This window comes from Vipera berus (assembly GCF_964194415.1).
Source record: "Vipera berus genome assembly, chromosome: 3".
NCBI lineage: Eukaryota > Metazoa > Chordata > Lepidosauria > Squamata > Viperidae > Vipera > Vipera berus.
In genome coordinates, this window is record NC_138204.1 from 108,573,393 (window position 1) to 108,645,481 (window position 72,089).

Here is a 72,089-nt window from a genome sequence, read left to right on the forward strand (position 1 = left end):
GGCCATGCCCACCCAGTAGGCCATATGCACTCTAGCCACGCCTACCCAGTAGGCCACACCCACCCTGGCCATACCTACCCGGCCCCCTGAGGGCAACCACAATGCTGATGCGGCCCTCAATGAAATTGAGTTTGACACCCCTGCTCTAAAGTCTGAGTGTAGAGTACTCTAAAGGATCTGACCAGGACAGAGTAAAATGGAACAATTACTTCCCAGCTACCTCAAAATGGTAATAAAAAGCAATACTCTAATTAGACACATTGCATAGTCACTTGGGAAACAATCTTTACTCAATTAATAGCATTCAGGAAACAATTAGCAGTACTTAGCAATCAGTCATCAGCAGGCATCCAGCTGCATCAAACCATCAGTGGTTTCTCCTTTGTTTTTCTTTGTTCTGCCAAACCTTAGCATGTTTCCATATGTATTAACAGAAGCAGAAATACATTTGATATTAGCTTTGAAAGTGCACCTGCTCAACCAACTCAAGTGTATGGCTCAGACAGTAATAGTATTTCTAGGCAAAGGACTCCTATTTGTAACTATCAAAGGCATCATGAAGCCCTTGCATATTTTTCTCATTAATGGAATTTTGCCAGTAAGCAAATTAATGGTAGTGATATGGGGGAAAAGCAAGTATAAATGATTGATGGGCAAGTATTCATTAAACCCCTACCTGGAAGCATATTATAATTTATAAAGAAAGAATATGATTGGATTTTGAAGTTATTTGTTTGCTACAAGCCCAAAAACTGATGAATTATAACAAAGAATTTTAAAAAGGCAGTCTGCATTTAGAAATACAGGGCTGAACAATTTCCCATGAAGAATATCTTGCCCATCTTCTAATGCAACAGGCAAGACGTTCAACACATTTTAAGATACATTTTCAGGGGTATAAGATCTTAATCTCAATTGCTGTCATAATCCAAGAAATACTTGTATGCTAAACATATAATGGTCAGGATGTATTTGACACATTATCATTATTTGTAAAGAACTTCCATTTTTCCTATTGACCAGCAAAAGGGAAAATCTGCTAATAATAAGGTAAAGGTTCCCCCGCACATGCGTGCTAGTCGTTTCCGACTCTAGGGGCTGGTGCTCATCTCCGTTTCAAAGCCGAAGAGCCAGCACTTGTCCGAGGACGTCTCCGTGGTCATGTGGCCGGCATGACTAGACGCCAAAGGCACACAAAATGCTGTTACCTTCCCACCGTAGTGGTCCCTATTTTTCGACTTGCATTTTGACGTGCTTTCGAACTGCTAGGTTGGCAGAAGGTGGGACGAGTAACAGGCGCTCACTCTGTTACGCGGCACTCGGGATTTGACCCGCCAAACTGCCGACCTTCTGATCAACAAGCTCAGCATCCTAACCCACTGAGCCACCGCGTCCTTAATAATAGCATGGGTTAAAATATAACAAGTTAGTTTCATTGAGTGTTGTTTTAAATTCAAGATCTTACTACCTCTTGCAGTTCTTTTTAAGAAGAACTCTACATTGTTTCTAGATAGCTGTTTGGTCACAAAATGACAGTATCTGCTTCTGTTTCATCCATTTATTTGAACTACAACTCCCATAATCAATTAGGATAGATTTGGTAGCTTGGTGATGAGTTAGTTTAACAGGATATTATCAGGTGGGGAGGAATTTCATTCCATGATGTCTAGTCTCCTTTATCATTCCTGACCCTAGTAATACTGTAATTAGAATTTCAATTTGATCAAGAAAATTCCTGCTTTACTCATTTTCACATCAAAACAGTGTCATCCAAGGCTAGTGTAACAATCCTTCCCTTCTTTTCCTGCAATATTATAATATAGTTTGAGGCTAATACTCATTTCATAGGCTGCCTATGGTTGAAAACTTGGTAGTAAACAAAAACATGAGGCTCAAAACGTCATGGTGAGAATAGGTTCCATTTCATGGTTTACTTCTTTGTAAAAATGAATGCATATATCCCAGATAAGCTGAGATGAAATCCCAGGTTATTTCTTTTTTAAATAACACTTTCATGTTTGGCCATCCAGGCAAGGAGTGTACAGTTAGCTTTATTCCTTTTTTTGTTACTCTTTCATTATTTTAAAAAATGGCGCTTGTTTTGTTTTTTAAAAAAGGTAGAAAATACTTGTTAATTACAATTTGTTATTCCAATTGGACATGTTCCTATTTCAAGTTTTCAACAGTGTGCACATTTCAAGAATAAATGTAAAAGATTTCCAGAGTTTGGATTCTATAAATGCAGAGCTTTAAGCACTACATTATTATTCATATTGCTTCAAGATATGAAAGTAATAAGAAATAAATCAGTTGGTTAAATTGTGCCAAGCTCTCTAATGTTGCAGAAGAATTTCAGGAGACAAGACTTCTTTATTTGTTGGAAACGAGATCCTCCTATTTCAAAGTTAGTTTCTTTCCCCTGGAAAACTTCACAGTATTGGAAGACTAAAAGCAGTTATCATCTTCCACACAAAGAAGGCCAGATCATTCTGGATAAGAAGTAGTCCATGCCAGATTCATGAAACCTCATGAAAATGGTGCAATTTGCAAATATTTCAAATACTACATTTCAAGTTTACCAAATTATATGGACTATTTTTTTAAGACCGCAGTGAGGTTTAAACTGAACCACAGAGGCAGTTCTTCAGGCTTTCCAGCTTCGTTTTTACTTTAATGATGAAGTCGTCAGAGACAGGTGAAAGTGGAAGTCGTGGTGGGCCCATCGGGATCCCAGAAAATATTGTCATAACCGCTTTGATGTGTGGAACACCAAAGCCTGTCCAAAGTACAAAAATCATTCAGTTAACATACTATAGCATATTTACTTATAGTTTTTAAGTGATGTGTTAATGTAATACAGGTGGTCCTTGACTTACGATCGCAATTAGGACTGAAATTTCCATTGCTAAGCAATGCAGCCATAAAGCGCAACCACATTGCTTAGCAATGGCAATCCTTGCAACTCTGGTTGCTTTTGTTAACCAAATCACACAGTTGCTAGCTGAGTCAACTTCCCGCAGGCGTCTCATGACCAAAGTCAGCTGGGAAGCTGGCAGAAAGCTGCATGTCTCAGGCCAGCAGGCAGGTAAGTCGCTTCTGCCAGAGGGGGAAGTGAGAGAATGGTGGGTCAGTGCAGGTTGAGGAGGGTCCGTGAAGGGATGCATGAGAGGCATTGCTTGGATCAGAGAGGGTGCATGAAAGGTGCAGTCTGTGTTGGGGAGGGTGCATGAGGGTGGTGCAATAAGGATTGTGGAGAGTGTGCGGAATTGTGCAAGAGTGCAAGGGAGGAGGTGCAGTGAAGGTCAGGGAGGATGTGGGGGAGAGCACGAGGCTGGCTGATTCAGGCATACAGAGACTAGGGAAGGTGCACAGTGGGAAACACTTAACCTAGTAACTTATGACCTTCCCTGCCAGCTTTGTAGGGAGGTTGGCAAGGAAGGTCGCAGATAGCAATCACAATTAGTCATAAGTTGCATTGTAAGTAACCAATCACAATCACGTGAATGTGGGGGTACTGGGATGGCCAGAACTCTGGTTGTAACCACCATTCATTCAGTGCTGATGTTAAGTTTAGTTGCTGAATGAATGGTTGTAGGTCAAGGAGTACCTGAAGTAAAATGAGAAAGGTAGGGATTCAGATTAAAAGTATAACAGATGTTTCAAAACTGGGATGGGTGCAGTCATTGCCCTGTTAAAAGGTAAAGGTAGGTAAAGGTTCCCCCACACATGCGTGCTAGTCGTTTTCCAACTCTAGGGGCCGGTGCTCATCTCTGTTTCAAAGCCGAAGAGCCAGCGCTTGTCCGAGGACATCTCCGTGGTCATGTGGCTGGCATGACTAGACGCCAAAGGCGCACGGAACGCTGTTACCTTCCCACCGTAGTGGTCCCTATTTTTCTACTTGCATTTTTACGTGCTTTCAAACTGCTAGGTTGGCAGAAGCTGGGATGAGTAACAGGTGCTCACTCTGTTACGTGGCACTCGGGATTCGACCCGCCAAACTGCCGACCTTCTGATCAACAAGCTCAGCATCCCAACCCATTGAGCCACCGCGTCCCTTTTTAGTGGCTACTAAAAAAGAGCTGGGCTAGAGTTAAGGAGGTGGGAACAAGTATAACTTTGTCTTTACTGCCTCCTTAATTCCTGGAAATGAATGGCTACTATGTGATCCTAACAAAAATATGGCTTCTTTAAGGATCAGTTGATAGTTGCACCTGCTTCAGATTGCAATAGTTGCACAATTAAAAAAAAGGTAATTGGAAAAGGAGATTCTGAATAAATAGAAAACAGAATCAAGAAATACAGTGGTTCTTGATTAATGACCACTCATTCAGTGACTGTTTAAACTTATGGCAGTGCTGACTGTATGGTACTTATAACCATTCCTAGAAGTTCCAGCCATCACAGCCCCGCCCCCCAGCAGTCATGTGATCCTGATCTGAGCCCCAGCAACCAGCCCAGATTTCTAACATTTACAATGCCCCATAGTCTTATGATTGCGATTTGTGGTCTTCCCTGTCAGCTTCCCATAAGCAAAGTCAATGGGGAAGCCAGCAGGAAGTCAAAAGACGTGGTCACATGAGGTCCTTGCTTAACAATGTAGTGAATTGCTTTACAGCAGTAACTGGGACAGCTGGAATTGCTGTTGCTAAATAGCACTGTTAAGTGATATTGCGCTTTAAGATTGCATTGCTTAACATCAACAACCTATAGAAGAAAATATGAAGGGCAATTTATAAAAGAAATGAATGAAACATGGTTGAATGGAATTCTACATAACTAAATTTCTAGGAGATGGAAACTAATTTATGGAAAACTGAGAAGCATTCAGTCCATATTAGGAAACTATTTAGCAGAGGCAAATGGATTAAATTACTGAAGTACTTACCGAGTGAAATGAGAAAGCCGAGGAACTCCTGAACACAGAACTAAGAGAAACAAAGTATTATTATTCATCTAATGCATTCAGTCTTATATTCAAATCTAATAGGCAGCTGTGGATCTGTCCCAATTGTCTTGATGGAAACAATCAGGAAAAAGATTTCTGAAGCAACTGTTGTAATAGCTAAAGGGTACTTACTTTACATATATTCCTTTGTAACAAGCAATTGGATTGAGTAATTCCTATATAATTTCTTCACACAATGTATACTGAAATCTATAGTCATTAGTATGATTTCTTATCATAGTAATAGCTGTCAGCTTGGAAGTTGTGAAAATTACTTTAAAAAATTGATGGAGAATAAGGTGTTAACCAGGAACACAAGAGGGAAAGTACTGTTTCTATCTTGTCTTTGTTGGCCACTATGAATGATGAGAATATAAGAAGAGTTCTGGGTTGGATCTTTCAAAAGACCTATATAGGCTAACATTTATCTGATTCATTATACAGAACTGTTGTTATATTCCAGATTCTCTTATATGAGACTAATTACCTGATTCTATTTTAATCTGGTTTTAGGTACAGTTTTGAAATGACACTGACTGGATCCACTTCTAAATGACCTTATCGAGAGTGAATATGACTGTTAATTCTGGAGTTTTCAATAGGTTTTGAGGCTATTAGTCATAAAAGCCTTCTGAGGAGGATAATGAACATATAATCATTATGTTGCACTTCATTTCCTGTTAGGACCTGTTATTTCAGAAAGCAATAGCAGAGGGTTAATGATCTACATGAGTGTGCTAAGCAAAATATCATTACATAGACAACATTCCAATTGTTTTAATATTCACTTCAGGCAAAATTACTGTATTGATATATTGGATCTCAGAGAACTAATGGGGCTGAAGGAATTACATTCTATTATATCATTTCACTCTGATTTCTATAAATGAGAAAGGGGATACTTTAGAACATTTTTCTTTTCAGATCCAGATCTCTTATGGATCACAACCTGATATGTCCCCATCAGTGGTAATCTAATTTGTTTAAGAAATTGTTTAAGAATGCTTGAAATCTTGTCATTTTCTATCTCTATTAATTCATACAAACACTGTTCCACTCTCTTCTAATCTGTATAATATTTCTGAATCAATTCCACACTTTCAATTTCATACCACTTTCATGTACATGCTATGGTTTAATTTTTAATTTAGTTTAATTTATTAAATTTACATGATGCCCGACTCCCAGTGGTAATTATAGCAAACAAGCTACTTGCAATTGGCTTTAGTCAGCCATCTTTTTCTCTGTCTGTTCTCTCTCTCTCTCTCTCTCTCTCCATATACATATACATACACATACACACACACATATATGTATGTGTACACACACACACACACACACACACACACACACACGTTAGGATCTAATTGCTGTTAAGTTTATTACTTGGGTAGGAAATCAATGGGAAAACTCAGTCTCTAAGCTAAAGTGAAAAGTAACAACAACAAAACTCCAGAAGGCAGCAATGGCAAACCACTTACATAATACTAAACAAAAGTAACATGAATGGGTCCATGTAATTCATCAGAGGCTGAATTTGACTTTGACTTACTTTTCAGCCAGAAACATCATACCTCATATTTTTGTGCTGAATACAAATCTCCAGAGGCAAAAGCTTCCAGTATTAAGTTATGTATCCTGCCCAGGTAGTTATATGTACTGTTAAAAAAGAAAAATAAACAGGGATACAAACAATGGAAAAGTAAATTAAAGCATTCAAGACTTGTCTACACAGAACAAGTAGTCATTGGTTAACAACAGTATTTGGGACCAGAATTACCATTGCTAAGTGTTGTGGTCATAAAAGGCAATGTGACATGACTGCACTGCTTAGTGACCACAATCCCAGCAGTCCACTGCTGTTGTTAATCAAATCCCACTGACTATTAGGTGAGGATCTACCCTGTTCTAAGCCATTTTCTCAGCTTGGTCCCTTACAGCCCCAGGTCTTGGTAAGGTAAGGGACTGCCTCATCTGCCAACTCTTGAACTCCACCCATCTGCCTCCCACTTACCTGCTATCACCTTTGACCCCTGCCAGCTCTGTCTGCTGCATCAGGCATCACTATTGCACTGGCTGGGGGCTTCTTTCATGCTGCTTTTTTTTTACACTGGTGCAGGCAGCCTTGGCTTCTCTTGCACTGTGCCCAGGACCTCCCTTTATGCCCAACCCAGGTCTTTTTTCACAAAAGAAGCCAAGCGTAGGAAGGAAGGTGGTGTTCTCCTTTTGTGCCAGGGCAGCTGGGGCCTTCTTTCACAGGCCAAGCTTCTTTCATGAAAGAAGACCCTGATTAGACTGCAAATGGAAGCCCTGGCAAGGCACAAGAAAAGCCACAACTGTACCAGCATGAAAGAAGGACCTGGACAGCACAATAATGGTGCACGGTGCAGGAGATGTAGCAGGATCAGACCATGGCAGTAGGTAGGCAGGCAGTCAAAAGGTGTTCATAAATGTGGATGGGTCCACCTGGGATGTAATTTGGTTCATGTGCCTGCAGGAGTACTGCAATGGCTGGAACCTGGAGGATGGGCTGAAAGTCCTTTCCTTCAACCCTGTCAAAACTTTAAATGGTCACTGCCTGAATGGACATTGGGTGAGAACTATCTGCAATTGCAATTAGAGCAAACAGTGCAGCAGTATCATTCCAGTGCAGAAGCTTGATATGCAACTGTATGGAGGATATCAGATTGCAAAAATTATCAGAAGTCAGTTTTCATGGAATTATTAGAAAATGTGGAATCCTTTGCTTATCACCTTTCCATACCAGCAAAAGTATGTTTCCTCAACCTTCCTTTTTAAAAGAAATATTCCTTCCAAGCCCCAACCCAATTTTAATGGCACACTGCTTCATTCACATTGGAGATTGGGAAAGCATTTTTTCCCCAAATTTTAAAATTGTGTATGATGCACATTCCAGAGTGAAGCACTTCAACAACCAGGAACAGAATTAAGAAAAGGAAATTATCAAATTCGTAAGTAGTGATACATGTACTGGAGATGGGGAGAGAGGAGGAAAGTCTGGTTATTTGTGTATTTAAAACATTACAACTGGCTTTACACATACGGAAGCAGATAAAGGAAAAGAGGTTCTTCAGCTAGGACAGGACAAGTCACCCACCATTCATCCCTAATAGCATATTTGTCCAATGGACTCCTCTGACATTTGTGCAGTTATACAAAAGGAACAGAGATATTCCCATTTCAATTACAAGTTAAATGATCCAATTCAAACTACAGAAGAGATGAGCAATGAGTTCTCTATGTATGTTTTAATTCAAAACATAATGTAGAATGGCTCAAATTAAAAGTATTGTTTTTTTCTTATATAGAAGGGGGTAATTTTGATGGTGAAAATTATCTAAAAATTACCAGCATGGTTAAGTGCTATGCAGTTATGCAATTCCACCTAAATCACATTTTTGCCCCCTACATTGTCGACATGACCCAATCAATAGGTATACCACAAACTACCAACACTCGTTGGTAGAGAAACTAGGGATTCTGTTTATCAGTTTTAGCATCTGCATGTGAAAACTGAATGTGTACAAATGGAAATATTCAGGAGACAGAAGATTGGCTCTTGAGTGCTTCAAACCCTGCCTGAATAGCTTAGACTTCAAAAGTTAATGTTTAGATACTGTACAAAAGTATAACAAACTTAAAGCTAGTTCTCACATTTATACATATGTCTCAGTGATAATTCATATGCCATCTCATTTATTACACCAACGCAATATTATTCACCATCAGTTGTATTAATTGGCCCTTAAATGTATCAGAATTGTAATGAGACTTGGGGTTTGTCTAATAGAACTCACAAGGATTTTTCTTAACATTTAATTCTTATGGCTAAACAATTCTGAAAATAGAGTTCTCAAGCTGAGTGCTTTTAGTTAATCAAAAGATCTGGGGGAGGGAATGCTGGCTGATAATTAGTTAGCTAGGAAGTTTTAAGTAGCTACAGTTCAAGCTCACCTTAATAAGCATTCATTTGGGAAAGACTGTTCTACAGAAGATACAGCATCCAATTCATAAAGGTCTTTCAGTCATGTACAAAAGACAACTTACCTTCCAACGGCCCCATTTGCTCCTATCACCAGTGAACTCAGGAGTTGCTACTTAGTAAGAAAGAAAAATGGTAGGTTTTATTTACATATCACTGGAGCCAACTGAAGTGTTCCAGTAAAACCAGATGTAACTGACTGTTCTGCACCATTCAACGATATTGCAATCATGCTGTTTTTGACATATAGAGATTCTCTGGCAATATGGCAAGCATTTGCCACTCACGTCTCCTATTTCCTTCGCCAGCCCATTCAGCTATTCATTCCCTCCTTCTACTGATTTTCCATTCTGTCCATTTTCCACTCAACAGATTTCAGCTTTTACACCCAAACCAGTGAAAAACTAGGACTGTGGCCATGTAGAGCATGCAACTTAGTCAAAATACATCTTATTTTGCTCAAGGAAAGCACTAGGAATATTCACCAGGTTTTTTGGGATGTCCTCAGAGAGGACATCCAAAACTATTTAGTTATGTTCTCAGAGGAAGCCATCTTGTGTCTACTATAGTTAATAATTTTCTATATAAAACCCTTACCTCATCCACACCATACAGAAACATAAAACTGCCTTGTTCACTTTTTTGCACACATTGCCTCAAATCCAGGAGGTCTCTGTCACTGAACTTCACCCCCTTAAAGGTAGGAATCTGTTTTTTCATACTATCTAATAATTCTTCAGCACGAACTGTACAAAAAGAGATTCACAGTAAACAAAATTTTCAAATCTGATCAAGCAAAAGTCATCATTACTATTGCATAATTGCAATAATAAACTAAACTTATTTGTTTATGAAACATGTATACTGTATTGTGTTGCCATTCTACTCAACAAAGCCAAGAATGGTTATTAAAAGTGGGAAGCTTTTCCTAGAGCAACGTTTTGCAATGTGGCATCTTCCAGATATTTTAAAACTACTCCCAATTAAGATATTTGGGTCTGACCTATTGGTAGTTCTCGACTTACGACCACTATTGAGCCCAAAATTTCTTTTTTTAAAGGGAGACATTTGTTAAGTAAGTTTTGTCCTATTTTATGAACTTTCTTCCCATAGTTGAATCTCTGCAGTTGTTAAATTTGTGATACATTTGTTAAATGAATCTGGCTTTCCCATTGATTTTGCTTGTCAGAAGGTCAGAAAAGGTGATCACATGACCCTGGGACACGGCAACGGTCATAAATATGAGTCAATTGCTAAGCGTCTGAATTTTGATCATGTGACCATGGGGATGCTGCAACGGTCATAAGTGTGAAAAACAGTCATAAGTCATTTTTTTCACTGCCATTGTAACTTTAAACAGTTACTAAATGAATTGTTTTGAGTCGAGGACTACCTGTACTACATTATTGTGAAGTGCCTTATTCTCTAATTTCACCAATAAATCAATTCCACTCTGTTCAAGACACTTTCCTTGGAAGAAAACAAGCATGGAATAGCAGCCTTAAAGGAATATTACTTAGACATGATTTAAAAATTCAAGATAGTGAAAATGAATTACAGAAATTTAAAATGTAAACTGAATAAATAAAATAGAACTGCTTATAACTAAAGTTATCTTGAAATAAACTGGATTTCTACATTTGTAGCACTTACTTTTAATGCCAGTGATAGGAGGAATGTGATAATAATAGAATGGGATATTAGGAGCTTCAGATGCAACGTCCCGGAAGAAGGCAACCAATTCATCTAAAGCATGACAAAGGGAGCAATGTGGAGCGTGGATTAATTGTAAATATACAGCTAAAACAGGGAAAGCAAAAGGAAAAGCATTACTTTGGCCTTTCATCTAGGACAGCATTCTTTAACTTTACACATTTTGGTTATTTTATCATTATCCAGGCAGAATTGTCAATGGCTATGTTGGGAAAAAATTGATGGAACTATAGTCTAGCCCTTTTGGAAGGCTCTGGGTTGTCAAAAGCGAAGATTTTAGCTGCTGAATTCATTAAACAGTGATTTCTCTATAAATAAAAAAAGGATGCACATATGTTCTCTTTTTAGCTTCTTCCAGGGTGTGCTTTTTTTAGATCAAATGTTGATCCATTAGTTGTGACAGGAACTGACTAACCGACTTGTCACTTGAGCCCGATGTTATGGGCAGAGAGGCTGAGTGACTGGAACAAAGTCATGCAGCCAACTTTCATGCTAAGGTCTGACTAGAACTCACAGTCTCTTGGCTTCTAGGTTGTTACCTTAACCATTTGACCAGGCATGTCCAACCCACGGCACACAGGGCCCATGAGGTTTTGGACATCTAGTAATGCAACCCCACAAGATCATAAACTTTTAACATTATTATATGATTTTATATTATAAAACTACAGGCACTGTATTTTCCGGCGTATAAGACGACTTTTTAACCCATGAAAATCACCTCAAAAGTTGGGGGGTCGTCTTATACGCCCAGTCGTCTTATACGCCGGAAAATCAGTGGGTGGTGTCTGGCGGGAGCCGGCAGGGCAGTCCTGCGCACGCGCACACTCCCCGGCTGCTCCTTAGCAGCTGGGGAGTGCGCGCGTGTGCAGGACTGCCCTGCCGGCTCCCGCCCGACGCTCTTCCCTCTTGAGGCAGCATCGCTCCCCGGCTCCTAAGGAGTCCTCGGGGATGCTGCCTCAAGAGGGAAGAGCCGGCTCCCGTCCGACGCTCTTCCCTCTTGAGGCAGCAGCTGCCTCAAGAGGGAAGAGCGTCGGATGGGAGCCGGCAGGGAAGTCCTGCTCCCGTCAGACGCTGCGCTTCCACCGGGCGGTGCTGGCCGAGACGAGCCAGCAGGCAGCCGCCGTGAGCGCGGCGCTGAGGGGCAGCGGCAGGACGGCCAGCAACCCCACGCGCAGCAGCAGCCGCCGGCTCAGCAACAGGTCCGAGCGCAGGAGCCGCACCGCCAGGCTGCCCAGGAAAAGCAGCCACACCGAGAGGCTGCACGCCCAGTCCAGCTCCATGAGGGGCAGGGCGGGAAGCCGGCCGGGAAGAGAGACTGGGAGTCTGGGCTGAGCGCGCTTCGGCCAACGGTGAGAGGGAAGCGGCACATGAAAAAGAGGCTGCGGGCGGAGCTGCCCCGCCCTGCGCCGAATGGGAGAAGTTCAAGGCCTGGGGGGGGGAAGCAGGAGGGGCGCCGGCCGTGGCGGGGTGGCGGCTGCCCTCCGGCGCTGCCTGCCGCCCGGGAAACGCTGCGCCTCGGGGGCCGGCAGAAGCGCGGGAGAAGCGGGAGGGCCGGCGGGGCCAGTTGGGCCTTCTCCTCTTCTGCGACGGACAGGGAGGGCAGGGCATGTAAGTATTTTCCGGCGTATAAGACAAAAAACCTTGAAAAACTTCTTAAAAGTAGGGGGTCGTCTTATACGCCGGATCGTCTTATACGCCAGAAAATACGGTAGTAGTGCTCGACTTCAAACCACAATTGAGTCCAAAATTTCTGTTGCTAAGTGAGACATTATTGAGTTTCTTTCCATTTTACAACCTTTTTTGCCACAGTTGTTAAGTGAATTTCTGCAATTAAGTTAATAACACGGTTATTAAATGAATGTGGCTTCCCCATTGACTTTGCTTGTCAGAAGGTTGCAAAAGGTGATCCCATGACCCCAGGAGTCTGCAAATAGGAACCAATTGCCAAACTTCCAAATTTTGATCCCGTGACCACGGGAATGCTGCAACAGTCGTAAGTGTGAAAAAAGGCCATAGGTCACTTTTTTCAGTGCTATTGTAACTTCAAACAGTCACTAAACAAATGGTTGTAAGTTGAGAACTACCTATCTATTACATATTATATATAGAGAGAGCCCAATACAATTCCTCTTCACTCAATGTGGCCCAGGCAAGCCAAAAGGTTGGACACCCATGAATTAAACCAAATGTGTCTTCACTGCTTGTAAATATTCAGGCATGTGTTTCGGATGAATAAGAAGAGAAGAAGTTTCAGCTTTTCCTGAATGTTCATACATTGCCAAGATCTTTAGTAGATGCCTGAAACAAAAAGTAATTCTTTCCAAGCAAGTTTCTCATAGTGTCTTCTTAGGCAGTTTAAAATGAAAGGGAAAGAGTTGTAAGAATTTCAAGCAACTGAACTATTTTCCATTTAGAGATTTATTCCCAACCTATTGCACAAGAGTCTTCTTTAGCTTCTTTCTAGTGGCTTTCCAATGACCTGGCAAGGTATTTTTACTGATAAAAAAGGAGCATTTAACTGGCTGCTGGGACTATTCATATTTATTTCATCTACCATGAAATAAATTTGATCTCCTAATGGCTTGACTGTGAGTTCTAGGAACTGAAACCTTAATTGTCCTGGGACACAAGTTGGACACAAGTCTTTTTCATATTATCAATCCAAGATCAAGCCTGGGCATACTCTATAATTTTTCAAAATGGAACACAGATATTCCTCTCTTAACAAATGTAATCGGGACTGGTACCTCTCTCATTAAGAGACTTGGCCAATAGTCAAAAACCATTTGACAAGGAAGGGTCAAATCGTAATCACTATGTGCATTTTGAGGAACCTGGAGGGAAAATTATAAGCTGGAAACAGCAGTCAAGCTAAAGAGCTGGTTTTGCAAAAACTGCCAGAGTTTCCAATATTTTATCACAGCTGTGAGCAGCTTATGATACACACATCCCCAAAAGCTTTCTCTGCAGAGCTTAGAGCTTCCTCTGAATGATGGTGCAGTTTTCAATTCAAAACATTAGCAGAATCTTTAATATCACCTCAAACCTCTAACCAAAAGATTGCCCATCTTTATTTTAATTTACACATTTATGCATTTGTGAAACTGTTTAAGAAGTGGCTGACAGGTGGGAAAACAATTCAGTGAAATGTAATGATCTATTCACCTTTATTCACCTCTTTGAAGAAAAAAGGGGAAATGACAGATATGCCATCCGCTCCTATCTGGGCTGCATGCTTGGCCTGGAAATGAAGAAAGGAAAGGAAATGAAAAAAATATATTTATATGACTGTAATTAAATAAATAATTCTGAAAATGAGAAATGCTAAGCAGTTAATATGACAATAGGGTTTGCTAATGTCAGACTGTATAAGGTCTCCAGTAGCTTAACAGTCAGAAGAAGAAATTTAGGAAGAACCTATCAATGAAGCAGTTAGAAGTGGTAGGGGAGTATTGTACCTTTAAACTTGCAAAATTCTGTTAATGAAGCCTTAAGTAGAACGAGTTCATCTACTCATGTTTCCTGTCTGGTTTTACCTGGGAAGGCCAATACCTATGGCGATAATGAAATTAGCTCCCCCCCTTTTTTTTAATCTTCAGACCATATTTGGGAATAATTCCTCCTAGTTGGAAAAGTTTTCTCCTTGCCCTCAGCATTCTGCTTTGCAAAAATCAAAGCACAGCAAAAAATGAAAAGTGCACAAATACACTCACCAGATCCTTTGATTCAGGTAAGCTCAGTGCTCCAACATGAATTATTACATGATCCAGCCTGCAGGGAAAGGAATTTTTTAAAAATATTTTTGATGATAGGCCGAGATTAGCATATGGGGGTGGTGATAATTAAATTGATGATTACTTATTTCACAATATTATCTTGCTTTATGTGCTATATGACCCTTTAGTCTATCACTGATAAGCTCACATTTTAGTAAACTTATGTGGGAAGAGTTGGAGGAGGATGAAGAGCTATGTTCCCTTAAATGAAATGCAAATATCCCTTAGCCCCATTGTTGCAGCCACCTAAAATTATACTGCTGAAGAGGAGATGTGTTTAAATGAGCATATCAAGCCTCAGGTCATGCCTACTTTATTAAAAACAAACACCCACAGCATTGGATGTTTGTAGACTATAGAGCACCCTCTATAGTTATCTCATTGCATCAAATCTGAATTTCAAAATTTGGAGGCAATGTAAGTGGATAGATAAACTTTATTGTCATTTTTTACTGTGGGCACATTGGCACACATTAAAAATGAAATTTTGTTGCTTTTCTCTCAAAAGTGTACACAACGTATGACCACAATTGAGCTCAAAATTTCCATTGCTAAGCAAGACAGTTAAGTGAGCAGTGCCCCATTTTACAACCTTTTTGACACTGTTAAGTGAATCACTGTAGTTACTTGAATCATACAATTGTTAAGCAAATCTGGCTTTTCCTATTGATGTTGCTTTTCACATGACCCTGGGACAGTACAACTGTTATAATATATGCCAACTGCCTGCTACAATGGTCATAAGTCACTTTTTTCAATGCTGTTGCAACTTCAGTCACTAAATGAATGGCTGTAAGCTGAAGGCTACCTGTATTTTACACATCTCTAAAAAAGGGAATAGTTTCAAACACATCATATCTTACATGCAGGTGTCCAGAACCATTTATTTGAAACTACATATTAAGTGAAAAAAGTCAAACCTTTAATTATTTTGTATCTGTTAACAGTTGAGAGCTTTTCTTTGAAAAGGCATATATACTACTGACTGACTCCAAAACTTAAGAATGTTTTTCTGCCAGCCCATGATTATTTTGTTGGGGGCAATCTAGTTTTCTCTCCAAACCATAGCTAGTACTTTGTTCAGTGGATGTTTTTCTCATTAGCTGGTGATAATGAGAGGGTGTAGGAAAGGACAGTCTTCCTGGTGCAGGAAATGAGGAGACTGACATGTTGGGAACAGAGGTGGCTGGGACTGGCAATGAAAACAGCAGCATCTATAACTGAGACAAGGGTAAAAGGTCTTCGAAATGCTCAGAATTTCATACAGCCAATCAGTGTAACTATCAGCTTATCAATAATAATAATAATAATAATAATGATGATGATGATGATGATGATGATGATGATGATGTTGATGATGTTGGAAGGGACTTTGGAGGTCATCTAGTCCAACCCTCTGCTCAGGCAGGAAACCCTATAACCATTTCAGTCCAGTCTCTTCTTAAAAACTTCCAGTGTTGGAGCATTCACAGCTTCTGGAGGCAGGTTGTTCCACACATTAATTCTTCTGTCAGGAAATTTCTCCTTAGTTCTAGGTTGCTTCTCTCTTTGATTAGTTTCCATCCATTGCTTCTTGTCCTGCCTTCAGGTGAATAAGACAGTGTGAACAACAACTCTCCATCAGCTCTTTCTCCCCTGATGCCAGATCCACACTTTTATGTCTTGGTGTTTTGTCCTTGGAAAAACAGTCTTTGCATAGAGTCTGAGTGATCATAATGACAGCAGCTACAAAGTCACAGTACAAGTACTCTGATGGAGTGGAGTTCATAAAGGAGTTATTCTCATTTCTGAACCAGAATTACTGCACAGGAATCCGGTCTTGCTCAGCAGTATTATCCCTTTCCCCAGATGCAATCTTTTTTGCCTCATTATCAGCCTCTGGATCTACATCTAACGATGAACTACCACTTCCAATAGCCTCAGCCAACATGACCAATGGTAAGGCATGTTGGGAGTTATTGTTCAGCAGCATTTAAAGTCCCACTTCTGCTTGAGACAAAATAAGGCAGATATAACTAATTCAATGTATCCAATCTGGTATCTTCCAGATGTGTTGAATTTAATTGCCAGTTGCATAGCCAACCATCAGGAATTATAAACAGCCGGGTCCAGCTCTGAAATGAACCAGGTTGAGGAAACTGTCATAGTAATCACTTCCTAATTTTCCTCTTTGTTCAACAACAGGAAGAAGCAGAGAATTTGCAAGTAACAACTTATTATAAATGACCATTTCTGCAATATTCTGTGAAAACAATCTCACTCACTGGTATTTAACCCCTCCTCCCCCAAAAGCAATAGCAGCAATAGGAGAATGCAGATTTCACAATCTAGTGTCTTTGCTTACTGTACTTAGGCAACAATTTTACAGAAAACAATGCAACATTTGCCACAAAAATTACTCACTTATCCTTGCCTTGGGTCACCCATTCCTCTGCCAGCTGTTTTCTCTCCTGAATGCTTAGGGATAGACCTTCTCCTGTTGTTCCGTTCACTGTAGTTAAAATATATACATTTGATATATAAAAAGAATAGAATATAAAGTGATTAAGAAAGAAACCAACAAAGAAGATTAAAAGAAGCTTTACATTCCATTCTCTACAAGTGGTTGTAAATATCAAAACCTAATGGTGGCATCTTCCCTAGAGTTCACTTGGCCACATCCCTCAAAACTTCAGATGGTAAGTTAAAATAGTTTTATGTGGGAGCATTCACAACAGACATATTTGGAAATAAAAATAAATTTAGCCCACTTAAAAAGTTACCACTGAAGAAAGTTCTTTTTTTTGGCTTCCGGTAGCGCTGCCGCACCGAATGGCGGCGTTTTGAAGCCGCCCGATCCTGGGAAGTGTCAAAGCGCCCGGAGGCAGCGAAAATCAGCTGTCCCGCGGCGCTGGAGCTTCTCCCTCGGGAGAAGAGGGAGAGGCGAGCCTGCCTGGGTAGAGGTAGAGCTCCCCTGCGATTCTCCCAAGTAGTTTGGGGGATAACAGGGTGAGCCCCCTCGGAACCCAGGCTTTCTCTGCTCTCAGGACGTTTTCGCTCCAAAAGGAGTGGAACCAGACGCGACAACTGCACCTGCTGCTTAGATGGGACTGTGAGTATTTTGTTTCTTTGAGAAGCAGGCAGAGCAAAGCAGGAAGATCTGAATTTTCAAGTTGGATTTTAACTTTAACTCAGTTTCATTATCTTCTTCAAGTTTCAAGTTTGAAATGGAGTAAAAATGGTGCTGGAATGTTTCTTTCCTGTGCGAAGTGACTGCATTGGAAAACTGTTATATTTTGCTACAAAGCAAGAGATACAATTTGCAACTGACTTTACCCAGTATCGGATTTTGTTTATTTGAAAGCCTGTTCCCTTTTCTTCTTATTGAAGGTTAAGAACTTTGGGAGAATTTTTATTTTTTCTTTCCTTTTCCTTCTTTTTTCCCCCTGAACTTTGATTCTGCTGGGTGAAAGAGGAAATCGAAACCTAAGAGATGGCTGCGAGACGTGGGGGAGGGCCTCCAATTTCCAAGAATGTTATTTCTTCACCTTTATCACAAGCTGTAGGGAAGACTTCGATGAAACCTACAGTACAACCACCTTCCCCCCCACCTCCTGCATTTACGCTGACAGATATCCAGCGAGTTGTGATGCAGTCAACACAGGTTTTGCAGCAGGAAATAAAGGAAACAAGGGAAGAATTTGTTAACCAAAACAACCAGATGAGGGAAGATATAGTGCTTGCACTTCAGTGTCTGGCTGCACATATAGAACGCCTGGATGTTCGTGTGGACTCAGTTATGGAGTATGTGGAGAATTTGGAAAATAAAATTACTGATGCTGAACAGAAGATTGATAGAGCAGAGGCCAAGATTGACAGAACAGAGGACGAGGTTACTATATCAGAATATAAGAACATGGAGTTTGCTTTGCGTATCAGAGGCCTCAAAGAGAATCCTAAAGAAGATTTGGAATGGGAAATAGCACGAGCAGTGGCTCCTGTTTTGAAATGTGAACCTGAAGAACTGCTTAAGGAAATCGATAAGACATTTAGGGTTAACTCCTGGATTGCTAGGCAAAAAAACTTACCTAGAGATGTAGTGATTTATTTTTCCAGGAGATCAACCAGAAATTCTATTATCCAGGCTTTTTATCGGGAAAAATTCCAAACTGCAGGCCAAGATATTATGATTTTAAAGGAGATACCTCCAAAAATTCTTAGAAAAAGGAAAGATTTTGCCTTTCTGTCTGATGAGCTTAAGAAGCGACAAATCCAGTTCAGATGGGAAATACCCATTGGAATTGTGGTAAATTATGCAGGGACCAGATACAGATTGGATACAATTTTAAAAGCAAAAGATTTCTACACTAAGGTCCTGAAAGCAGGCTTACCACCGTCTCCTCGAATCAGAAGAACAGAAGTAAGACAAGAAGATAAACAATTGAGTGAAGGGGCAATGTCATTGCCTCTTGAGGAGATGTGGCAGGCGGAGGCTACGGAGCAGAGTTTGGCATTAAAGGAAGACCCAAAAGAACAGAGGATGACAAGAGCTGCATATAAGCGTATGGAAAAAGAGCAAAAACAAAAGCCTGTAACTGGTCCAGCTACGCAAGACGCGGCTGTCTCAGAGCCTGTGGGAGGAGCACGCCTGAAGAGAGCAACAGCTGATCTTCAGGCCATGTTCCAAAGGCTCATGGTCACCAGAGATGGTGAAGTTCCTGACATGGAATGTTAATGGCTAAAATTCACCACAGAAAAGAAAGAAAGAATTTTTTTATGTGAAACAACATAAAAATGACATTGTTTGTTTACAAGAGACACATATTGCATTAAAAGACCAAAAGTATCTGATTAATTCCCGATTGGGAACACATTTTGCATCCTTTGCTCCGGACAAGAAGGCTGGAGTGGTTATTTATTTAAGAAAAGACTTTTCGGCAAGATTGATTGAATCGGATAAGGGAGATATGTTAGTATTGAATTAATACTACAAGGAAAGAAAGTTCTTCTTATTGGATTATATGCTCCAAATCAACAACAGCAAAAATTCTTTAAATTCTTACATCAGAGACTAATCGAACTGAATTATAAATCTGTTATTATGATGGGGGACTGGAATGGAGTTTTGGTGCCATCTGAAGACAAGAAGGGATCCTCTAAAAACTTTTGTAATTCGAAATTGCCTAAAGCTTTTTTTGATTTGAAGGAAGATCTGGAATTAAGAGATGTATGGCGGGAAAGGAATATGAGAGACAGAGATTTTACTTTTTTTCGGATAGACATAAATCTTTCTCCAGGATTGACTTTATTTTGATTACTACTGATCTTTTTTCTTCGGTTAAGAACGTTAAGATTTTTCCTAGGGCAATGTCTGACCATAGTCCTGTCTGGTTGGAGTTTTTTGCTGAAGATGCTAGTAGAAGATCCTGGAGGCTGAATGAGAACTTATTTACAAATGACTTCTTCTTGCAGAAATGTAGAGAACATATGAAAGAATTTTTTGTTACAAATATGCATAAAGGTATCTCAATGGAAATGGTTTGGGATGCTAGTAAAGCTTATATGAGAGGGGTTTTGATTTATATGAATAGTGCTTACAGGCGTAAGCAAATGCAAAAACGTTTAGATATTGAGGAAGAGATTAAAGCTAAGGAGAAAAAGCTTATTTTGAATCCATTGGATAATAATTTAAGGATTTCAATACATTTATTGAAAGAACAATTCAATATGCTACTGGCTGATCAAGTAGCAATTAATTTGCGCTATGCTAAACACAATACTTTTTGTAATGCTAATAAGCCTGGTAGATGGTTGGCTTATCAATTAAGGAAGAAACAGAAATCATGTATTACAGATAAAATAGAATATAAAGGAAAAGAAGTCTACCAACAAAATTTGATTAAGAGGAGTTTTTTAGATTTTTACTCGAAATTATATTCTAAAGAAAATATACAAGCTTTAGATATAGACAAATATTTACAGGGAGCTCATTTTCTGAGACTCTCAAAAGAACAACAACATGAGATGAATTGCCCAATTACATCAGAAGAAATTTCTTTAGCTATTAAACAGTTGAAATTGGGCAAGGCTCCGGGAACAGATGGATTAACAGCAATTTACTATAAAAAGTTGTTGCCTGAAATGATTGAACTCTTAAAGATTTTGTTTAATGAAATTCAGACTGGAGGTGCAGTTCCTCCATCATGGAGGACAGCTTTTGTATCATTGATTCCAAAGGAGGATCAAGACCTTACTCAACCTAAAAATTATAGACCTATATCGCTTTTAAATACAGATTATAAGATTTTTGCTAAAGTATTGGCTAATAGATTAATGCAAGTTTTGAAACAAATGATTCATAGTGATCAATCGGGATTTATAACTGTGAGGTATATGAAATATAACGTAAGACAAATTGTAAACTTGCTTGAATACTTGGATAAGAACAACCAAGTCTCCGCAGCATTGATATTTTTGGATGCAGAGAAAGCCTTTGACCAATTGAATTGGCAATTTTTATTGAGAGTTGTTGAGGAGATGAATTTTGGAGAAGCTTTTTTACATGCTATTAAAGTTATATATCAACAACAAACTGCACAAATTATAGTTAATGGGGGACTAACAGAGACCTTTAAAATTGAAAAAGGTACAAGACAGGGATGCCCCCTATCACCATTATTGTTTGTTTTAACATTAGAGATTTTATTAATTAAAATTCGAGAGTCCTCTATGATAAAGGGAATTAAAATAAAACAGAATGATTATAGATTGAGAGCTTTTGCTGACGACTTGGTTGTGACAGTATCTCAACCGTTACAATCGGTTATAGATTTGATGGAAATTATTACACGCGATAGAGGGCGTATCTATGGGAGTGAGTATGGATAGGGTTTCTTATAAGGAATTACTTAGATTGCAAGGGAATGATTGGCAACTTAAATCATTAGATGAGTTAAGACAAGAAAACATAAGTTACTCTTGGTTTCAATATACTCAATTGAAAGCTAGGTGGAAGTCAGATCAAAAGGTTGGCATCACAATTATAGATCAAAATTTAGTAAAACAAATTAGAGATTTAACTTGTGCACATATAAAGAGGATATATAATGCTTTAATTGAATTGGATTCGGAAACGGAATTGGTTAAAGACTGTATGATAAAGTGGGCACAAAATATTCAGGAACCAATTTCGTTGGACACTTGGGAGATAATTTGGGTCAGAAATGTTAAATTTACTCAGGCTCAAAACTTAAGAGAAAATTTTTATAAAAAGTTTTATAGATGGCATTTGGATCCCAAGAAGTTGTCTAACATGTATCCTAATTTACAGTCTAAATGTTGGAGATGTGGTAGTTTAGAAGCTACCTATTTTCACATGTGGTGGACTTGTAGAAATATAAAAGCTTTTTGGATCAAAATTTGGTAGAACATTCAAAAGATTTTTAAGAGAAAGATAGTTTTCTCCGCAATTGTTTTTATTGGGTATTGTTGTAGATTGTGATGTTAAAGAAACTAATTTGATGTTGAATATGATAACAGCAGCACGGCTACTGGTGGGACAATATTGGAAGAAGGATAGTTTGCCTACTATAGAAGAATGGGTGTTTAAAGTTTCGAATCTTGCAGAAATGTCTAAGATTTCTGCTTATTTGAAAGATCATTCACAGGAAAGATATATTTCAGTTTGGAGGAGATGGATAGATTATATTCAGAACAAATATGGGACTAAAAAGTTCCATTTAGCTTGTGAGTAGATTTTAGTGGGATATTGTTATTGGTACTTTGTTTGTAGTTATGTTAAAGGGGAGTTAAAGCACATTATGAATTTGGTTAATTGTATATTATGCATAATTTTTATTTAGAATATGATTACTATAACTATAATCCTGTATTTAGCTCTGGGAAGTGGGGGGGAAGTGGGCGGGTTTGGGGTGGGGGGGATTTGGGGATATATTGTAAAACTTTGTTTTTGTAAAACTCTTTAATAAATAAAAAAGAAAGTTCTTTTTTTTCTGGGCAAACCTGCTCGGCAGAGTGTTTAGCATCTCTGCCATCATGGCTCTTAAAATTCAGCCTGAGTCTTTCTGTCTTTTTTTTTGTCCTACTCATACTTTCAGTAGAGAACAGATCTGTCCCATTTTGCATAAGACAGTATGTTAGGTATTGCTAAACCACTATCATTGTTTTTGTTAGTCTCTTTTTTGCAAATCAACATGCCCAGATGCTTAAACCCTGTTCCATTTGGCACAATGTTCAGGCCTGTTGAGGTAATTTTGAACTGTGATTCTTGTCTTCTATGTAATTAGTCATCAGCTTGGTATCATCTGACACCTGAGAAGCATAATTGCTCTTCCACTGGGAGCTGTATCCTCTGTTCCTTGATAAATTCTTATGCCATGTCCTCTTGGCAATCTCATTCCTTTATAAAGAACCCTCTGTATAATACCCACATGTTCGTTACTTGAAACAGGTATAACTGGCATAATTTGCCACTCAAACATTTCACAGTAGCTGCTGCTTCAATGCACCTGGGGTGTAATAGTTCCTTCCCCTCTTAATCTTCCTCACAAAACTATTTCTCCTGCTTATTCTCCTGTACCCTTATTCCAACTACTAAATCTGTGTTGCTCTTTTTTTTCTACAGAGGGCTAGCCAAGCCTTGAATAGCTAGCTAAAGAATGCAGGTCCATCCTCTTGCTAGTTATGAGGTCAAGTAAATTAGCACAAGCTGATAAGACATCCCCCTCAGATCATGTGCTCAAAAATAAGTGAGTAAAGCATTCCCCCAACACAAAACAGCTGCTACTAATCAGCTAAGCATTATTTGCAAAATCTTGGACGATCAGGTCTGCAACTCCCAAGCTTTCTTGCCTAACTTCCCATTTACTCTCCTGCTTGCTCTGGTTGTGAGCTCCCAGGTGCCTGTTTCTTTTTAAGAAGTGCTGCTAAACTAAGGCAGTTGAGGGCTTTTAAATCCTAGCTTGCATCCCAATCTTAGTTTATTTAGTAATTAATTTATTTACCTTAGTACACCTCTTCTAGTTTAATTAGCCACTTACACCAAGGGAGGGACAAAGTGGAATCAAATGGAGTGAATTTGAATTCAGTTTGGTCATATGCTGGATAAGTTGCCATTCATAGTTATCTCTTGGTTATCCATGTTTGATACTGTATCTATTTCTGAACTAGAAGCTGTCCCTTTTATTCAGAAGAAAAGTTTCCTTGAAATACAAGTTATAATCTGTGTCTTACCAAATACATTCCTGACACCTTGCTGATTTATTAGGTAATCCACATACTGCCCAATCAGGGAGAGGTTGATATTTCTAAAAGAAAAAAAGAAAAAAAAGGAACATAACAGGATGGAGCTAGTTATAAAAATCTATTACAAGTAACAACTTACAAACTAAAGTTCTTGAAGATGGGGACTCAGAATTTTTTCCTTCTGTCATTGGCACAAAATAGTGAATAAGGTCTAATAAGCAGCTCCCCCCCCCTGGACTCCAAAGTACACTTTGGGAAGGGGAAAAATTAGTTTATAAAAGCAGAAAATGGTTCAAAACAAAATCTGTTAAGAGTTGAATTTTTATTTGACTTTCAAGATTTTGCTTTGCAACATGTTTTAGCACACATAGAAAGGCATTTACATCATCTTTCCTATTAAAATTCAGTTTAGTAAATAAGAGTTATCAAGTGATCTAGATCCTTAATAGTTAAGGATAAAGTTGGATGCAGTCTCTGACAGGTGTATTTGTTTAAAGAAAACTGATGTACCACCAAGATATATATATATATATATATATATATATATATATATATATATATATATATATATATATATATATATATATATATATATATATATATATATAACCTTGCTAATTAACTCTTTCATTCCTGTTTTGGCCCGACTCATATCAATAATTATACAAATACAAAATAATACTTTCCAACCTAATACCAAAACACAGGATATAAAAAGTACAAACAATCATAATCTAACTTATGCAAACAATCCTAAACTATTTAAACTATCAAACTTTAACTCATACAGGTAAATTCCAAGCATACATATATATATATCATATCAGTGATTATTCAAATACAAAATAATACTTCAACCTAATACCCAATAAAAACAATCCCAAATAAACCAATTTATGTCAATTGTCTAAAGTTATTCCTCATTCCAACTAAGCTTTAAATTCATATTATCCTAATGTATTATACAACTTAAAATACCATAGGTTACTTTCCAAACTTAAATTTTTTTTATATAATCACATCATTCTTATATTCTTATATTCTATTACCTATTCCAATATTACCCATAAAAATATTACAAGTTAACTTCAATCACAAAGAAAACAATTTATATCAATTTTATAAAACTATTCTTCTACCCAACTAAGCTTCAACATACTAAAACCAGGTTTATACAACCTTCCCTTCTCCTAATGTATTATACAACTTAAAATACCATACATTACCTTCCAAGCTTAAAATATCCCATCCAAATAACAAATCATAACCTACAGAATATCAATAAACACTACTACAAATCTTCCCAATTAACTTTTCATAATCATCTTAAAACTAAAACAACACAAAGTATTACATAATTATTTTATAAGGGTAAAAAATATATCCCCAAATATTTAGTCCTTCTAGCAATTCCAATTCCCATAATCCTTATTACATTGTTGTCTCTTACAATTACGTGACTAAGTCTTCAGGCTTGATTCATTCGTCCAGAAGCAGCACGCCTCTTCCCATTTCTGGCCTTCTCCAGTGGTAATGAAATTTGATCCACTCCTGTACCTTTCACATCTGTCTGCGTTAACCCTCCAGCAACTTGCAGGTTCTCTCTGGAACATTGAGACTCTCTCTCACCTTTTTTCTTTGTAGATTCCAAAGATGGTATGGGGACTGCTTTTAAAACATTACTGTAGAAATCACGTGCCTGAATCACCGTGGTAAAGCAATACCTCGTACCTTCATATGTCACCACCATACCCACTGGTATTTGCCATCTAAACTTGATATCACGTCGTCTCAATTCTTGTGTCAAAAAAGCAAATTCCTTCCTTTTTCTTAAAACTTTTGCAGGGATCTGTTTTAAAATCAGAACTTTTTGCTCAGCAATTACAAAATCAATATTGTAGGAGGCCTGGATAACTTCATTTCTAATCATTCTCTTTGTAAAGTAAACCACCACATCTCTGGGTAGTTTTCTTTGTCTTGCGATCCACAAACTAACACGGAAGATTTTATCTATATCTTGCATTATTTCATCTGCTGGTCGCTCCAACACCCCTTCCAAAGCCTCAGAAACCATTTTCTTCAAATTTTCCTTAGGATTTTCTTTCAGACCTCTAATTCTTAAAGCAAATTCCATCTGATAATACTGTGTCGAAATCAAATCATAATCCATTTTCTCTATCACATTTTCAGTTTCTGTCATTTTGGCTTCCAGTCTAATATCATTTTGAGCAAGATCTTCCACTCTGTTATCCAAAATCTCAATGCTTTTAACCATGCCTTGTATTGCAGATGTAATGTCTGCTCTCAATTGTGTTAGTTTCTCTGTAAACGTCTCCTCCAGCTTTTTCTCCATTATCTCAACAAATTGCTGCATTTGCATTCCCATAGTCTCTTGCAACAGATTCTGCAAATCTTTTGCTGTAAAGGCTGATACAGATTCAGATGCAGAGGACAATGAAGTTTTCACCGAAGACTGCTGCATCAAAGCAGGAACTTTAGAAGATATAGCCGCCATTTTCACCCTCTATTGTTAACTACGCACTTTCACATGCAGATTCAGCAAAGTCCATTGAGTTAAAGATCAAAACATCATCTTCACCAAAATCTCCTGCATCGCTCTGCCTGCGTCCTCGTTCTCAAAGGCTCTTCCTTGCTAGCAGGGATGGTTGCAAACGCCCTGTTCTGCTCCAAAAAACCCGGAGCAGAGACACCTCGCAGTCTGGAGCATGCCCAGGCTTCGGGGGGGCTCAATCCTTCCGCTGCCAAAACTTTAAGTTCTGGCGGCCCCGGAGAGCTCTACCCCTACCTGGACGCTCACCCCCTCCTCTTCTCCCGAGGTGGGGGCTTCCGAGCTGCCGAACAGCTGATCGGCGCTGTTTTCGGCGGCTCTATGGAGCCACGAGGCTGACAGCCAAGAAATGGCTGCCTCCGGCGACACCTTGCCATCCGGAAGTCCCCATTGCTATTGTAATCTTGTCTGCTGTTGATAATTCTCCTGTTTCATTCCACCTTTCCCAGCATTAGGACTTTGCATGGGAGCCGGATGTGCCTACATGCCTCCAAAATATTGAGAAAAAAAAGACTGCTTACAATATCAGACCCAAGTGTGTTACAGCATTTTCCTCTTACAAATTGGCTAGTGCCAAACAATAGTATCTTTTCTAAAAACTCTTGGTTTATTCCATATTACAGTGGCATTACACTGCATTGGGACCTTCTGCATCTGATGGAGGAATCTATATACGGTAGGTTAGAAACTGACAAACTACTCCAGACACACCTGAAGATTTGTATACTGAACTATATTGATAGGTGTCACACACAGAAATACATATAACATTTAACAAAGTAATTATTAAATACAGGGAAGATAAAAGCAATCTGCAGAGGAAAAATGGATTTTGGCAAAAGTAGAAGTCAGGAGGGGAGAATTGCAAAGTATACATTCCATTTGTGTAGTTGAATAAAGGTATTTCAGGCAATTCAAGCAAGTTAAATACTTCCAAGAACCAAAAAAACAAATAAGATCTAATTATTGCTATCCAGAAGACCATTGCCCCCTTATTAAAAGGTGTTTTGATATGGTACATTTAATTTAATATACTGAACTAATATTGCTTTTAGCATCAACAAAAGACTTACCCCTCCTGAGTCATTGGGGTAATGGTGGCTGCAACCAGCCCCTGCAGTTTCTTCTGGAGTTCCATGAAACAAGCTGAGTCAGAGATATAGAAGAAATCTGCATGGAATAAACAAAAAAGAAAGTACTGAGCACTGGATGATTTCTGTTAATACTAAAACTTTAAGGCAAAGTTCAGGACCAAAAGAATATCAGAACATCTTCTAATCTAAGCACATTACTTACTATTTCTGCTATAGGGCTCTGGTCACAAATCCTGTAGTAACTTTACAGATTTAAACAGCTTTGTGGAGTTACATCAACAACACATAACAAAGAATGCAACATGTTGAGGCTATCAACAACTTATAACAAAAAATGCTTTATGTTGACTAGATCTGGCTAGCCCTGAGTGACCAGGGACAGAAAATATTCTTGGAGTGATGGAGGATATTGAAGGATCTTACTACTGATGAACAGAAGTTTTGTTTTGTTTTTGGTTCAGTGGATTTAGAAAACAGGTTCGTTCATTTATTATTTCATTTTAAACTCAGATCACAATTGTCTCTTTCATTAACTAGCATTGGAATTAATAATAATAAAAAATCCTAAATTTCAGGAATAGTAACTTCATTAAGAGGATATGAAATTTCAGCACAACAGGTCGATGATTTTTGTAAGGTGTTGTTACATTTTAATTTGTCATAATCCAAAGAGTATCATCCTTTGCTCTTTTTCCAGTTTACAAAGCAAGATTTTTCTCCTATCACATGAAGAGCCTTGAGACTTTTTCCTTGGGCATTTACCCAATATTACTAGAACATTTGGTATTTGTCTTCCATGTACTCAGTACAGAATTTACTTTGGTTAATATTATAGAACTATTTTATTTGTATAAAGGAGTGCTAGCAGTGTGGGTTCCTGTTAATTAGAAAGAATAAAGGTGATCCAAAGTGTAATCTCTTACTTTCATGTTTTCAGACAGAGAGAAATCATTGCTTTCTCTCTATGTATGATAAACTAATTTAAATCAGGTTTTTCTCGGAACACCTAACAGGCAGCAACATATGATAGGTGGGACTTCTGGCACAGCCTTATGGATTGTGTAAACACAAGTATCCAATCTGAGAAACAATTTTGTAAAACTCATTCCTAACTCCAATATTTTGTAAGTTCATCTAAATGAAGGCACTGTATTATTAATGTTTTACATGAGCACAAGTAAACCCAATTTCCTTGGCAGAAGCCAAACTTCATTTTATGCAAAAATTATAAACTAATTCCTAAATTCCTCTAAGCCAAAAACTTTTGCATACACTCAACCTCACGTACTTCATGTAAAGAGGCATCAAAAGTAGATCAGCTAATATTTAAACTTAGTTTAAATTATCATTATTAAAATAATTATTATAATTATATTATTTAATTATGTTTAAATATTTATACATTTTTATTTAATTTATTTAATCTATTTTATTTAAATTATTTAAACAAATTATTTTAAATGAATTACTTAAATAATTATTATATATTATGTCTCAGAACTGAACAAAATTCGGAGGTCACTACTATATCGCTATTCGATGATTTTTTTCTTGTCACTTTTAACTTGTCCCAATATTCCCTTTCCCTTTTTCCTTTTATGTTATTTGTATTTTAATGTTTGATTTTGAAATTTAATAAAGAGATTTAAAAAAGAAGAAAATCAGCTACAGTACTGATGTTTAACCAGTCGCTGGCTTGCTTGCGCAATCTGAGTTGTCATGCTTTTTTCTTGTTTTTGTTTTGTTTGGGGGTGTTTTGAGATCCTTTTGCACCCAAAGGAGGGTTCTATTCTCCTTTCCAGTCCACGTTATGTCAATATTCTCCAAAGACACAATACATAATAAACTTACCACTCCGCTATCCGGAACGCCTGTTTCAAAATCACACTAAGCAGAAGAGATGTTTCCTCCCCCGCCCTTCTCTCGTTATGTTCTCTCTCTCTCATCCGCCTCCCACTTTTGGGAAACACTGAGCATGCCCGGAAGCAATACTTAAGTCGTCTGCCTTGAACTTAACTCTTTACAGCGGGGGTCTTCAAACTTAGCCCTTTGGCGACTTCTGGACTTCAACTCCCAGAATTCCTCAGCCAGCCATGCTGGCTGAGGAATTCTGGGAGTTGAAGTCCGCAAGTCGCAAAAGAGCCAAGTTTGAAGACCCCTGCAGTATCTGAGACTAGGAAGTTTTGTTCGCTGAGATATCAAACATGGAAGTGTCAAAAGGCATTCATAGCGGAGTGAAATTCAAATGCTTATATCCTACGGAAAGTGCCAAGGGTTTTATGGTGAAGAGGAAGTTCGTCCCTGTTTTTTTTTAAAGCTATACGTATTTTAAAACCTGTTTGGAAAGAGCACGCCTGAAGTATAAACCTCTACATACCCAGCAGTCAGTTTCATCAAATCCAGAAAAAATTGCCTTCGGATAGATCGGTGTGAGATTATTACATTTGTACCCGTTCCTGTCTATGGTACTTTTAGTGTGGTAAATATACTTCTCCCTTTCTCCTATTTTTTCTTCACAACAATCCCGAAGTAATTTAGTCTGATGCTAAACCTGGCATTAATTGCATTAATCTGTCATAATTGTGGTCAGAACTAGAATATGGCACCTTTAGTTTACACTTTTTTTGTTGATGCAACCAGGATTTTAAGTTTTGTTTGTCCCTTAGTCAAGTGAAAAGAAAGAAAAGTATAATGTTGGCTCTGGTGGAGAGGGCAACCATAGCAGGATGGGAAAGTGACAGTAGAATAAGGAAATAGCAGCCAAGCTATAGAAATGTAATTCTGGCAATAGATCAGATGCCATGGCTGGAATTGCAATAAAATAATACTCATGCTAACTACAAATTTAAAAAAACCCAGAACCACCAAGTTAAGGGTAATAATGTTTATTAGATCAGCAAAAGATTTATTGGAGTTAATTCACTATCTGGCTCAACTTGTCCAATCTCAAAAGGTAACAGACTCCTGATTTTTAATTAAATGGTAACCAACTGGGGAATTTCAGAGAATATGAAAAAATATGCTGGAAGAAGACAATTGGAACCCACTTCTGGAGAGTGGCAAAATTAAATTGTAGAAATGTGTCTCCATATCACAGGTCAAGCTTGAATCAGGGGTGTCTGTACATTTTTAAAATCTCTTACAGCTACTTTTTTCTAGTTATAGATTTTGTGGGTCTCAAACTCTTCAGATAAAGTGGCTAAATGCTGGGGGTGGGAGTATATTTGGAACAACTATTACTATAATTATTTTTAAATGGAAAATTTAAGATGTATTCTTTTTGTTCTTTTTCTTTCTAGTTTCAGAGTCTCTGATTACAGTTTGTGATCATCTACCAAAAAATTTGCTCTATCACTCTAAGGAAACTACTTGGTACAGAAATGGTTTAATTTCATCAGCCATTTTCCAGGACCACCTTCTTGTTTATTTTTCTCTTTATTTTAAAAAGTTGCTTGGATTGTCTATAGCAAGCTTGACGTGGTGGTAGTATTTAATTATGTCAATTCCAAATAAAATAGTTAGCCTAGAAGCTATTATAATGTCTGAGCCAAGGCACTCCAATTCCACTGTTCTGGTTCCTATAATATAAGTGCAGGTAATTCTTGACTTATAATACTTCATTTCATGACCATTCAAAGTTATTATGACACTGAAAAATGTGACTTATGACTGTTTTTATAGTTACAACCTTTGCAGCATCCCCTTGATCATGTGATCAAAATTCAGATGCTTGTCAACAGCAGGGGGCAGTGTGAATAGCCAGAAAACCAAGAACCAAAGGCTGTGGAAAAGCATTTTAATACAAATAAATAATTTGAGGATTTGGAAGTTGGGGTAGGAGATATTTGCAATGGGAGATCAAGATTTTCATTTTGTTTTTCAAATGGAAAGAGCAAAGGTATTATTTAGCGAGGTTGATGGTTCATGGGTACTAGAATGGAAAAAAGTTAGATCTTTCTCCCTCTTCCCCCCATACCCCAACAAACACATTGCTCCTTTGGCTTAAGTTTGTGACGTCTTACTCAGCCTAATACTTTGTTTCCCAACCTTGGCAACTTGAATATATATGGACTTCAACTCCCAGAATTCCCCAGCCAGCCTGAAGTTGTAGTCCAGAGATCTTCAAATTGCCAAGGTTGAGAAACATGGCTTGAGGTTATTATATTCTGTGCAGTGCAAAGGAGCCCCCAGGAGCTAAAATCAAGTCCTCACAAAAGGCTAAATTATGTCAATCCCTTTGCTCTCAAAACTTGAAAAAGCAATGTTTCTTCCTTGGAATGTGATTAATAAGCATTCCACTGATAGACATCCCAGAAGAGCTAATTATTTGTCAGACAAAGCAAGTTAAAGTACTTCTGTGGTTGTCAGTGAATGTAAAACAACTTGTTTGGTAATGAACAAAGATATCTCAGGAAATCCTTTAGAAATAAAGGGTGTCTCTTCCAAACAGTTCCTTAAAATTAGCAACAAAAATAAAATGATGAAAAGTAGAAATACAGAAAGATGTGGCAAAATTCAGTTGTCTTTAGAATAAGTTCCTAACTTCTGTAATTTGATCTTTGCTCATGCATCCAGTCAGAAAAATGTGCATTGATTAGTTCATTCGTACATCTGTATACAGTTTCTGAATTTGTGCTCTGGTTGAGAGACAAAAATAAATGAGATGGAGAATTTGTAAGAAGCTAGGGTCAGGATTTCATATACCGTATTTTCCGGCGTATACGATGACTTTTTAACCCATGAAAATCATCTCAAAAGTTGGGGGGTCGTCTTATACGCCCAGTCGTCTTATACGCCAGAAAATAGTACATAAATCAATCGAGCGCTCCCGTTCTTGCAAAGCAACTTCAAGCCTCCTTAGTCCAGTCCCTCCTCCAACGTGACTCTCCCTTCCCACCCCCAAGAGCCTCTCAGCCCCTTCCCCTCCCCCTTGCAAACGCCAGACCCTGGGAGCTCTTGCGTCTATTCCAAAGGGTGGGTGTAAGGAAAAGCCCCTTTCGGCTCCGGCTTGGCTGCAAGTCAGCGAGCCCGGGAAGGCACGCCCTCCCCTCTCACTGTGGAGGAAGCAGGGCAGGCTGGCATCTGGCGGGAGACGGCAGGGCAGTCCTGCACACACGCGCACTCCCCGGCTGCTAAGGAGTGCTCCTTAACAGCCGGGGAGCGCGCGCGTGCGCAGGACTGCCCTGCCGGCTCCCGCCTGATGCCGGACGGCTCCGCCGATGCTGCCTCAAGAGGGAAGAGCGTGAGGCGCCTGCCATGGCTCCCCGAGGACTCCTTAGGAGTTGGGGAGCGTGCGCGTGCGCAGGACTGCCCTGCCGGCTCCCGCCAGACGCCAGGCTGCCCTGCTTCCTCCACAGTGAGAGGGGAGGGCGTGCCTTCCCGGGCTCGCTGATTTTCCGTCGTATAAGATGAAAAATCTTGAAAATCATCTCAAAAGTTGGGGGGTCATCTTATACGCCCAGTCGTCTTATACGCCGGAAAATACGGTATGCAGACTGTAGCTAACACAGTGTACAATTAGGATTGTTTAATTTGTAAATTCCATAAGTTGATGTTCAATGGTATTAAATTGATTTAAATTAAATTCACAAGAGCCAGTTTGCTGTATTGGTTAAGGTACTGACCTAGAAATCAGGAGACTGAATTCTTAGGCCTCCCTTAGGCATGAAAGCCAACTGGGTGATTGGGCTGGTCAGTCTCTCTTTCACCCTAACCCAACTCTCAGGGTGGTTGTTAGGGAGAAAACAGAGGAATATTAGGTATTTTCACCAACTTGACTTATCTATCTAAATACTACTAAAACGTTTGTTGTTATGACCTTTAACTGGGTGAATTGGTGTATCATAGGGCAATATTTTTTGAACCAAGGTACCTCAAATGGGCTAACTTACAGAATGCATCCAAAATTCAGGTTGTGACTACTTCAATGCTTCTGGCTGCTGCTGGGCATCTGGGCTGCTGCTGTGGTCACATGTTCTTTATTTTCAAAGTTCTATCACAGTTTTCCAGTCAGCCTTGCAATCCCTCACTCCCACCTACCTACCCCCTTTTCTGGAAAGAGGAAGGAAGGAAGAATGGGTCCGGATTATTTACGGGAGCACCTGCTGCCAGCGTCAACTTCCCATTGCCCCATGCGCTCCCACAGAGAGGGTCTCCTCAGGGTGCCGTCGGTCAGGGAGTGCCGGCTGGCGGCTCCCAGGGGGAGAGCATTCTCTGTGGGCGTACCTGCCGTCTGGAATCAGCTGCCTGTGGAGCTCCGGATGGCTCCTGACCTTCGCTTTTTTCGCCGTGACCTGAAAACCTGGTTATTTGAGCTTGCCAGCCTGGACTGAGGGATTGGGGTTTTAAATTTCTTAATTTAATTTATTTTGTTTGGGGCTAAATTTAATTTAATCTATTTTTAACTTTTGTATGTCATACTTTAATTGCCCTGTACACCGCCCTGAGTCCCTCGGGAGAAGGGCGGTATATAAATCTAATAAATAAATAAATTAAATAAATAAATTAGAATTAGAATAACAGGGTTGGAAGGGACCTTGTAGGTCATCTAGTCCAAGGGTCCCCTGGTCCGTGGACCACTACTAGTCCACGGGATGCAAACAACTGCTCCGCACAAACAGAAAGCCCCATCTGTGAGATGCAGCACACAAAACCACGCACCCTCTGGTCCGTGGAAAAACCTCTCTCCACGGACCATTCCCTGGTGTCCAAAAGGTTGGGAGCCTCTGATCTAGTCCAACCCCCCACCCAAACAGTAGACCCTATACCATTTCTGACAGATGGCAGTCCAGTCTCTTCTTGAAAGCTTCCATTGATGAAACTCCCACAACATCTGAAGGCAAACTGTTCCATTGGTTGATGGTTCTTACTGTCAGAAAATTTCTCCTTATTTTTAGGTTGAATCTGTCCATGATCAGTTTCCATCCATTATTCCTCATCTGGGCATTAGGTGCTTTGGAAAATAGGTTGATCCCCTCCTCTCTGTGACAGCCCCTCAAATATTGGAAGACTGCTATCATGTCTCCCCTGGTCCTTTTGTTCTCTAGACTAGCCATGCCCAGTTTCTGTAACCGTTGTTCATATGTTTTAGTCTCCAGTCCCTTAATCATCTTTGTTGCTCTTCTCTGCACTCTTTCTAGAGTCTCAACATCCTTTTTATAATGTGGAGACCAATGCTGTCTATCCCATTTTTTTAGCTTTCCAAGAAGTAGGTTATGGTCTACTTTGTTGAATACCTTGCTGAAGTCCATGTATACTATGTCCATAGCATTTCGCTGGTCTACTAATTTAGTTACTTGGTCAAAGAATGAAATAAGATTAGTTTGGAGTGATCTGTTTTTGACAAACCCGTGCTGGCTTCTAGTTATAACTTGTTTTGTTTCTAGATGTTCGCAGATCTGTTTTTTAAATTATCTTTTCCAGTATCTTCCCAGGTATTGATGTTAGGCTGATTGATCTGTAGTTTCCTGGGTCTGTTTGTTTTTCTTTCCTTTTTTGAAGATGGGAACCATATCAGCTCTTTTCCAATCCTCTGGTAGTTCCCTGGTGCTCCAGGATTTTTGAAAGATATGGTGCAAAGGTTCTGAAATGACATCTGACAGCTCCTTCAGAACTCTGGGGTGTAATCCATCAGGTCCCGGTGATTTATATTCATCAAGATCAGACAGGTGTTCTCTTACCATTTTTTTGTTTATTTTAACTTTTATTTCTAGTCTGTCTTTTTCAGTTATGTTTTTGGTAGATTGGGCGATAATTTCTTTTTGTGTGAAGACTGATGCAAAGAATGAGTTAAGCAGCTCTGCTTTTTCTCTGCCGCCTATTACTTCCTTGCCATCTTCTTTCTTTAGTGGACCGACTGATCCTTGATTTATTTCTTGTTATTTATATGCTGAAAGCAACTTTTAAAAATTATCTTTGCTTTTGCTTTCCTGACTTCTTCTTTGCAGATTCTGTTGTTGTTAGCTGCAAAGTCGTGTCTGACCCATCGCGACCCTATGGACCATGTTCCTCCAGGCCTTCCTGTTCTCTACCATCTTCTGGAGTCCATTTAAGCTCACGCCTACTGCTTCAGTGACTCCATCCAGCCACCTCATTCTCTGTCGTCCCTTTCTTCTATTGCCCTCAATCTTTCCTAGCATTAGGCTCTTCTCCAGTGAGTCCTTCCTTCTCATTAGGTGGCCAAAGTATTTGAGTTTCAACTTCAGGATCTGGCCTTCTAAAGAGCAGTCAGGGTTGAACAACCAGATCCCTGCAGCACTGATTTTTCTGGACGCTGAAAAAGCCTTTGATCAACTGGATTGGCAATTCTTGATGAAAGTATTAGATAAAATGAATTTTGAGGATAAATTTTTACAACCAATTAGGGCATTATATCAAAAGCAAACAGCCCGTATAATAGTAAATAACAGTCTGACTGAAGTATGCAATATTGAAAAGGGCACAAGGCAAGGGTGTCCGTTATCACCTCTATTATTTGTTTTAACATTGGAGATACTATTGATTAAAATACGGAATTTGGAAAAAATTAAGGGAATTCAAATAAGAGATCAGGATTATAGATTGAGGGCGTTTGCAGACGATCTGGTTGTTACGGTGACCCAGCCAGAAAATTCTGTTGTGGACCTGATGGAGATAATAATGCAATATGGGAAAGTTTCTGGATTCAAGGTTAACATACAAAAAACTAAAATACTGGCTAAAAACATGACAGTATTACAAAAGGCTGTTTTAGAAGGGTTAACTGGATTTGAAATTGTCAAAAGGGTTAAATACTTGGGGGTATATTTGTCACCCTCAAATGCAAAGTTATATAAAAATAATTATGAAAAGCTATGGGGTAAAGTTCAAAAAGAATTGGACAGTTGGAAAAAGTTACAATTGTCATTACTGGGAAGAATCGCAGCAGTGAAAATGAATGTTTTGCCGAAATTTTTGTTTTTATTTCAAATGATACCCATTCTTAAAAAGGATTCAAACTTGGAGGAATGGCAAAAGGGTATCAATAAATTTGTATGGGCAGGGAAAAGACCACGAGTTAAATTTAAGATTATGCAGGATATGCGTGAAAGAGGTGGTCTTAAAATGCCCAACCTTAAACTATACTATGAAGCTGCTGCGTTGTCCGCGATAAGTGATTGGATTAACTTAACACAAGGGAGATTATTAAATCTTGAAGGTCATGATTTGTTATTTGGTTGGCATGCATATTTATTGTATGATAAGAAGGTAGATAATGTGTTTAAGGTGCATATTTTAAGACATGCTTTGTTGCGAGTTTGGAAAAAGTATAGACATAAGTTAAATTATAAGATACCTTTATGGGCAATACCGAAACACGCAATAGAAAACATAAATGTTGGGTTCAAACATGATGTGATTACATATAAGGAAATCTTAAGTTTGGAGAGGAATGTATGGTGTTTGAAGCCGTATAACTTTTTACGAGAAGAAAAGATTGTTCAAACCTGGTTTCAGTATGGGCAACTACAGGCCAGGTGGAAAGAAGATCAGAAAATTGGTTTTTCAATGACTGATGAAAATCTGGTAAAGCAAATTAGAAATCAGGGTCCAGCACATATCAAACGGATATATCTTGCATTGATAGAAATTGATTCAGAAACAGAACTTGTTAAAGACTGCATGATAAAGTGGGCTCAGAATATTCAAGAAGTTATTACAATGGATACTTGGGAAAAGATCTGGGTGAGAAACGTAAAATTTACGGAAGCTCAAAATTTAAGAGAGAACTTTTATAAAATGTTTTATAGGTGGCATTTAGATCCCAAAAAGCTTGCAAGTATGTATCCGAACTACCAGCCTAAATGTTGGAGGTGTGGTGGCGAAGACGCAACGTATTTTCACATATGCTGGACCTGTAAAAAGGTTAAAGCATTTTGGATTAAAATCTGGTGGAATATGCAGAAGATATTTAAGAAAAGAATAAAGTTTTGTCCGCAATTGTTTTTATTGGGCATTATTACTGATACTACTGTTGTGGACACTAAGTTGATGTTGAACTTAATTACGGCAGCAAGACTTTTAATAGGGCAATACTGGAAGAAGGAAGAACTGCCGACTATAGAGGAATGGACTTTAAAAGTTTCTAACCTGGCAGAAATGGCAAAGATTTCGGCGTATTTGAAAGACCATTCGCAACAACGATATATCGTGGAGTGGAAAAAATGGATTGATTACATCCAGAATAAATATGGGACTAAAAAGTTTCATTTAGCATTTGAATAAGTATTGATGGGACATTTATATTGCTTGTAGTCATTTTATAAGAGCTAAAGTGCGATAGACCTAATAGTTTATTGTTGTTAGCATATGGTAGTTTATGATTGTTTTTTACTTTTATACCTTGTATTTAGCTCTGGGAAGTCGGGGAGGGGGGAGGGGAGGGGGGGAGGGTTGGGTTGGGTTGGGAAGGGGGGGAGGGGGTGGGGAGGGGTTGTTTTGTTAAAGATAAAATGTATTGAAAAACTTTTCAATAAAAAAAAGAGCAGTCAGGGTTGATCTCCTCTAGGACTGACCGGTTTGATCGCCTTGCAGTCCAAGGGACTCGCAGGAGTCTTGCAGATTCTGGCTATCTGCTAATATTCTATCTTTGTTATGTGTCCCTGTTTCCACTTTTTGTACTTGTCCTTTTTGTCTTTGAGCTTGTTAAATACAGTAGATCTTTGTGCAGCAATGCTGGTTTCTTGTTAGATTTTTTTTGTTTTTATTTTTCAGTAATATTGTGCTGGATTGGCTTTTATGATCATATTTTTCAGAGTTTCCCAAGCTTCTTGAGTTATTTTCTCCTTCAGGATTTTCATCCAAGGAATCTTTCCCAAGTTCTCTTGGAGTTTATTAAAATCAGCTCTTTCAAATCTAAGACTCTGGTATCATTATGTTCTATTGCTTGTGTTTGCAGGGAGAAAGGAAGAGATAATTTCTGATGCTTCCTGCCAGTTTCCCACAAAAAATACTCACTAGAGAAGCTGGTATCAATCGGAAATCGCTCTCACTCCCATTGGTATTTTGCCCATCTGTGATCATACTATTTCTCTGTTTATATAAAGAAATATCTCTGAATTGATGACCAATAGGGCACAGGTTGTTTATAGACTATTAAAACTCTGATTCCCATAACCTTTAACTAGGCAAAACAAGCAAAAGCCACACTGCTTGTATCTACAATATCTATATTGCTTGGATCTAATGTATCTATACAGTATTAATACATTAAGACACTGTAGGTTCTTGGGAAGAACATGATCCATATGAAGGCCAACTTTAGCTGAAAAACTGGCAATGTGATTTCACATTGTTGGGTATATTTATTTATTTATTTATTTTATTGGATTTATATACCGCCCTTTCCCGAAGGACTCAGGGCGGTTTACAGGGTAATTAAAACATTGATACAAAAATTAAAAAGAATTAAAAAGAATTAAATTTAATCCCTGAAAAAATATAAAACCCCAATTAAAAACTCTCAGCCTGGGCCGGAGAGCTCGAAGAGCCAGCTCTTCAGGTCAAGGCAAAATGAACGAAGGTTGGGGGCGGTCCTGAGCTCCGTGGGCAGCTGGTTCCAGAGGGCAGGCGCACCCACAGAGAAGGCCCTCCCCCTGGGTGTTACCCGCCGGCAATCTTTAACCGGTGGCACCCTGAGAAGGCCCTCCCTGTGGGAGCGCACTGGACGAAGGGAACTTGATGCCGGCAGCAGGTGTTCCCTCAGATATCCCGGACCCAAGCCATTAAGGGCTTTATAGGTCATCACCAGCACCTTGAATCTCACCTGGAGGGCAACCGGAAGCCAATGCAGCTCGTGGAGTAGAGGTGTTACATGGGAGTGTCGGGAAACCCCCATCACAACTCGCGCGGCCGCATTCTTCACCAGCTGAAGCCTCCGAGTGGTCCTCAAGGGCAGCCCCATGTAGAGAGCGTTGCAGTAGTCTAAACGGGAGGTCACGAGCGCATGAGTGACTGTGCATAGAGCATCTCGGTCCAGGTAGGGTCGCAACTGGCGCACCAGGCGAACCTGGGCAAAATAATAATTCTGTGTTATTCTTGATAATAATAATTCTGCGTTATTCTTGATTTTTGATTTCCTAGAGGTTCATGTATCATTCTATCAAAGAGACTTCAGAGTTATTTGCAGGACAATGCTGCAAATAAGAGAAATTTGTGCAATAGCCTGAATGAAGCTATCACACTACATTCTGATGGCTTCTGAAGTAAAACACTGAAGTAGCACTTTGACATAATAGGATATATCCAGTACTAGTAGTTCTTATACTAGGCTGTAGGTGAAATGCTGCCTGGTAGTCAAAGGGGAGATAGCATGTCTGTATTATGAAATTCCCAAGAAACACCTAGGATTGAAAGTTTGTTCACTGGCAGCAATGTATATGTATATACCCAAATTCAGAATAGGAACACAGCTTATGAATAAGCCAGTTAAAGTGGCTAATGGGAACTGGGCCAAACCATCTCATGATAGCCAACAGAACATTCAGTGAAGGACGTCACAAACAACCACAGATTGGAATAGGTCAGAAAATGGCTAAGGATATTCTAAGGCTTTATGGATTATGTGCCATCAAATAAATGCTGACTCTGTAATCACATACACAGATTTTCTTCATTAGAGGCAATTACAGAATTTGATAAAGGCAGGGTCATGATTACATGGCAGAAACATTGTGGGAGCATGTTTGTTTCACAGGTACACATTTCCCTCCCTCACGGGAGGGAAATATTTGGCAGAAAACGGAGTCAAAGTGAGCACATACTTCAAAGGGACTGAGAGAGAAGTGTGAAGAAGCTTCTGTTCTAAGACACAAATTGTGCCTAGACCAGGGGTAGGTAACCTTGGCTCTTTTATGACTCGTGGACTTCAACTCCCAGAATTCCTGAGCCAGCTATGCTGAGGGGAAATTCCTGCTGGCTCAGGAATTCTGGGAGTTGAAGTCCATGAGTCACAAAAGAGCCAAGGTTGCCTACCCCTGGCCTAGACCCAGAGGAGAGGGATTCAAAGATTACTTTTTGGGAAGGATTAGTTAATAAAGTATGGTAACTGGAAAGCAGAGGATGGACTAGATTTAGTCCAAAGAATACAGAAGGTGCTCAATATTAGATAGCCCTGATAACTATATTTTTTTCTGCCATTAGTCCTCGCTCTTGATAAACTCAAATTTTATCCTAGCAGTCATTATTTTCTTCAAATCTTACCCTTCAGAACACTTTGTGCATTTCTTAAGGAGTGGATTATGAAGCTCAACGAACAGCAAGATCCCAGAAATAGGAAAACCTATACAGTATCTGGCCTACAGGAATGTTTGAATAACTATAATCAACCATACTCCTATTAGAATAGAATAGAATAGAATAGAATAGAATAGAATAGAATAGAATAGAATAGAATAGAATAGAATAGAATAGAATAGAATAGAATAGAATAGAGCTGGAAGGGACCTTGGAGGTCTTCTAGTCCAACCCCCCACTCAAGCAGGAGAACCATACCATTTCAGACAAGTAACTGTCCAGTCTCTTCTTAAAAATTTCCAGTGATGGAGCACCCACGATTTCTGAAGGCAAGCTGTTCCACTGGTTAATTGTCCTCACTATTAGGAACTTTCTCCTTAATTCCACGTTGCTTCTCTCTTTGATCAGTTTCCTATCATTGTTTCTTGTCCTGCCTTCTGGTGCTTTGGAGAATAATTTGACCCGCTCTTTTTTGTGGCAGCTTCTCAAATACTGGAATATGCTATCATGTCACCCCTATTTCTTCTTTTCTTTAGATTAGCCAAACCCAAGTCCTGCAGCCATTCTTCCCAGAACTCTGGGATGTAATCTGTCAGGTCCTGGTGATTTATATTCGTCAAGGTCGGATAGGTGTTCTCTTACCATTTTCTTGCTTATTTTAATTTTTGCTTCTAGTTTGTCTTTTGCGGTATTTTTTTTGTATGTTGTGCTATAATTTATTTTTATGTGAAGACTGATGCAAAGAATGAGTTAAGCAGTTCTGCTTTCTCCCTATTAAGACAGAAGTATACTCAGTGGTGGGATTCAGATATGTGAACAACCAGTTCTCTGTGTGGATGCTGCTTTTGGAAATCCATTTTGGGCCTGGGCAACAAAAAATTAGCTACCAGTTCTACTGAACTGGTGCGAACTGGCTGAATCCCATCACTGAGTATAGTACTTAACAGAATAACAGAATTGAAAGGGACCTTTGAGGTCTTCTAATGCAACCCCCTGCTCAGGCAGGAAACCCTATACCATTTCAGACAAATGGTTATCCAATCTCTTCTTAAAAACCTCCAATGCTGGAGAGGTTTGAAATCTGCAGACAGGGCAAAAAGCAATGATACTTTATTTTAAATTTCAGGACTGGAAAAATTATAACCTAGCCACCACTTTATTTGATTTACTACACCCTTCAACCTAACAGCAGAGATTTTTTATATATTTCTTCTACACAAATTTTAATCAGGATAAGAATAAGAAGGTAAAATCATAGAAACAATGACAGAGGGACTGTCCTGTTGATATTTACTGGTGAAGATGATATGCAGGTTCTGAGGTTTTGCTTGGTAAAAAAATACAGGAAACCAGAAGTTGCCTTCAAGCTTTACGTTTTTATTCAGCTGAACAAAGACGGGCTCCTCTAAAAGAGAGCAGCCATGAAAGACAAGAATTCCTTGTATTTATTCTTTCTGGTTACATAAGCAAACCATTCAGCAAAGGTGACACACATACTGTATGATAAAGATTTCACCCAGTAAGTCTGGCATACTGTAGATAAGAGAGCAGAAGTAATTAAACATGTCCCCTTCTGGGTGTTTCCCTAAAGATATCGTAAGTCCTCCGGTGGGTTAGGACATTGGGTGTTTTCCTTGCTGGCCTTTCATGACCCTGCATCCAGGACTTTGCAAGAGCCCAAAGACAGCAGGGCCATCTGCACATTCACAATTGATATTTCCTATACTGTCCCATAATTCCGGGTCAATAAAGAGTTGACTTGGTAAAAATGATTAAGAAGAATCCTAGCACAACCATTGATAATACTAACTGAGATAGGGACTCAACAAAAGTCTTGAGGTGGGTAAACGGACATTTTTTTTAAAAGGTGTTGTCCTAGGCATTTAAAGGTCACTCTTAGTTGAGCTCCATCTGAGAGACTTAATTTCTTCGGAAAGAGATTAGAAGATTCAGTACAGGTAGTCCTCGACTTAAGACCACAATTGAGCTCAAATTTTCCATTGCTAAGCAAGACATTTGTTAAGTTAGTTTTGCCCCCTTTTACGACCTTTCTTGTTCTTAACACTGCAGCTGTTAAGTTAACTTAACAGGGTTGTTAAGTAAATTAGGCTTCCCCATTGACTTTGCTTGTCAGAAAGTCACAAAAGGGATCACATGACCCCAGGACACTGCAACCGTCATAAATATGAGTCAGCTGCCAAGCTTCCAAATTTTGATCCCATAACCATGGGAATGCTGCAATGGTCGTAACTGTGAAAAATGGTCATAAATCACTTTTCAGTGCTGTAGTAACTTTGAATGGTCACTAAATTAACTGTTGTAAGTCGAGGACTACCTGTAATGCCGAAGATGATTGGAATAACAAAGGAAAAAGCAGGTAGGGATACTTAAGTAATAATATATATTCAATATTCAACAAAAAGGGAGCTGGGCTTGTCCGTTTCTACAGCTCAAGATGATCATGAATAAAATAAGAGCTTAAAGTTACAGCTGTCATGGTTCTAACTGATGGTCTTTGAGGCATTGTTTACCTTAAAGAATCTTTTATTTGAGAAACAAAGTATCAGCACTACATAGTTGAACCCAAAAACTAAATTCCCCTCCCCTGGATACAAAGTAACAAAGTATAATTCCCTCCTCCAATAAACAGTCATAAATCACATTCCCCAATTAGCTTGAAGTGCAGGCTTTTTCCCCAGCTCTCCAGCCTGCCAAAACACTTATCAGCTCTGGGCCCAATGTTTTTGGGTTCCCACGGTTGAGTTATTATTTTTATGACTTGCTGGACTCTCATCCCTATTCCCCCTCCCAGCATCGACTAATTCTAAAAACATAGAGAAAATGGCTGCATTTCCATCTGTTGTCAAAGCAAGAACATCTGATGTTAGCATCATTGACAACAGCAATATAAAAGCAAGAAAACGAACAGAAAAGATACAGGAATATAAAATTTCCTCAGCATGACCATCCTCAGCTTACAATCTCTGTCTCTATAAAGATTGGGTGTTTGTGTGTGAATGGGCTGAATTCACTTCTGCTTTGCTGGGAAAGTAAAGCTGTGTGAATGTTCAGCTGCTTGTCTTGAGACCCTGCAATTATTGTTCTCATAACAGAGGAAGCAAAGGCTGGAACATGTATTGGCGGGATCTCACTTATCCAAATAAAAAGCATCTTGGAAGGATGAAGTTACTGTAGGTGAAATGAAAATATATTCAAAAAGTAATTGACCGCAATTTGATCAATTGGTTTGCTGGGAAACTCATTTTTGGCTGGATTAGCTAACAGTCAGGAGCATGCTAAGACTGATCACCAGGTGTCTCCCTGGAGCTATGCCTGTCACACCCAAGAATTTGGTAACTTGCCCAGATTCAATTAATGTTCAGGTTCATGTTTTCCCTTCCCAGAAATAACATTTTAATGTTTCTTGAGAAACAAGATTAACAGGTGAACATCATTACAAAAAGCACATCTCTTGGTGACGCTTCAGTCAAAGGAACATTTTGATTTGTCCTTTCCTGGTGTCAGGAAGGGAGAAAATCGCTTTATAAAGACAAGTGTTACAGTAAAGACCAATTTCGTACCCTTACACAATACAAGCCTCAGAAAGTGAGTTCTCTGCAATGAATGCAAGCTGTTGTGAAAATTGCATCTATTTTTTCCTTAATAGCATCAGCACCTAGCAGTTCTGGGAAGTCCATTATAGTAAGAAACAGGCTGAGAGAATAGATCTCACTAATGGAAACGTTCTCTAAAGTGTTTATGCTCAGTTTTTCTCTATTTTCATGGAGCTCTTTTAATTTGTTCTTAATTTCCTCCATCGCTGTGCTTTCTGATTGCCATTCTTCGATAAGAAAGTGGTTCACCTGTATCTCTTTTCCCTAGAAAGCTTTTCCAAAGGCATTTCCTAATTTGTGCTCACCTGCAGCCATAGCATTCATGAAGATCAAAGAATATTATGACAGAAACTAACACATTTATTATGGCAACATTTTTCCTGAACTTTAGCCTACTTTATCAAATGTTTGGAGCATTCTCCTGAAAAGGGAGTATATAAAGGTAGTTCTTGCTTATCAACTGCCTCGTTTAATGACTGTTCAAAGTTATGATTGTGTAAAAAAAACAGTTTTGGGATTGATCCTTGCATTTATAACTGTTGCAGTGCCTTGCAGTCATGTGATTGCTATTTGCATGCTCCCCAATTGACTTGTGATAAGCAGAGTTCATGGATGTTTCAAAGGTGCTTTTTCAAAAGGTGACTGGACTGTTTGAGGCAACTGTGACTGACTGTTTCTTGGATGAGAAGTGAAAAGTTTTTCTTCTTCCTCAAGGAAAAAAACAGTCAGTTTGCTTTTTGAAAAAGCACCTTTGAGGCAACTATGACCTAGATGACTGAAAATCTCCACAGAGTTCATGGAGAATGTGGAATTAAAATTCTACATTGCAGTCACATAATGTTTTGCTTAATGATTGTAGTGCATTGCTTAACAACCATGTGGTAATTATTAAGTCCATGACAGTGATGTCATTTTCCACTTAGCAAATGGAGTTGCTGATCCCAGTTGTGGTCACTAAGCAGTGACTACCTGTATACTGTTATGAGGTATGCCAGGGGTGTCAAACTGCCGGCCCATGGGCTGGATGCGTCACGTGGAGGCCGCATACACCCCAGCACTGGCAAGGGGAAACAAGTCGCGATATGTCTCGACATGTGACGTGATGTGGGAAGTTTAACATCTCTGAGGTATACAGTCAGAGGGAAATGAAATGCAAAAGGCACAAGTTATGATAATCTATTGATAGAGAGCAGTTATTCAGCATGTTCAGTATAACAGATGTTCTGACTTTAGTGAATTGATTCAACAAATTATAATAAGCTGTGATCCCTCGTTGTCTTTGAGGAAAATATTAAATAAATTCTAATCCAATTTCACAAGACATCATTTATTTTTATAGTCATAGCAAAGTGGGCAAATGATTATATATGCCACATTAAAAGATGAGCAGGTGTATAAAGGCTTGGTGTGCTTGTCATTGAGTATACAATTTGTGGACAACCGGGTTTCATAATACCTGCTCAGTTAAAACATCAATTCTGCCTCCCATGTAAAGAAATGTAATACTCAATCAAATTTAACCTCATAAAACCCATATTCTCATAAATGATAAATCTGCTTTCCAGAAGACAAAAGGATTCTCCCCTCTCATTTACATCCCTATCAATTGATGTTACACAATTAAAATATTCAAGTCATCTAAAACAGGGCTTTTCAACCTTTTCACCCATTGTACCACTTTTTAGGATAAGGCAATATCCGAGTACCAACAGTCACCCAGCAAGGTGTCAAAATCTTGACCAAAAAAAATAATAATGAAAAAAATGATAAAGTACAGGTAGCCTTCGACTTACAACAATTCGCTTAGTGACTGTTCAAAATTACAACGGCACTGAAAAAAGTGAGTTATGACCATTTTTCACACTTATGACTTATCTCCAGGGTCATGTGATTTACATTCGGATGCTTGGAAACTGATTCATACTTATGATGGTCACAGTGTCCCAGGGTCATGTGATCACCTTTTGCAACTTTTTCACAAGCAAAGTCAATGGCTGGGGGGGGGCAGCTCATCACTCTGGTTGCAGGGTGCCTGTGTGGGGGGAATACATGGGTCTCTGGTGGAGGGGGGTGGGACTGGGGTGTGTGCCTTCCTTCCTTCCCTCTCTCCCATTGTCCCTTCCTTCTTTCCTTCCTTTCTTTCCTCCTTCCCTCCCTCTTTGTCCCTTCCTTCCTCCCTCCCTTTCCTTCCTTCCCTCTTTGTCCCTTCCTTCCTTCCTTCCTTCCCATTGTCCCTACCTTCCTTCCTTCCTTCCTTCCTTCTTTCCTTCCTTTCTTCCTTCCTTCCCTCCCTCTTTGTCCCTTCCTTTTGCAAGCAGGAAATCTTGCATAGGAATTGCAGCCGGGGATTTCTCCTCCACACAAACACACACACTTTCCCTGGCTTGCCCCACATCTGGGGTTTCCTCATTTCTTCTTTCCTTCCTTCCCTCCCTCTTTGTCCCTTCCTTCCTTCCTTCCTTCCTTCCTTCCTTCCTTCCTTCCTTCCTTCCTTCCTCCCTCCCTCCCTCCCTCCCTCCCTCTCCTTCCTTCCCTCCCTCTTTGTTCCTTCCTTCCTTCCTTCCTTCCTTCCTTCCTTCCTTCCTTCCTTCCTTCCTTCCTTCCTTCCTTCCTTCCTTCCTCCCTCCCTCCCTCCCTCCCTCCCTCCCTCCCTCGCCTTCCTTCTTTCCCTCTTTGTCCCTTCCTCCTGGTACGGAGTCTCCAGCTGATTGGCGACCCCAGATGCGGCCTCCTGGGCACATGGTGCATGGCGTCGTGAGAGCTCCCGGTGGGTTGGCGCAATGCTGTGTGCCTGGGAGGCCACATCTGGGTCCGCCGATCAGCTGGTGACTCCGTATGGCCAGCCACGACCTCCACCAAGGGGCTCCAGTAGGCGGAGGTTGGAGCTGGCTGTACGGAGTCACTAGCTGATCAGTGGCCCGGGATGCGGCCTTCAGGGTGCATGGTGTTGTGCCGACCCACCGGGAGCTCTCTGTGGACTGGAGCCCATCGGCAGAGTTCAGGGCCGGCCATGTGGAGTCACCAGCTGATCGGCAGCCCTGGATGCTGCACAATGGGTCCCTGGGGAGGGCGGGGCCTTGCTCTGCGCCTGCGCTCTTCGCGCGTCCTTGGTAAGGTTCCTGCAGGCCGCCGCCAAGCAGCATGTTTTCCGGCAGCAAGTGAGCTGGGAAGGAGCAGAGGGGGGGAAGGTGGGAGGGAGAGAAAGGCAATGCCATACCACCAGCCAGTGCTCGCGTGTCACCAGTGGTACACATACCACCAGTTGAAAAGCTCTAATCTAAACCACTGGTTCTCAAGGCCATATGGCTCTCTTGAGAGGTCTTGAATTTTTCAAAAGGGGCACTGGTAAAAAATACACACAAAAACACCTGCCCCCACAATTATGCATGCTGAAGGAGCTACAGATAAGTAAAGTCAATTATACCGCATATGCTGTCTTGTTGACACTGGAAAAGCATCAGTTATTGTCCCAAGGGTTTCATTAATTGACTAATAAATTATGTTAAGAGTAACTTGCTGCATGTATTTGTGTATTCTAAACTGTGTTATTAAAATTACCATAAATGAAAGCATATATTCTGTTTACAAGCCAGGTATGTAGCTGGCAATCTTTGACAGCAGTAATGGGAGCAGGAGAGGTGTAGTGTGTTTGTCTACAGGATAAAAACCAGGTCAGAAGTGGGCCATGGGCAAAAAAAAGAGAGAAACACTGGTGTAAGCAACAGTTTTGCTACTTAGAGAAAGTGTTTTCCCCCTCTTGCAGTACAAAGAGCAATACAATGTTTAAACCCCCTGCACAACTTTTTGCTCTCTTCTCTGTAAATGGTCTTTCATATTTCTATAGCTATTTAGTGGGACATGGCAGTTTATTCATTTATTTAATTGGCATTGCAGAACATGTAATTGGGCACCTGACTGTAGTCCTGCACAAACATTTGCTGACACTTTGGGTGTTGGAAAACGTAATGACAATTTAAATAAAGGCTAGGCATATGATCTCTGTGACAAATAGGGGAGTTAATTGCTATTTTTACATGCTAATATCTTGTGCTAATTAATTAGTAGGGGCAAGTCACTGACTGAAATGAATAAAGATCCTGGTGGGAGTATTACCATGTACCCAAAATAAACATCACAAATTAAATGCAGGTCCAAATGAAAAAGTGAAAGATAACACATTTATTTGAATGAAAGATGCAAATAATGAAAAAAGCACTTTTAATATCACAAGTGTGAAAATGTCCTAAGAAGGCTAGATAGAGTAGTTGAAAAAAATCCCCCCAAAAGGCAACAGCAAATCACTTCTCTAATGCTGCTAAGAAAATGACACGAATGCTCCATGTAGTGTCCATAATTAAGCTTAACTTTGGGAAACATGAACTTTATAGTAAAAGAGGTCCAACTGAATTCAGGTTACCTTTGAGTATAGGTGCCTAGCTTTGTACTATAATGGTCTGACAGCAGTTGGATTATATGTTTCTTTGGTACTACTACTGCTTCCAATAAAACAGATTTTGTAGAGTTTGGGCAGTACAATGTTCTGCAAAGGCATTTTATTTCATTTTAAAGAAAATTTATATACTTTCAATTGGGCCATATGCTGTTTGCAATATATATAATAAAGTATAGTAATAATAAAGCAATAATATGAAATGTGAACAATATATAATTGCAGTAAAAAATAAACAGTAGATTTACAATGATGGCTTCAGAATCAATCACAAAAGAGCCTTAAAACAAAGTCCTAGAAGGCCATAACACTGGGAGCCATCCCTATCTCAGAAGTTTGAACTGTTCAGTAAGAGGGCAGCTTCTATAGAGAATGCCCACATCGTCCCATTGCACCACATGATAGATAAGATCCTTGGTAGAGGTTCTCTGACTGGACTGGGTAGGCAGATTTGATTAAAGAAATTTCTTATATATCCAAGTCATAATCTATTTAAAGGCAGTGACCATTACCTTGAATTACACTCCAGAACATGCTGATAGGCAATGCAACTCCTATCGCATTAATATAATACGGGAGTACCAAGACTGATGAGTAAGTCTGTGTTTTATACTAGGGAAGTTTCCAAGTGGCCATCAAGGACAAATTCATGCAGAATGAATTACAGTAATCTAAATGAAAAATGACAAGGAGGTGAATAATTGTGCTTCTCTTTCCAGTTAAACCACAATTGTTGCAGCAGCTCAAGATAAGCAAAGGCTCTACTAGTCATGGTGTCCACCTACTCCTCTTTCAGAAGCATTAGTCGGGGGGGGGCTTCCGATTGCAAGCCCATCATAATTGATTGATGGATAATTCACATTTCTAAAGCCGTCCAGATTCTCAATGACTCTGGATAATAGTACAAAACCACATCAGACATAGAAAAAGAACAGCATTCTTGTTGATCAGATATAGAAACCTCTGACAGAGGAAACCACATCTCACCTTAGCCCAAAGCTTGGAGAAAGAACCACGTTTCCTGGGTTCATTTAAAGGATTTTGGCCATTTGAATCTTTGAGGAATGCAGAGTCAGGTACCTATGTGGAGAAGGCATGTTTCCAGGTCCCATCGGATGACATTGTTTAATAAATGGGACCTTAGGCATATCACTGAATCTAATCTTCCAGAGTGGACAGAAATAATGGAAGAGAGACGCCTCTCAAATAACTAGCCTTCTGCCATATAGAGCCTTGTAAGAAATAACCAGCAACTTGAATTGCCCCTGGAAAACTGGTAATGACTTCAGCTCCCAAGAATGAAATTCCATGAGCATACCACAGCATGCTCATAACTGCTTATGATGCTGCATTCTGGACCAGCTGAATTTTCCAAGTGGTGCTCATAGACAGCCCTATGTAGAGTGCATTGCTATTGTTCATATTCAAGATCACCAAGACTTGAATAACTGTCAGGAGAGTCACCCAGTCCAAAAACAGTTACAAATCTGTGCCAAGGCATTCCTCACTAAAAAGGTAAAGGTTCCCCCGCACATGCGTGCTAGTCGTTTCCGACTCTAGGGGCTGGTGCTCATCTCCGTTTCAAAGCCAAAGAGCCAGCGCTTGTCCGAGGACGTCTCCGTGGTCATGTGGCCAGCATGACTAGATGCCAAAGGTGCACGGAATGCTGTTACCTTCCCACCGTAGTGGTCCCTATTTTTCTACTTGCATTTTTACGTGCTTTTGAACTGCTAGGTTGGCAGAAGCTGGGACGAGTAACAGGCGCTCACTCTGTTACGCGGCACTCAGGATTTGACCCGCCAAACTGCTGACCTTCTGATCGACAAGCTCAGCGTCCTAACCCACTGAGCCACCATGTCCCTCACTTCCTCACTGCAACTGCCATTTACCCTTCAAGAAGGAACAGATTCTGGAAGATCCTGAAACTGAGTGTCTATTCTGTCTGAGAAAGAGCAACTCTATTCAGAACCAGACATGGAAAGTCTTTGGACTCTGGATCCAGAAGGTCCAGAAACTCATACCAACTTAGCTTTGCTGATCTTTGGTCTTTCTCATCTAGCCTCGCACAGTCTCTAATCACTGGGATAAAAACTTAACTCAGTCATTCAGTGTCAAGTTACTTAGATAAATACTGTTAGCCTACCGATGTACCATATCCTGCACCAAAGGGTGATTTCATTCAACAACTGTATGTAGATGTTAAACAGAAGGGGTGAGGTGTTGAGCTTTGTGGCACCTCCAGATGAGAAATGGATTTCTCTATATGGGAATGGAGCCAGCCATGTAGGAAGGAGAACGTCTGCAACACTCCGGCCTCCGACTCACCACCACTTCCAATCTCCATACATAGTCCAGAAAGATATAGTAAGTGATGGTATTGAAGAGCCTTGAGAGAACAAAGAAAACCAGGATTGCAGATTCCTGGAATCAGCAAGTTCCTGCATTAGCTGCCATTTCATGTTGTCTGGGTTGAGTCCTAATCCTGTTTGTTTCCATCCATGCATTGGTTTAGGACATGTATGGCATCTCCCATGTGTTCCAGATTGGAGATTTACAACTGGGAATCATCAGCATATTTTTATTAATTATTTTTCACATATTTGAACTGCCCATCTCCTTCAGAGAGGGACCTGTACCACAATGACACATTATGTTAAACTTCTATCTTTTCACTTCAATTTTTCCCCCACTTGGATTGAAGATCTTTCCCAGAAATTGTTGAATCCTGAAGATTTCTAAATGGTGCTTGGGGATTACCAGCAATCTGGAAGGCAGTTCAGTTGAGCATCTTGCTGGAACTAAGAGATGATCAGAGTGCTAGATAGGATTGCCACTAAATGGCCTCTTCCAGTCCATTCAGCCATCTCCTTGGATTTCTGAGGAACTCCTGAAAAATAGATTGAAGAGGGGCTTGAAGCAATGGTTGTGGTACTGCTCATCTTGCTCTCTGGAACGCTATCATCTACGAATTTTTAAAATGACATTAGTATTATTTTAGGATTAGCAGATCTGTGCTGCAAAATCCAAATGACCATTAGATGGCAAGAGGAAGTTACCAAAAAGTATCTTTTTGCTGCTTTCTACTGGTTGTCATTAATCAGATTTTTGCACCCTATATCTGATAACCCTAGGTATGTGGATGTCTGAAGATGATAATAGTTTCCTACATGACCAGCATAAATCTGGTATTTGTCTAAATCAGGGCTTTTCAACTTTTTCACCCATTGTACCACTTTTAGGATATGGCAACATCCAAGTACCACCAGTCGCCTAGCAAGATGACAAAAACTTGATGACCGGGGAAAAAAAGGAAAAATGTGATGAAGTACAGGTAGTCCTCAACTTACAATAGTTTGCTTAGTGACTGTTTGAAGTTACAATGGCACTGAAAAATGTGCCCCCCAAGCCACAGCCAAGCAAGATACCTGCCTGCCTGCCCGGCGGTGCTCTTCCTCCTGTCCGAGGTTTTCCTTATTGTGAGCATTTCTGTTGAGGATTGGCAGTGGGGATGGGGTGGGGGGGTGTTTGGTTTTTATTACGACCCCCCCTCTGCTGGGTGGTTGCAGCAGGTTTTGGTCACTTCACATGACCCTGGGACACTGTGACCGCCATAAATATGAATCAGTTGCTAAGCATCTGAATGTAAATCACAAGACCCTGGAAATGCTACAACATTCCAGCTGATCGGCACTTCTTCTGGGCTCAGCAGAAGCACCAGGATCAGCACCGAGCTCCAGCTGGAGCCTGGCGCTGATCCTGGCACTTCCACTGAGCCCTGACAGCCCTGAAGAAGCACTAATCCTGGTGCTTCCGCTGAACCCTGACAGCCCTGCAGCTCCAGCCGTCTCTTGTTCAGGCTTGTGTGGTGCTGCCACCAGTTCAGCTCATTCCCCTCCCCTGCTACCACTTTTCTAGGATGGTCGCGTACCACCTGCCAGGTGCCAATGTACCAGAGGTGGTACCCATACCACTGGTTGAAAAGCCCTGGTCTAAATAAAAAAAATGCAGAATGAAGTTAAATTTGATTTAAAGTTAAGTTCAATTAAATTGAATATTAAATTAAATTTAAAATTAAAATTAAAGTGATGGAAAGGAGACCTGACAGTGAATTTAATTTTGTTTGCATTAAACATAGTTTAAAACAAGACAGAGGAAGCACACCAAATATGAGTTCTGGAATTTTTCCCACCCTTAATAACACCTTCATTCTGAGTCATGTGTTCCAGAGGGACAGCAAGAGGATTTTAAGAATGAAGCAGAGGCACCTTTCCAAACCACTATCCAGAGGAATTGTTGTTGTTGTTAGTTGTGAAGTTGTGTCTGACCCATTGTGATCCCATGGTCAATGTTCCTCCAGGCCTTCCTGTCCTCTACCATCTTCTGGAGTCCATTTAAGCTCACGCCTACTACTTCAGTGACTCCATCCAGCCACCTCATTCTCTGTCATCCCCTTCTTCTATTGCCCTCTTCTATTGCCTATCTTTCCCAGCATTGGGCTCTTCTCCAGTGACTCCTTCCTTCTCATTAGGTGGCCAAACTATATGAGTTTCAACTTCAGGATCTGGCCTTCTAAAGTGCAGTCAGGGATGATCTCCTCTAGGATTCACTGGTTTGAACGCCTTGCAGTCCAAGGGACTCGCAGGAGTCTTCTCCAGCACCACAGTTCAAAGGTCTCAATTCTTTGGCGCTCAGCCAAAGGAATATCCAGAGGAATATACTACTATATTAGGAGGTTTTTTCTCTCTCTATCCTCCTGTTACATCTGGTTCATTTTCAAAGTCAGTCTTTCTTTTGCCAGTTTTTCTTATTATGTGGAACTTGGTTCCATTATCTTTTCAGAGAGTTATTCTGCTTTTAAATAGGACAAATGAAAGCCTTCATAATTTCTTTCCAATATTCCATTGGGTTGGAAAGAATAAAAAAGATGGGGGAATATCTAGAAATAAAGAACCAATTTGGTGTAGTAGTTCTGGCGCCAGCTCTAAGAAGCAGGCAATGGCAAGCTATTTCTGAAATCTTGTCAAGAAAACTTCAGGGGACTAGTCCAGGCAGCCACCAGGAATCAAAAACTGACTCAAAGGCACGCATGCGCGCGCGCGCGCGCGCACACACACACACACACACACACACACACACACACACACACAAAGAGAACTACTTAGTTATAACCAAACATTAATTCTCACAAATTTATGTAAAATTAAAAAACCAAACCAAACCCGGTAGCTATATTTTAAAATGGAAAAGTCTTATCACATATATTTAACTGGAATTTACCCAGTCCTAACAATTGTACCAATAAATGAGAATATTTGTAGCTCACAGTTGAAATGAGGGGTCATTGGTGCTCATCACGTATTGATGATGTTATCTAGTTTGGGTAATGAAACATCTGCAAGAAAACAACCAAGCTCAGAGAGCACCAAGAATCCCTCAACTGCACCAATATAACCAGTTAGAGTTTATTAAAGTATACCTTATAGGAGAAAGAGAATTTGGAAAGAATGTCATTGTTAAGATGCTAGCATATGTTGTAAACACTATAGAATCTGCAGGTTGATGTAGAGCAGGGGTGTCAGCCACACTAGTAATGTTTCCTCAGCTCATTAGTTAGGAGAAACATTAAAGTGTCTATATTTGTAGAGAGATGTCATGTCTGTTTCTTGGACTATCCTTTCTGTTTCCTTAAGGACTCTCTGAAAATCAAAGTGGTTCCATTTTTAAAAAGAGACATCTCTTAATATTTCAATACAAATCATGCTGTCTTGAGATGTGCCTTACAATTGAAGTATTTCTTATCCCTGGAGGATGTCTAAGGTAGGTCTAATTTGTAATGAAGTATAATGTAATTGGGATGCGGTGGCTCAGTGGGTTAGGACGCTGAGCTTGTTGATCAGAAGGTCGGCAGTTTGGCGGGTCGAATCCCGAGTGCCGCGTAACAGAGTGAGCGCCTGTTACTCATCCCAGCTTCTGCCAACCTAGCAGTTCGAAAGCACATAAAAATGCAAGTAGAAAAATAGGGACCACTATGGTGGGAAGGTAACAGCATTCCGTGCACCTTTGGTGTCTAGTCATGCCGGCCACATGACCACGGAGATGTCCTTGGACAAGCGCTGGCTCTTCGGCTTTGAAACGGAGATGAGCACCGGCCCCTAGAGTCGGAAACGACTAGCACGTATGTGCGGGGGAACCTTTACCTTTACCTTTATAATGTAATTATAATGGCTGTGGTTTCATGGATATACCCTTCTTAAAATCCTTAATATTTCTCCTTGATCCAGCAAGGGAGATGCATGCCTAACAGAGTGATTTCTTTTGCTAATTTGCCAACTACACCAATCAAAGATATGTAAGCTTGAAATTACTGGTGGCTGCTACTGCATTTATGGAGAAACATGGCGGGGGGGGGGGGAGAGAGAAATACTTAGGGAAGATAGCCACAATTAAACCCAAAAGTCTTGGGAGACAGACAAAGAATGGGGGATCCTCCTTCTTTGAGCAACCTGAGCCATACATTAACAGCTCTAACAACAACAACAAAAATTTGGAGCAGAAAAATGGAGGGCGGCCTGTCACCTTCTCTACTAATGGGCCTACTTGTGCCACTAAGAAGTTATCTTTGTGTCATATTCTTAATGAAATGTTACACAACTTTTCTTCTTATTGGCGAAATTGAATGAAATGGTCTCTTCTTTGAAGAAGAATTGGTCCAAAAGAACATTTTAGGGTCAATGGACCTGAAACAAGAAACTTGGAAAAGGTGGGATTTGAAGTCATCTTTTACACATACACACACACATTAATATATACATAATCTGTAATTACTGATTATTATATCCTATATAACTATAGGTAAAGGTAAAGGTAAAGGTTCCCCTGCACATGCGTGCTAGTTGTTTCTGACTCTAGGGGCCGGTGCTCAACTCCGTTTCAAAGCCGAAGAGCCAGCGCTTGTCCAAGGACGTCTCCGTGGTCATGTGGCCAGCATGACTAGATGCCAAAAGCGCACGGAACGCTGTTACCTTCCCACTGTAGTGGTCCCTATTTTTCTACTTGCATTTTTATGTGCTTTCGAACTGCTAGGTTGGCAGAAGCTGGGACGAGTAACAGGCGCTTACTTTGATCCATAATTCATGCTTATGTATATGTATATTTGATTATAATAGTAAAGTATAACTAAATTTAAAGAAAGGAAAAGAATGAGTAAAAAAATTCAAGAAAAAAACAAAAAAGAAAAGTAAGAATATAATAAAAAGAAAAATGTATAAAATGATTTCCAACCTTCATCACAACAAATATAAACAAATTTAGTGACTCTTCACCCCCTATTAGGTTACAAACATTTATCTCTTTATTCCATATCCCATTCTTATCTATAAACAAATCAATAAAATGGAATCTTTTCAGTCCTGGTTTCAGCAGAAAGTCCATAAGGAGTTGCTATCTCACATTAACCATGATCAAATAAACCAGCTTTATATTCCTTCTTTTACTTTTAACAGTCTTAAGCCTTTAGTTCATTCAATATTTTCATAAAATTTCATTTCTCTTCATTTCTTCTTTGTCCTATTGCACAGAATTCTTCAAGCCTCTTTTGTAAATCCAGTTGGAATAAATTATCTAGGTCACTCTCTTGGTTTATTATTTACATTTCTCTTTTAAATTTTAAAACCTCAACCAATTTTGTTTGGAATCAAGGGAAAAAATCTTTTCTAAGTCATTCTTTTGACCTGTCAGTTGGAAATTCAATTATATCTTTATTTTGTCAGATAAAATTTGTTCTACATCTGTCATTTCTTCAATAATATCTTTGGACATATATCTATCCATAGAAGCAGACATCATTAGTGATGTTGATGTGGCTACCATTTGCTGATTCCATTCTTCAAAAGTGCCTTGCCACACTTGGAATACTGCATCCAGTTTTGGTCACCATGATGTAAAAAAGATGTTGAGATTGTAGAAAGAGTACAGAGAAGAGCAACAAAGATAATCACGGGACTGGAGGCTAAAACATATAAATAACAGTTGCTGGAATTGGGTATGTCTAGTTTAATGAAGAGAAGGAAAAGGGGTGACATGATAGCAGTATCCCAATATCTCAGGGGTTGCCACAAAGAAGAGGGAGTCAAGCTATTCTCCAAAGGACCTGAAGGCAGGACAAGAAGCAGTGGATGGAAACTAATCAAAGAGAGAAGCAACCTAGATCTAAGGAGAAATTTCCTGACAATTAGAACAATTAATCAGTGAAACAACCTGTCTCCAGAAGTGGTGAATGCTCCAACAACTGGAAGTTTTTAAGAAGAGACTGGACAACGATTTGTTTGAAATGGTATAGGGTTTCCTGCCTGAGCAGGAGATTGGACTAGAAGACCTCCAAGATTCCTTCCAACTCTATTCTATTATTATTATTATTATTATTATTATTATTATTATTATTATTATTATTATTATTATTATTATTATTATTATTATTATTTCCTTCAGGATTTTTGTTGTTATAATGTTTTGTATCATATCGCAGGCTGGTATATCTTTCCTCTACCCAGTGCTTTTTTTCTAAAAAAAAAAAAGGTGCCAGAACTCAGGTACTGTCACTGGGAGCGATGCCGCTGTCTTGCTACAGCGTCACTGCCTGTCCTTTGGCACCCCTGCAGCTTGGAGCCACATGCTGTGGGGATTCCCCTCCCCACAGCTGCTGTGGGGATTTCCCTCCCCGCAGTTGCCACGCCATGGCCCATGCTGAGCCCCCACCTGGAGCTGCTCTGAACCCCGACCTAGAGCTGTGTTCCTCATGGCAGTGGTCTCCGGCACCAAACAGCTGATGGCCTCCAGCACCGGCACTCATTCACTTACTGCCCCATCACTTCCAAATGCAGTAAGTGAGTGAGCGAGCAAGTGGCGTTTGGAAGCGTTGGAAGCGACGGGGCAGTAAGTGAGTGAGTGAACGAGCAAATGGCATTTGGAAGCTATGGGGCAGTAAGTGAGCGAGCGAGCAAGAGGCCTTTGAAAGAGATGAAGGAGTGAGTGAGAGAGACTGGAGGCTTTTGTGAGCAAAGTGTGAGTGAGGGGGGGGCTTTTGCGAGCGAAGGGTGAGAGAAAAATGGAAAAGTGAGGGGGAGAAGGAAAAAAGAAAAGGCACTTACTTCTGACTTCCTCTGTTACAGGAGTAGAAGGAAGCATTAACATTGAACCTCAACTTTTTGCTTTTCTATAATATTATAAACTAGCCATTTCTACAACAATAAATGAATCTAACCAATGAAACCCAAAATACCCCCCCTTTTTTAGTCATCAAGTTTTTGACACCTTGTTAAGCACTGGTGGTGCTTGAATATTGTCATGTCCTAAAAGTGGTATAATTTCTGAAAAGGTTGAAAAGCCCTGATGTAAATGCAGCCTAAATTGTTTATTGCCATCCTATTTGCAAATAATATCTTACTTACCTAGTTGAGATGGTGTAGTTGGGCAGCAGGGAGAGGTGCAAAGTTCCTGCCTTCGCTGCAGACAACTTGCCTGTGCAACATTGCACAGTGAAAGATTGTGACTAAACAAAATTTTAATGTACAGATAATACCACCAGAAATTATTTTTGCTTTTTAAATAAATGTTATTGATGTCAAGCTCACCATGGAAAACATCATATATTGTTATGTATATACTAGGTTAATTATTTAAAGACTGAGGTGCAACATAACTAGATTCTAAATAATTTATTTTTCAAAACACACAACAGTCCAAACAGTAAAAGTAAAGTCCAAATTAAGAATATTTCATTCTTAAGAATTGTTTAATTTAAAGTGGTTTAGTTGTAATAGAGTATGTACAAAAGATACTATTTTTTCTAGCATCAGCTAGATTAGACATATTACATTGAGAAAAATGTTTCTCATTTCTTTCCTGTTACCTTTATTGATTTCATTGCAGAGATGTTAACATAGGAAATAGATTATTTTGTTATCTAATTTTACCTTCCAAAAGACAGAAGCAGATGAAAAATGTGAGGTTCTTTCTGTTGGCTTTTTTGAATTAGCTGTTTTAGATTCTAAAAGTTTAGTTCCTAAAGAAGTAACCTTGTAAATAATTTTAATGTCCTCCTCTAGTGCAGGGTAGGCAACCTTGGCTCTTTTCTGACTCAAGGACTTCAACTCCCAGAATTCCTGAGCCAGCATGGCTCAGCTTGGAAACCTCTCTCTTTCCCCTCAGTGTGGCTGGCTCAGGATTTCTGGGAGTTGAAGTCCACGAGTCATAAAAAAGAGCCAAGATTGCCTACTCCTAAAGCCAATAGAGGGACTTTTTTTTGCAAAAAAAGGTGCTGGAATGCCGTTCTGAGCGTTCTATGAGAAAAAAGCCCTGCCTCTACCTAAAATCTTTACTCCTCTCTAATGTCCAGTTTTTAAAATTGTGAAATTGTTTATCTTTGTTGTATTTTATAAAAAGCAAAACAGGATCTATTTCCCATGAAAAGCTGTTTGCTTTTTTACAGGTAGTCCTTGACCTACAACCATTTCTTCACATCTGTTTGAAGTTAGAACAGTTCTGAATGAGTGGTGGTTATGACTGTTCCTTCAAGTACTAGCCATTTCAATATTCCACATGATCACATGATCATGATCTGGGTAATTGGCAATCACTTTGCACTTACAATTGGTTGCTGTATGATCATGATCACATGATCAACATTTGCAACTTTTCCCACCAGATTCCCCAGGAAATCAATAGGGAAGCTGACAAGGAAAGTTGCAAGTAGCTGAGCTAAGTTTTTCTCACCTGCACATCTTTCCCCAACCTTTCTACATTCATGCCACATCTGTCACTTGTGCACCCTTTTATACCAAACCTGCACCATATCTCTTTGCACCCTGACTTTGGCTGTGGGAAGCTGGCAGGAAGTCACTTTGCCTAATTATCATGGGATTTGGTTAGCAATGACAATCAGGACTGCCTGGATTGTTTACATTGCTACCAGGTTTTTGTTTCAAAGCCACCAATTTCAGAGCAACTTATTTTTCCCATGGGAATTGTCCCTGGTCCTGAATATCATGGAAGCACTATGCAGAATACACCAGGAGTCATATTAGATGGGAAAGGGAATATGGTCTACCCAGAAAGTGCATAATGATCCAAACTAAAAAACATGTTTCTCTTAAATTCCATCAACAATTTAAAACAAAATGATTCTCTGTCATCCATTCTCTCTCATTCTTTAGCCATTCTTTAAACTTACTGAAAATCAGTGGCTGTTAAAAAAAAGGAAGGAGATCATACATACACCAACATGCTGTCACACATATAAGCCTAGGACTGCCTGATCCCTTGGCCACAGGCTGTTTACTCAATAAGTACACCATTTTCCCCACCTGTCCTCATTTGATCAAGATCAATCCACTTCAGTCTTTGTTCAGGTCTGGCAGGTTTCAAGCCTGATATGAAACACTGTATTAAATTCAATAAAATGAAAACTTGATTGTATACTAGTAAATGGTGTTTTTTAAATGTATCCTGTTTGCCACTTGATGTCTCTCCATTTCCTTGGAACATCTTGTACTTTCCCCCCATTGATAATGTTGATCCCTCTGGGTAGCTGCTGCCCTGGTTTCCAAAATAACAAATGCACAGATATAATTAAACCCATAGATAATGATGCTCACTTTAAAAACATTCCCATCTCTTCTCTTCCTCTTAAACATCATGTTCCTTTCAGTCTTTGGCTGTCACTTTGACATGTTACTGTTTTCAAATGAAGTAGACTTGGCTTCTTGTTTACAGCACATTGCAAAATAACTGGTAGTTATATTTTTAACAAGCAAAGTTGAGAACATGGCACACCTCTTCCAAATTACTAGTAATTGTGGGATGTCACTGTTGCTAATTGATCAAATATTGTTTAGAAATGTAAAAAGCTGGCACAAAGCTCTTTTGCTTCAGCTCCGTTCCATAGAAACAAAATATTGAAATGCATTGTTTTCTAGCTCCACCTCCCCAAACCTTACCTGAGAGCCAGAGCTCAACCTCCTTAAATGAGAAGCTTACACCTATTTTGGAAATGATCCTAGAATAGGTGGGTAACCTACGGTCCCCAAATGTTGAACTGCAATTCCTGTTCTCCCTCCCCATTGGTCACATTATTTTAAGCTCACGTGAATTGAAGCTTAATGTCTGGCAGCTGTACAGACCACTTCCTTAAAGTATAAGCAAGGAAATAGCAGACAGTGAGTCAGATAAGTTCACCTCCCCATCCAGTCCAGGAATGCTGAAAAATTTTCTTAGCCCCAAGACTTAAAGATGAAACATGCTGCATTAGGTGTCTCTATATAGCTATTCTGGCACAGTAGATGTTGCTTATTACATGACCTGGCCCTGTGCCATTCCAAATTTGAGGAAAAAGAGGATAGATGATCTAGAAGATACTAGGGAATTAGGTTGTACCATCCAGGAGGATGGTACAATGGCAGAAACAATTACACAGAAAATGTTAGAAAGAGAAAGAACTGAACTGAGTTTTCTAAGCTGGAGAAAGGATTGAAGAGTTGAATGGCTGGAGAAGTGTTTATGGAAGCCCTCAAGTGTTTATGGAAGCCCTCAAAGAATATCTGGTCCTGAAGCTATGCCCCTCCCTCTTCCTTTCTGCCACTTTCCTGCCTAGCAATTGTTGGTGTTGTTGAGTCACTTCCAACTCAGTAGGCAACAGTACTCTATGAGGATCCTTTGAGTTGTCATAAACAAATGTTTTTGTCATCATTGACAGTATTTAACCATCTTGCTTTCTATTCTGTTAGCCTCTTTAATTTTATTTTGAGAACCTTTGTATGGGTGCCAACTGAAGGTTTTCCCCCCTTTTTTAAAAAAAATGGTCTGGGAAAATAATTCATTTGGTGTGGCAGGGTATTTACCTCAGTATATGAAACTGCTGCCATTCCTTCTTTTCAAAACCATAACAATAAAATTAGACAGTGGCAATTTTCAGTGGGGACCAAAAACCAAATGCTTAATCCTTCACCTGGCTGTTATATCTGTCAATGCTCCTAAAATCAGATGTTCTTGCTTTGACAAAAGATGAAGAAGCAGCTATTTCATATTTAAAACTTGTGTGTTACTTTTAGAGGTAGAATCATTTGATGCTGGGGGGAGGAGGAAGAATGTCTCTCAAGGCTGTTTTGAAATAAGAGAAGATAAGAATTTGGCAGGTTGTCTAACAGAAGGGAAAATTGACTCTTCAAACTAATTGGAGAATGTGATTAATGACAGCAGTGAAAGGAGGAGAATTGTGTTTAATATTATTGTGCTAAGGAGAGGGGACTTCAGCTTCCAGCTTCCAGCAATCATTGCCGATGTTATAGGGCTCTAATAAATGACTTTTAAGGTAAACAATGCCTCAGAGTCCTTTGAAGAGCTCATCCATTGGAAACTTGACATCAAGCTGGAATCCACCAACTTTACAAACTAACTAGGGGTCCTGACCTCCCGTCACTGTCTCCAAGTTTGGGAGACAGGCTGACAAAGAGTTGGGGAAGATTCCATCATGGAGGAGGGAAAATTGTCTGAAGCCAGCTCCCCGGCACCAGCAGCCACCCCAGGGGGGGGAAGGGCCAGTGAAGAAGCTGGTAGGAAAAGAGTTTCAGCAATCCTCCCAGCTGGGAGCTAGACCCAAAGAACCAGGAGAATTGGTCTGGTCATCAGAGTGGGTTAAGCCCAGGGGAGACTCCAGACACCCCTAAGCAGCCTTACCATCCCCAAGGGCTTCAAAGGCAGAGGAGGTGGAGTGACAACAAAGAGACGACTCTTGCACATTGCATTCCCCAGACCGGTGGGGAGCTGCCAGGCCGTCTGAGATTGAATACTCGGATGAGTGGAAAATGGCCTTCAGCTGCCCCTTGGGAAACTACCAGTTCAAAGCGTGCCATTTGGACTGCAGGGGGCCCCAGCCGTATTTATGCAGTTGATTAATGAGGTCCTACATGATCATTTATACAAAAGGGTTCTGGTGTATCTTGATCACATCCTGATATACAGTACAAATATGACTGACCACATAAGACTGGTCAGAGAAGTGTTAAAGAAACTATTGAATGCCAAACTTTATGTCAAATTGTCGAAATGTGAATTTCACCAAACCTGATTAGATTATTTTGGTTATAGAATTTCCAATGAGGGCACTGAAATGGACCCAGCCAAAGTGAAAACTATAATTGAATGGCAGCCCCCAAAGACTCGCAAACAGTTCCAGAGCTTCCTACGGTTTGCCAACTTCTACCGTCAATTTATTCCCTCTTTTGCCGAGATTGCTCTACCCCTTACAGAACTACTCAAAATGGGTAAGGGAGGGGGAAAACCGTGACCTCGCCAACCACTAGCATGGTCTATGAGTTGTCAGACAGCTTTTGAGAATTTAAAAAGACTATTTGCTGCTGAACCGGTTCTAAAGCACCCCTGCCCAGGGGAGCCCTTCGTAATTCAAGCAGATGCCAGCGACGTGGCAGTCAGAGCTGTATTACTGCAAAAGAATAAAAGTGGGGTCCTGCAACCTTGTGCTTACACCTCTAAGAAATTCACTGAAAGCGAGAGAAGATGGACAGTCTGGGAGAAGGAGGCCTTCACAATTAGGTGGAGGCTATTAAACTGGCGACACTATCTAGAAGGGAGCAAGGTGCCTTTTGAAGTACGGACAGATCACAAAAATTTAGAGGCACTAAAAACTCCCCGCAAGTTGTCCCCAAAGCAAGTGCGATGGGCACAGTACTTTAACCATTTTAATTTTACTCTAAAGTACATACCAGGAAGAAAAAATTTCCTAGCTGATGCACTATCGAGATTGCCCCAGTACAAAAGTGAACGTGAAGACGTTAACGAGGCAGTTATCTCCAGTCCACAAACTGCTGCCCAACTCACACCTCACAGGACCCTTAATACTGATGATCCCGAGGTAAATAAAATAAAATAATAAAATAAAATAAAATAAAATAAAATAAAATAAAATAAAAAATAATAAAATAAAATAAAATAAAATAAAATAAAATAAAATAAAATAATAAAATAAAATAAAATAAAATAAAATAATAAAATAAAATAAAATAAAATAAAATAAAATAAATAAAATAAAATAAAATAAAATAAAATAAAATAAAATAAAATAAAATAAATAATAAAATAAATAAAATAAAATAAAACTCCTCACCAATCAATGGTTCAAAGACAATCAGATGTCCCTAACATGCAGGGATGGTCTGGCTTACAAGGGGGGGGGGGAATTGTACTTGCCTGAAGCTCTCCGTTTTAACGCTCTCAAACACAGCCATGATGTCAAACAGGCTGGAGACTTTGGATATCTAAAAACTCTACATCTCATTCGCTGGTAATTTTGGTGGCCGGGACTAAAATGAGATGTGGAAAACTATGTCAGGAGCTGTACTGTATGTGCCACCATGAAAAGAATCCTAGGGAAAACCCCTGGGTTACTGCAAACGGTGGCCGACCCTTCTCAACCATGGGAAGAAATAGCTAGGGACTTTATAGTAGACCTACCTGACAGTAGAGGAAATACTGTCATGTGGACTGTGATAAACCTGTTTTCAAAATAGGCTCATTTTATCACCTGCAAAGGACTCCCATCGGCCCAATGCCTGACTAAGTTGTTCCTAAAACATATCTACTGGCTACATGGTGCCCCTAAGCGAATAATTTCAGACAGAGGGGTGCAGTTCACAGCAAAGTTTTGGAGGAATTTTCTTAAATTAATTGGATCATCTCAAGGCCTATCAACTGCTTTTCACCCGGCTACTAATGGGGCCGCAGAATCCACCAACAAAATGGTGGAACAATATCTTAGATGCTATGTTTCTAACAACAAACTAACTGGACCGACCTCCTCCCTTTCGCAGAGGTGGCTTACAATAATTCAGTACACAGCAGCACCGGCTACATTCCTTTCCGGGTAGCCACAGGGAAAGAATTCAACCCCATACTCGAATACCCCCAGTTGCCCTCCACTTCCCAGACACTTGATCAATGGGTGAGAGGTTGGGAAGAAGTTTGGAAAAACACAAAGATGGCCTTAAAAAAGATTTTTGAGACCTACAAAAAGCAGGCTGAAAGAGAGCTCCCCAAAGGACATTCCAAGTTGGGGAAAAGGTTTGTTGACCAAATACTTACACCTTAAACTACCCAACAAGAAATTAGGACTGAAATTCTTGGGGCCTTTCCCCATTGTGAGAATCATCAACCCAGTCACAATAGAATTGAAACTCCCCATACTTTTGGGAAAAATTCACCCGGTTTTCCATTGTAGCTTACTGAAACCTTTTCGGGCCTCCACTTTAAGACCTCCCCCCTAAGAGGCACCCAGAACCCTCGTAGTAGTGGGTCAGACCCATTATGAAGTGAAATGTATTCTTGACTCTAAAATTTTTAAGGGAAAATTGCAGTATCTAGTACAATGGAAGGTATACCCATTGTCTGAAGCCATTTGGGTGAAATCTAGCAATGTGAAAGCTGACAGACCTATCAAAAAGTTTTATGAGAAACACCCCAACAAACCAAAAGCCAGCTCCTAATTTGTGTTTTTGTTTACATTACAGAATCTGTCCTTTTGGTAAAGGGGGGTGGATGTCAACACTGCTAACATCGGATGTTCTTGCTTTGACAAAAGATGAAGAAGCAGCCATTTCATATTTAAAACTTGTGTGTTACTTTTAGAGGTAGAATCAGTTGATGCTGGGGGGAGGAGGAAGAATGTCTCTCAAGGCTGTTTTGAAATATGAGAAGATAAGAATTTGATGAGTTGTCTAGCAGAAGGGAAAACTGACCCTTCAAAGTAATTGGAGAATGTGATTAATGACAGCAATGAAAGGAGGAGAATTGTGTTTAATATTATTGTGGTAAGGGGAGGGGAATTCAGCTTCCAGCTTCCAGCAAGCATTGCCGATGTTATAGGCCTGGCTCTAATAAAAGACTTTTAAGGTAAACAATGCCTCAGAGGCCTTTGAAGAGCTCATCCATCAGAAACTTGACAATATCATTCCCACTGATTCTCCTACTCTTATGTCCATTGGCTTGACTGAGGCTTCAGGTTTTCATTTCTGTTTATAGACACTGTTTTTTAACCTTGGCTAGGTAGAATATGGCAGAAAAGGGATTGCGATGAAAAAGCACTAGTGAAGGGAAATATTAGCATTTTCCTTCCTGCCCTTTGTCATATTCCTGCAAATCATCTCTCTGCTTCACGTTGCAAAAGAAAAACAATTCTCCAGATATATAAATTAATGTAGGTGTAATTGATTGTGTGAAAGGCAACACAATGAATAAGCAGATTATTCCAGGCAGCTGAACTGACTTTGCTTTTAGCACGAATATGTCAGACAGAGAAAGCATTAAAAGGGTAGAAAAATAAAATATTGTATTTTATGTTCATCCCCTTCTTTTTGACAATCATCAAAGCCTTTGCTGATTCTTTTTCCTTAGAGATACAGTATTTAGGGCAAATTAGGATGTTTGTGGGCTGGTTAGTTCCACTGGTAAATGGAATGGGATGGTAATTATGTTTTTTACAAAGGAAGTGGAAATCCTGAGTGTTCAAGGTCACTAACTTAGGGAGCAAGAGGCTCTAAGCTAGACAGCCCTTGTTAGAAGTTGGGTGGAAATATAAATTCCATAGGAACACAAAACAGAGTGAGGAAAATGAATTGAGAATTAATTAAAATTGAAATAAATTTTTACAAAAGTGTTGACATTTTTGCTAAACAGACTGCTGAATTTGATCATTTATTTGAATTCACAGGCTGAATTTCATTTTGCTTTTGTATAGAAAAATGTTCTGAAGCATTGCTTTCAAATTAAAGCATCTGAGATCAGAAGACATAATAAAAATAGAAAACTATCCTTATCAGCTTTTATAATGTGCAGCAAGTGGGTTTGATAAATTATCTCTACCAGAAGCAACATATTCTGTTCCTTTCTTCTTCTGCTAGCCCTTTCATATACAGAAAACCCAACATAGCTATTTATGAATAGTCAAACATGCTGTATAAGCCACAAGAGTGGAGTCTTGATCCTGAAAGGAAATTCCACCATTATATTTAATACTGGAACCCAAACTCCCAATATATATATATGCTAAGAAAGGCTCCATTTTAAGCAGAAGGCTTGAATTCCATTCACACTAGGTCAGGGGTAGGCAACCTTGGCTCTTTTATGACTCGTGGGAGTCATATAAATCCAAATAATAAATAAATAAATAAATAAATTTACAGGTGTTTACTGAAATATAGTTCTGCTGGCAGAATAAGGACCGTGGCTCATTAGCTGAAAAAGAAATATTTGTGCATTGCATATAGCACTACTTCGGGATCAGCTCTGGGTTTCCACAGTCCAACTTTATTGCTTATTTACTTGGGGACAAAGTTGAGCTATTTTTGGATCAACTGGCATAAAACTAATTTAAAAGATTTGGAATGGAAAGGGTAGTGCAGAAGTGCCCTAACTCCTTCTCAAACATCTTAATCAGCTAAAGCAGATGTTTCTTCTGGTTCTGTTTTCACAATCTTTTGTATTATAACAGCCCAGGATCATTGTTCTACTTCCATACAGTCTCGTATTATTAGTTTTTTTCTCAGCCAGGTGGTTTAGATATAATTAAACAGGTACAAAACCCCCCAGGAACTATTATAAATAAAACTATTATTTTATTTTAGAAAAACTAATTATCATTACAAAAGAATTCCAGTGACTGCTGTGTATCAAATACAAACTCTACAATAGTGTTCAAAGTCCTTGCTTCTCTTTCTCCTTCCTGATTTACATAAGGGGCTAGAGGTAATTATTTTGGGAGCAGGAGATAAACATTTTTATCAGTATCTTGTTATGTTAACAACCAGATAAAATATCTAGCTATTTACATTTGATCATGTGAAAACTAATTTTCACCTCAATCTGTTGTATTTATGATTCCTTAATGCTAAATTTTAAAGTATCTCAGATGACAGTGGTCATGCATCTGATTGGTGGGTTGTAAAATAAATTTCAAAATGTCTGAGGTTCTGTTTGGTATACAATGTAGCACCTAAATCTATTAGCAAAAACCACTTGATACTGTGCTATTCTAGTTTCTATTTTGCCAAAAGTGCCAATATACAGTACTACAAACAAGTCAGGAAACAGTAATAATAGTTCACCTGCATGACATATTACTGCACACATCAAAACAACTGCTGGTTAAAAACGGAATATTAAGGCAAAAGATATCTGCACTTAAGAAAATTGTACTACTTTGGTCTTTCAAAAGAAGTAAGATTATCCATTGTCTGAAAAATGGTAGGAAGAAGCATGGAGAAAATAAAGGATAATAATAATTTGATGACAACATTTGGCAAAAAGCTTGTACAATGCACAAAACAACTTTTGGCTGTTGCAGATTTAGAACTCAGTATGGGAACTTATGTAACTTGAACAAATAATCCTTTAAAATTTTCTGTTGCTCAGAGCATCCATAAAACAAACAGGAATACATTATCCTGTAACAGGTGGTTTAGAAGGCCTAGTTCACTATTCACTATGTTTGCACTGATTTTATTGAGATCTTTACAGCTAGGTTATAGAGGTTTATAGGGAGTTGAAAGTGTGCCCAATATACTCTGAGTTTATGTTAGGTCCAATATACACATATGGATGTAATGATGACTTGACAGATCACTTAGTTTTGGAAAAAGTTTCTTCTGGAACATGATAAAGATTTCAGAAACAAAGTGAAGTTGGTGTTTGGGTGTGAGAGAAAGAAATACAGAGGTAGTTATTGTTATACTACTGTGGTGGTGAACCTGTGGCATGGGTGCCACAGGTGGCACGCAGAGCCCTCTCTGTGGGCATGTGTGCCGTCACCCCAGTCCTAGGCCTTCAGCTGGGTTTTATAAACCCTTTTTGCTTTAGGCCTCCACCGCCATGTACACACAAAAAAGGTTCAATCAATCAATTTCAACTTCTCACGGGGGGGGGGGGAAGTTCTCACAAAGTTGGAATTGATTGATTGAACTTTTTAGTCCCACCCAGTCTGCCATTACCACTGCAGCTACGCCCACCCAATGGGCCATGCCCACCCAATGGGCCACTCCCACCACGCCCACCCAGCACCCGATGATACATAAGTGGGTTTTGGGTTGCAGTTTGGGCACTCGGTCTCTAAAAGGTTTGCCATCACTGTTATACTACACTCCAAATTCTGTGTGATGTTCTCTCTATCGCTAATGGCACCAAACAAATGAAAGCATGCACTTAAATCTCCTTACAAGATGACTAAATTGCTATGTAAAGCAAGACAAAAAGCAGATGTAGAAAACAATCCCTGCTGTTGACCATTTCCTGGATATTTCTCAGGAACACCCTCCCCCACTTTTTTTGCAGTAAAAAAGGATACTGGGTTAATAATATCATAGTTGTACACACTATATAATTTGAGGCTTAAACTGCCTTCTACTTTTTTAAAAAAAATGTCTCCCTGAACAATATGTACAGGTAGTCCTCGACTTATAATGGTTTGTTTAGTGGTCATTTGAAGTTACAATGGCAGTGACTTATGATTCTTTTTCATTTATGACCATCGCAGCATCCCCATGGGCCTATGATCAAAATTCAAATGCTTGGCAGTTGACTCACTTATGATGGTTGCATGTGATGTGATCCCCTTTTGCGACCTTCTGACAATAACTAGGGCAAGAAAGTTGTAAAATGGAGCAAACTTCACTTAAGAAATGTCTCACTTAGCAACAGAAATTTGGGGCTCAATTGTGGTTGTAACTGCTTTTGGGTAGAATTAAAGATGTAAAGGACCGATAGGGGGTTCATTGCAAAATGTGAATATTTTGTGTCTCTGTTGAGAGTTTTTAAATTCACTCTCAATTTATATGAGCGTTGAGGCAGGGTCTGTGTTTGAACTATGGTGACTTGTAACAGCACACAAGCCTCATTTTCTGCTGCCCTAGAATTATGCTGTTGAACCTGCCATAGGGAGTATGCAACAGTAGAACATCTATTTTGTCAATTACATACTTACTTTATTATATCCTCTGATTTGTAGTGCATTGGTAATTCTAAATCCTATCATGGGATCTAATTTGGAAGAGTTTAGTTAATTGAGTCACAGTTTAGGAAAAGATGTGTTAGTCATGTGTCTTAATTTCTACTTCTGATTGCATCAGATTGTTTGACAGAATATCAGGTCCAGACACCATCTTAACTGAGTGATTATTTCTCTCTCAGTTCTTTTTTCATTCTTTCCTGAAGATCAAGAAAGTTGTTTTGTCAAGGCTTTTCTCAGACCTGACATAGTTTGTGGATTTATCTCCATATTCCAGATGATCTATTGTTACTAGTGGAGTAGTAGGAACTTACAGGCAGCAACCTTTGACATGATCAATTTCTCTACGAAAGCATTGATGGTGTTTATGCTACCATCAATTGACTTACAAATGTACAATTTATAAATATAGAAGCAAATATACATCAAGATACGCAGTCTCCTAAAATAACAACACTTTTTCCTAAAATGAAGCATAGCTCTAGGGCCCTTCAGACACCTTTGAAAATTAAATATTTTCTTTTCCAGCTGATTATGGTACAATTTTCTCAATTCAAGCACATACGTAAAGGTACAATATTGCTCCCAGTTACTGTCCCTAAAATACCTAGTAGCTGCCAGCTTTCAAAAGCCATTTAGCAGGCAGTCTATTTTTGGGTGAACAGTATTCTCAGGACATCTACTTCAAGCACTGGTCAGTATGATAAACTTGTCTTTTATCAAATAAAAAGACTTTACTAGGCTCAAAGCTCTATAATAAAATTAATGATGGTAATCTGTCAAAAGAGCTTGAGGGGTACAGAGCATGCCCTCTCAACCACAATAGTGATATGATAACAAATTTCAAAGAAAAACAATAGTAAAATTTGGACTTCCTTTTAAAAAAACATTTTCTTTCCCTTTTGAATTACCTTGGAGGCAAATTTCTAATCCCATTTTAATGCCTCCCACACAGGCATTTTCACCCACTCAGATTGGCTCAGAACTCTTAAGAGTTCCCAAGATTTTAACAGTATTTCAATCAGTATGAATTTTTCCCCCATTATATATCATTGCTGTTGTTTTTGCAGAAAACAAATAATGGCTTAGTGCACAAACTAGAATGCAGATTGGGAAATATCAGCAATGCAGTTTGTTTCTTTGTTAAGAGGAATGGATTTGAAGGATTTTTGTTGCTCCAGGAACTTTGTAGCCTAATTGGTTGGATGCCATTTTTTTGCCTTCTTTTATCGATCTACAAAAGGTGAACATTTATTGGCTCATGGCATTTCCTGCAAGTTCTTAATGCTTTCAGATTTCAGAAGTGAAGTTGAATAAAGATTTTTGTCAAAGGTTTTGTGAGGGATTGGGAAAGAGAAATGTTAAGCTATGGGACTGCCCCTTCCTTGCTCACCCGGCACTAGAAAAAGCTCTTCAGGAGCTGGATAGGAGCTGAAGTCTTTTCTTCCCAGCTGGACAGTAGATTATGGAGATACTCCATAATCCCAAATAGCAACATTAAAATTTCTTAGTATGCAATTTTAGAGAGAGCCAAAACAGCAAACTGGTGGTATGAATCAACAGTAAAACTTTCACATGATTTATATTAAGGCAGGTTTGCGGAGGGAGGGCGGGAGGGGGGGTGGGAGGTCTGAATAGAATAATCAGTGAAAAATGAACCGAGGGAGGATGACTGTTAAAAAGAAGGCTCTGAGGTTGCTTAAATATTCTACAATATTTCATATTAAAATATTCTGGAATATAAATAGAAAATATGTTTTAAAATCATCTATTACAACAAGAGTGTGTAGCTAGCTAGTTTTCAGTTAGTACTCATCAAATTAATTAAATGATCTGGTATATAGTACTCAGAAGTACATTCTATTGAGCTCATTTGGATTTAGTTCCAGATGAATGTATACAGAACTGTAAACTCAGTAAAAAAAGGGATATTTTTGAGCAAGATTAGCATAGCTTTTGGAATAATTTACACTGCTCAGGGTTGACTGACTGAAGAGTCTTTAAACTCTGCAAGTAAATAAATAAAATGTAGATTCTGGGTTTATAGCATGGTTTCAGCTTTGACGTAACTTTGACATGTCACCTTTAATTTTTCTGTGCTTAAATAATGAAGCGCATTTTAAATGTTCTAAGTAGTAGCCCAAAGAGCCATTTGATTACATGGGGGGAAATATTATCTTTTCATTGCAAGAAATGAGATGGGATGATGGATGTGTGAAACTGAAAGAAAAAATATTTACTTAATTCCATCTACTGAACTTGTGTCGGTGAACTGACAATTGAAATGGGTTCCTCATCAGCTGCTTCTTAGCTGTCAACTCGCAACTTTTGTAGAATGTGGTGTCCTTTTTTGAGAGGAAACAAATA

At 39.4% G+C, this 72,089-nt stretch overlaps 1 protein-coding gene across 1 annotated transcript; it reads right to left on the reverse strand.

Moving 5' to 3' along the window:
• Positions 1-267: 267 nt before the first annotated feature.
• NPL (N-acetylneuraminate pyruvate lyase) lies at positions 268-29,363 on the reverse strand. The gene is made up of 12 exons (XM_081325116.1): positions 29,198-29,363; positions 27,326-27,422; positions 23,672-23,745; positions 16,844-16,931; positions 14,378-14,435; positions 13,830-13,905; positions 10,602-10,694; positions 9,546-9,694; positions 9,014-9,060; positions 6,520-6,604; positions 4,886-4,925; positions 268-2,776 (listed from the first exon to the last, which is right to left on the reverse strand). Exons 2-12 carry the CDS (start codon positions 27,388-27,390, stop codon positions 2,619-2,621), a joined length of 933 nt encoding a protein of 310 aa, XP_081181242.1. The 5' UTR covers positions 27,391-27,422; positions 29,198-29,363; the 3' UTR covers positions 268-2,618.
• Positions 29,364-72,089: the final 42,726 nt, after the last annotated feature.

Excerpts from the sequence above, each read along its gene's own strand:
- NPL (XM_081325116.1), bottom strand. The coding sequence starts at position 27,390 with ATGGAACTCCAGAAGAAACTGCAGGGGCTGGTTGCAGCCACCATTACC. Across the intron at positions 14,436-16,843 it reads GTGACCCAAGGCAAGGATAA|GCTGGATCATGTAATAATTC; the intron begins GTGAGTAATTTT and ends CTTTCCCTGCAG. Across the intron at positions 6,605-9,013 it reads GCAAATGGGGCCGTTGGAAG|TACATATAACTACCTGGGCA; the intron begins GTAAGTTGTCTT and ends CTTTTTTAACAG.